The 63,697-nt window shown below is 42.8% G+C and overlaps 2 protein-coding genes and 1 pseudogene across 5 annotated transcripts in view; all 3 read left to right on the top strand.

Annotated features, from left to right (window-relative positions):
- The first annotated feature begins 8,185 nt into the window (after positions 1-8,185).
- Positions 8,186-18,071, top strand: LOC311130136 (2-amino-3-carboxymuconate-6-semialdehyde decarboxylase-like). Of its 2 annotated transcripts, XM_084162820.1 has the most exons (11): positions 8,186-8,354; positions 10,955-10,999; positions 13,496-13,561; positions 14,013-14,109; positions 14,262-14,311; positions 16,322-16,558; positions 16,820-16,913; positions 17,024-17,119; positions 17,238-17,410; positions 17,564-17,662; positions 17,780-18,071. In XM_084162820.1, the coding sequence occupies exons 1-11, from the start codon at positions 8,265-8,267 to the stop codon at positions 17,840-17,842; spliced, it is 1,110 nt and encodes a 369-aa protein (XP_084018946.1). In that variant the 5' UTR covers positions 8,186-8,264; the 3' UTR covers positions 17,843-18,071. The 2 variants fall into 2 exon arrangements, with proteins under 2 accessions (XP_084018946.1, XP_084018947.1); XM_084162821.1 differs by lacking the exon at positions 13,496-13,561 and having other exon boundaries at positions 8,187-8,354.
- A 5,021-nt stretch (positions 18,072-23,092) lies between these two features.
- LOC311129996 (cyclin-T2-like) lies at positions 23,093-38,072 on the top strand. 2 transcript variants are annotated; one of them, XM_084162579.1, is made up of 10 exons: positions 23,093-24,184; positions 30,184-30,265; positions 30,377-30,505; positions 30,841-30,901; positions 31,425-31,487; positions 32,245-32,290; positions 34,353-34,516; positions 34,707-34,777; positions 34,956-36,126; positions 36,263-38,072. In XM_084162579.1, exons 1-10 carry the CDS (start codon positions 24,027-24,029, stop codon positions 36,328-36,330), a joined length of 2,013 nt encoding a protein of 670 aa, XP_084018705.1. In that variant the 5' UTR covers positions 23,093-24,026; the 3' UTR covers positions 36,331-38,072. The 2 variants fall into 2 exon arrangements, with proteins under 2 accessions (XP_084018705.1, XP_084018704.1); XM_084162578.1 differs by having other exon boundaries at positions 30,184-30,505.
- A 14,810-nt stretch (positions 38,073-52,882) lies between these two features.
- Positions 52,883-63,697, top strand: part of LOC311128796 (rab3 GTPase-activating protein catalytic subunit-like) — a 78,543-nt pseudogene continuing 67,728 nt past the window's right edge. The window contains exons 1-8 of the transcript XR_014615303.1: positions 52,883-52,971; positions 53,071-53,126; positions 53,620-53,695; positions 53,815-54,000; positions 54,134-54,243; positions 57,216-57,339; positions 60,661-60,822; positions 61,152-61,251. The product of XR_014615303.1 is annotated as a rab3 GTPase-activating protein catalytic subunit-like (transcript). The remainder of the gene's footprint in view (positions 52,972-53,070; positions 53,127-53,619; positions 53,696-53,814; positions 54,001-54,133; positions 54,244-57,215; positions 57,340-60,660; positions 60,823-61,151; positions 61,252-63,697) is intronic.

Genomic DNA, 63,697 nt, shown 5'->3' with positions numbered 1-63,697 from the left:
AAGTTGCGTACAATCGTAGTGAAATATTTACCAGCTCATATCTCAGTCCTTTCATGCATTGATTTGAGTTCAGTGGGAGGCAGGAATGTTATCAGGACCACACAGATCTGATCACTTGTTGAACTCTGACCTAAAATCAGCTTGTCTAGCTGTGTTACAGCAACATTAGTTCTTCCAAATGGAAATCAAAGGGAATCACATGTTCAAGTGTCCTCAGGGATGAGTCTCGAACCGAGTCAGTCAGGGGTGAAAGTAAAGTGCAAAATCCCCCTTACCCTACATCGCATCGTGGTCTTTAGGTCAGCTTTAAGAAGAGTAGGCTAATTGGTGGTGCAGAGTCACATGCCCCAGCTCCATACAGTTCTTATAGGATAGAGTTAATAGCAGCTCTCTCTCTGTGTGTGTGTGTGTGTGTGTGTGTGTGTGTGTGCTCGCGCGCGTGTGCATGCGCGTGTGTGTGTGTGTGTGTGTGTGTGTGTGTGTGTGTGTGTGTGTGTGTGTGTGCTCGCGCGCGTGTGCATGCGTGTGTGTGTGTGTGTGTGCGTGCATGCGGAGGGAGGTTGTTGGGCACATGCTTCCTCTGCTGATCCTAGATGTGGATCATGTGAGTTGAACGAAGCTGCATTCTTCCCTGCTGCTCTATCACTCACTTCCTCTAAACATACACACACACAGACATACACACATACACACACACAGACCTACACACACACACACAGACATACACACATACACACACAGACATACACACACACACACACAGACATACACACACACACACACACACACACAGACATACACACACACACACACACACAGACATACACACACACACACACACACACATACACACACACACACACAGACATACACATAAACAGACATAAACATACACACACACACACACAGATACACATACACAGACATACACACACAAACATCATAGATACTGACCCTACATTTGATGATAAACTGCATACATTGGATGATTCGTACTTTCCTTTTCCCAGAATTATGGAGGGTAAAGATCACAGTATGTAGGCTGACTACGACTTTAGAAAAAAAGGTGCAAAGTAGAACCATATAGTGTTCTTTGGTTTGTCCACATAGGGCAGGGGTCAGCAAGAGGCGACTCGCGGGCCGAAACTATTTTTGGGCCACCCAACGTTTTTATATAAGAAATCTGTCTCCAAGTATTCCCACAAATAAAAAATGTATTTAACAAATGGACATATGTGATCGTGGCTCAATGCAATCAAGGTGTATGAAATGATTGTTATTTTCAAACACAATCTCTTTTTGGGCTTAGTTGTAGTCAATTTGCAGTGTCCTGTGTATTGTCATTATTTTCCGCCCCCCCGACCATTAGCTACGACAAAAATTGGCCTTTTATCCTCTAAAGGTTCTACCTAGAACCCTCTATGAAGGTCGGAAACTACTGGTTTACAGGCCATATTAGGCCTGCAAGTCACATTATGCTGGTTTACAAAGTGATGTGTAATTCCTATTGGAATCCAGCCAAAGTTACAATATCCAACATGCAACCTGAATTCAGATTAACTGCCAGGGTAGGGAAGATTGATTATTGAGACTACCTAAATGATGTAAACTGGATTGATTGATCTTATGCTACACAAAGATAAATAACTACAATTTTAGCAAAAACACAGATATTTAAATAAACAATTCTGAAAATCAACCTGCTATAAATTATTAAGGGAATACCAGATATGTGCACAAATATTCCCATATAGGTACAGTTTAAAACATTCACACACCTCTTTTTAAATTTACCAGATTACTCAAACCCCTGATGTTAAAGTTTAAACACTGAGGTAAACACTAATGCTCAGGCACTATTTAAAAGAAAGAAAACAAATACAGTAAAAAATCTTATTCAGAAGGGATCTATGTAGAACCCATCTTGCCTTCCAAAGAATTATCAAAGAACACTTTCTTCGAAAAATGGTTCTTAGGAGAAAAAGGTTTTAGGTAGAACTTGCTTTACAAAGAACCCTTGTCTTAAGCGTGTGTTTAATTAATACCATAGAAATACATTGATTTTCAATCCATGTTGGCTTTTGTGGATTAACTAGATTACCTCACTACATGTTCATAATCTTAAACATACTCAAATTGGAAGTAATTCCAATTTTCGCCCTCTAATGAATATGTGATTAGATTCCAATGGCACGCTAGGCTATGACCGTAATCTCCCTAATAGAATGTTAACACATTTTCTGAAAAACCCATGGAACCCTCCCTTTTAAAAGGGCAGGTTAGGATTTTTCGTCATGAATCTTGTTCTGGAGGCAGCTGGTTGCTAGCTAGCACAGCCACAAAGTCATAACATCAGATTTTAAGCCTATCCCTAACCTTAACCACACTGCTAACCCTAATGCCTAAACCTAACCTTAAATTAAGCACAAAAAAATTTCAAGATTTTTTACAGTATAGCCAGTTTTGACTTTGCAGCTGATCTATCTAAGGGGAAATCGTTCAGTGCTGCCTCCAGGACAAGACTCATGACAATAAACGTCAACCTGCTTTAAAAGGTGGTTCCAACAATCTCAATTCACTCTGACATTCCACTCCTCCCCACAGTCCCCTGTATTGCCAGCTGTCAATTAAAAACGCATAAATTATTCAAAGCACTGAATGAATTGGTTGGGGTGATTCCAGGTAACACATGATATAACAGATGGGGGGCAGAGAGGCTCTACTGTTTTAATTGAAACCGTTCAAAAACATTTCCTCCTTGATGTCCCTGTCTCTCATCTCTTTCCAGTCGCTATGCTTCAGACTCATCCCTATGGGCAACGAGCATCATTAAGGCTCTCTAACGCATTGACTGGGCCTCATTAGAGACCTGGCCAGCCAGAGCTTCAGCACCTACACTCTTAGAAAAAAGGGTTCCAAAAGAGTTCTTCGGCTGTCCCCCTTTTGGGTTCCATTTAAAACCCTCTGTGGAAAGGGTTCTACATGGAACCCAAAAGGGTTCTACCTGGAACCAAAATTGTTCTACCTGGAACCAAAAGGGTTCTGCCTGGAACCAAAAAGGGTTATTCAAAATGTTATCCTATGGGGACCACTGAAGAACCATTTTAGGTTCCAGCAAGCGCCTTTTTTTTCTGTGTACAGTACTCCTACATAGACTCTCTTTAGTTACCATCTCATTACATCTGCTCTGGTCACCCTATGACAGAGGCCTCAGTTGGGTATGGCTGGGCCTAACCCTAGCTCAAGACCAAAAATGTAAATGTAGGCTACATATAGGAAGACGAAAATCATTCCAGTCCTGATTAAAATGCAATGGCTGTTTAGAGTATTGGTTGGGTGGATGGCTTTAGGACCATGCAGAGAGCAGCACGGAGAGCTGCTGCCAGCCTGATGCCTTTCTGTCAGGGAGCAGAGACGTGCCAGACAGTCAGGCAGTGCACCAATTGAATTTGATGTCAGCATTTGAACTCGGCCTTGTAAGCCTTGCAGCCAGCAACTGTTATATTCACTGGTTACTTTCACATTGATGTTGGCATAGGCCAGGGGAAGTTAGCTTCCCCTAAAGTAAATTTAATTACATTTGCCTAAAGTAGCTATATAAATTACTTGCGCCTATACATAAATAAATGAAATCATTCAAAATACTACACCAGAGAGCATGATTTGGCCACAGAGGATCATTAGCATCTTTTAAAAATTAACTGTGGATTGTTTTAAGCGCACAATTTGGGCAGCGCACGCAGCAAATAGCTTACCAAATAGGCTAGCTGATTGTTGAGTTGCAGCGGTCAGTGAAAAGCAGTTAAATAGGCCTATCACAATATTTCAAAATACAATCGTAGGAAACATAGTTTAGAAAGCAAATGGCTTTTGCTGAAAAGACAAAACAAGGAAAAGACTCTAATCTGTCTCTAGTTATCAAAATGTTGAACTTCCAATTGAGAGAACAGTAGTCTGTTTTATAGGCACTTATAGGGACAATTTCCTCCTCCAGGCTAGATGGATGCCAGTATGAATATGTATGCACTCACTAACTGTAAGTCGCTCTGGATAAGAGCGTCTCCTAAATGACTAAAATGTAAAAATGTAATGGATGTCAATTTGTGTCTCCCCTTTTTGTAAGCCTGGATTAGATAGTTGCATTCAAGACACGGTCGTTTTTACTGATCTGTTTGTCAGTGTCAGCAGAGTAGGCTACCAATTTGAGTCATATTAAAAAAGATTTTGCTTATGTGTCCAGTCATATAAAGTGTATGTTGGAATGTTATGATTGGGGTCTTGGTTATATCTATGTTGGAATGTTATGATTGGGGTCTTGGTTATATCTATGTTGGAATGTTATGATTGGGGTCTTGGTTATATCTATGTTGGAATGTTATGATTGGGGTCTTGGTTATATCTATGTTGGAATGTTATGATTGGGGTCTTGGTTATATCTATGTTGGAATGTTATGATTGGGGTCTTGGTTATATCCATGTTGGAATGTTATGATTGGGGTCTTGGTTATATCCATGTTGGAATGTTATGATTGGGGTCTTGGTTATATCCATGTTGGAATGTTATGATTGGGGTCTTGGTCATATCTATGTTAGAATATTTGTTTCTATACAATTATCCATGGGGATAACAAAGGGATTATGATAAAACTTGTGAAAGAGATCTCAAGCATACTGTATAGCATAGGTTATGTTTAGACCTTATGTGTGTGTGTGTGTGTGTGTGTGTGTGTGTGTGTGTGTGTGTGTGTGTGTGTGTGTGTGTGTGTGTGTGTGTGTGTGTGTGTGTGTGTGTGTGTGTGAGAGACAAAACTTCTGAACATTGAGGGCATTTTCATAACCACCGCATCTTATTATCTCTCTCTAAAAAAGATTTCACACATTGAGTTCTGGTTCAAAATGTACATTCATTTTTTTTATTGTTTGATAACGTCTACAAATTCACATAAGGGTTTTGGTGATCCATCTGGAAGGAATAGCCTAGGTAATGTCAGACACAACACCTTGACAAGAAGAGGGCTCTATAGAGACAGCGATGCTTGCCTATTATTTATCTCAAATTTATTTGCCAAATTTCCATGTCTCTGATGTTATGCACATAAGTTATTATAGCAACACATTAATAATTTACCAAATTAATAATTTATCAAAACCACTTTCCAGATTCTATAAACTCCAGAAGCGCACATCAATCACCTCAAGGTGAGGATTTACTTTTACAACAATAAAGTTTGTAATCCCTGAATTACTTACTACCTTGACCATCAACGCTGTCGCTGATTCTCATCTCTTGGTCCCGGTCCATGTTAAAAGGGTCGTCCTGACTCGGTTTTTTGGATAGATTCGCATGAGGAGGGCACCCGCCGTTCCGTACAGCCGAAGGATCCACGATTGTGGGATCCGGGACGGGAAATGAATCTTGTGTCATTGGGTCAGCCATGGTTGATTACTTATAAGCCAAAAGTCCTCGGGGAAAAAATGCCAAATGCAGCCATCCAGGGCGCGAATGCCGCTGGTGTTGACAGGACGAAGTGGAGACCGCGATGACTAGATCAGAGATTAACGCAATCTCCACAGCATCAGCAACAACAGACCCCCACGGCCACACCCTCCCTCTCCACTCTCTCTGACGACGAGAATTCGCACGAAAGAGGGAACTGCAGTGATCAGATTTATAAATCAAGGTTAATTTGCTCAGATTCATAAATGGGTTTATTTGCTTGACTTTTGTAATATAGAGCTGATTATTATCAACACGCACTTGCTATGAAGACATAAGGCTGCCATTTGATGCTCTTTTGTCGACATTTGACGCGGCAACTTTTCTACCCCTCCCTCGAAATCCTTGCACCGCACGCAACATTGCGTAGAATGCAAGAACCTCGCTCGAAAACACACAACTGTCAATACATTCCTGGATTTCGATTCCATAAACTATTTATTTCATTTCTTTCTGTAAAACAATAGTATGATATGTTATGTTTGATATGGTTACATAAGACAGAAGGTTACTTATGCCAAGGTCAGGGAGTATGGGTCTGCATATAACACCAATGTCTAGCAACCCAAAGGTTGCATGTTTGAATCACGTCATGGACAACTTTAGAATTTTAACTAATTATCAATTTTGCAACTATTTACTACTTTTTAGCTACTTTGCAACTAAATTACTTAGCATGTTAGCTAAAACTCTTCCCCTAACCTTAAATCCTAACCCTAAATCCTAACCTTAACCCCAAACCTTAACCCCAAATCATAGCCTATCTAACTGACGTTAGCCACCTAGCTAACGTTAGCCACAACAAATTGGAATTCGTAAAGTATCATAGGTATTGCAAATTCGTAACATATTGTATCAATTGCAATTTGCAACATATCATATAAATTGTCATTCCTAACATATCATATGAAATGGATGATGGACATCCACAAATGAATACATACCATACAAAACATAACATGTCACACTAAATGGAAATGGAGGGAGACAGATTTACCTTTACTAAGTTACATCTACTCCTGAGTCTACTCAGATCCTCAAAAAGTTATTCAGCTGCACCATCGAGAGCATCCTGACTGGTTGCATCACCGCCTGTATGGCAACTGCTCGGCCTCCGACCGCATAGGGTAGTGCGTACAGCCCAGTACATCACTGGGGCCAAGCTTCCTGCCATCCAGGACCTCTATACCAGGCAGTGTCAGAGGAAGGCCCTCAAAATTGTCAAAGACTCCAGCCACCCTAGTCATAGACTGTTCTCTCTGCTACCGCACAGCAAGCGGTACCGGAGCACCAAGTCTAGGTCCAAAAGGCTTCTCAACAGCTTCTACCCCCAAGCCATACGACTCCTGAACAGCTAATCATGGCTACCCAGACTATTTGCACTGCCCCACCTACACCCCATATTTTTACGCTGCTGCTACTCTGTTAATTATTTATGCATAGTCACTTTAACTCTACCCACATGTACATATTACTTCAACTACCTCAACTAGCCAGTGCCCCCGGACATTGACTCTGCACCGGTACCCCCCTGTATATAGCCTCCCTACTGTTATTTTATTTTACTTCTGCTCTTTTTTTCTCAACACTTTTTTGTTGTTGTTGTTTTATTTTACTTTTTTATTAAAAAAGAAATGCATTGTTGGTTAAGGGCTGTAAGTAAGCATTTCACGGTAATGTCTACACCTGTTGTATTCGGCGCATGTGGCAAATAACATTTGATTTAATTTGATTTTAGTCCAGGTTGCAGACGTTTATCTGGTCCTAAGATTAATACCGCAGGTCTAACTTCAATAAGGGATGGAATGGAATGGGATTTGTTCAGCAATTTTATTCAATGAGTCCACAAGTTGTCGCAAAATGCACAGGGCAGAACACATAATGCCTCTGATGCATCCATGTTGTTTAATTACACTGTTATAAACATGTCTGTATAATAAACTAGCATACTCTCTCTGGTTCAACCCACCAACCCAAAAAATAGGTTTCGTTTTTCCAACATATAGGCTATTCAATAGCCTAACTTATCTTACCATTTTTGATACTACTGCATGTGCCTGGAATACATTGGATCCAAAACTGGGCTCATAGTATAACCTGCTGATGATTCAGCATGTTCTTGTAATGCAGGACCTCATGTAGATAGCCTATAGCACAACAGATGCTGCATTTGGGAGAATGGGTGGTTCATCAAAACCCTTTGTGTCCCGAGTGCACAGTTGAACTATTAGTCAATAAGTATTTATGACCCACTGATAATAAAACCTGATTGAAGGATAACCTACATGAAAAGGAAAGTGAACAGACATTCCCCTCTTCTCGATGTATTGGACCTTTTTGTCCAGCCCCAGTAATTTTTTTGGGCTGTGTGTAAAACCCTGTCCATCCATAGCTTAGATGTGCCCTGTCTGTGGGTCTAGGGGCAGACTGGCCCTAGACCCATTTGCCCGAAATGCCAGATATCCTGGTCCATTTTTAGCCCAGTGGGCCTCTCTGACTTGTTGTTATTTTTGTGCAAAATTATAATTATCTGGCTAATAATGGGGGCCTCAAGGAAAAAATGGGCCGGTGTGTTAGAAATGCAGATTCCGGGTCCCAGTCCGCCCATGTCTCTGGCACAGTGGCTGTGAGAAGAGTCTATGCCCTGTCAGTCATTCACCTGCTTTTCATTGGGCTGTTAGGGGGCAGGGCAGTAGGGCGGAGAGTAACCTTGCTCAATGCTCACGTTAGACACCATTTACTACCTGCCTCATATTAGGCGAATTGTATGAAAAACACTTGTCATAGAAGATTAATCAGGATGAAGATTGATATTCATAATCACATTTTACCCAAGGAATGGCCCAATCTGAAAGAGGTAGGTTATGTGATACCATACTACTTTACAAAATGCATTGACAACTTAAAAAAATAAATAATAATTTCAATAGAAAGGATGTAATCTATCAGGCTACTTCTCATACCCGGTACATGGTGCATCATTAATAGTCTACCTGACGTTGAATAATGTCATTACGCACATTCGCGCACATTGCGGAATACGCTCACCGCTTGGCACTGCACAGGCTGTGTTGGATCTAGGAGTTGTATCTTGTCTCAATCAATACATCTGGTTATCTAATTGTGTTTTTTTTTACTGAGTCCTCACATCTGACAAAAAATGTGTTATTAGTTTTAGAGCAAAATCATAAAGGCCAATGACACCCACCACACATTGCTAAAAAATAAACAGAAACAACTTATTTTAGCATAATAAACTCAAATGAATGAAGTAACATGTTATTTCTGTGTTTGTCAGAATACGAAAGTCCTTGATGAAGACTGTTCATTTGAAACTAACAAGAATATCATCGAGAACTGAAGAAATTGTTGTATATTTTGTATGCAGCCAGTGAGGAAATCCTGTGAAAAGTTTTACAACCCCTATTAAATCTCTGCACTGACTTGTTAAACATTACTAAATGCTTGGCAGTGACCCAGTCCTTTAAAGATTGTCTTTCTGTCAATAGGCCTGACCTTAGCTAACGATTGTTCATTGGTGCGTCCCAAATGGCACTATGTTCTCTACATTCACTACTTTTGGCGGCTTGTGGGAATCATGGTCAAAATCAAAAGTAGTGCCCTATATAGGGAGTCATTTGGAGTGAAACCCTTTTTTTTTTTACCTGGGAAAAAATTGTCATTTGTGGGGGTGAGAAGGCCACAGTGGGCAACAGGAGTGAGTCAGGACAGAGGCCCGGTCACCCTGATAGTCAGCATGACTCCAATTGCATCATATTGATTTAGAGTTCAAGACCCATGCCACTCCTACATTAACAAACAACAGCATTTTAGTCATTTATATTTTAGTCCAAATATCCGAAACTTTGAACATCCCACGGAGCACCATTAAATCCATTATAAAAAAATTGAAAGAATATGGCACCACAACAAACCTGCCAAGAGAGGGCCGCCCACCAAAACTCATGGACCAGGCAAGGAGGGCATTTATCAGAGAGGCAACAAAGAGACCAAAGATAACCCTGAAGGAGCTACAAAGCTCCACAGCGGAGATTGGAGTATCTGTCCATAGGACCACTTTAAGCTGTACACTCCACAGAGCTGAGCTTTACGGAAGAGTGGCCAGAAAAAAGCCATTGTTTAAAGACAAAAATAAGCAAACATGTTTGGTGTTCGCCAAAAGGCATGTGGGAGACTCCCCAAACATATGAAAGAAGGTACTCTGGTCAGATGAGATTAAAATAGAGCTTTTTGGCCATCAAGGAAAACGCTATGTCTGGCCCAACACCTCTCATCACCCCGAGAACACCATCCATGGTGGTGGCAGCATCATGCTGTGGGGATGTTTTTCGTCGGCAGGGACTGGGAAACTGGTCAGAATTGAAGGAATGATGGATGGCGCTAAATACAGGGAAATTCTTGAGGGAAACCTGTTTCAGTCTTCCAACGATCTGAGACTGGGACAGAGGTTCACCTTCCAGCAGGACAATTACCCTAAGCATACTGCTAAAGCAACACTTGAGTGGTTTAAGGGGAAACATTTAAATGTCTTGGAATTGCCTAGTCAAAGCCCAGACCTCAATCCAATTGAGAATCTGTGGTATGACTTAAAGATTGCTGTACACCAGCGGAACCCATCCAACTTGAAGTAGCTGGAGCAGTTTTGCCTTGAAGAATGGGCAAAAATCCCAGTGGCTAGATGTGCCAAGCTTATAGAGACATACCCCAAGAGACTTGCAGCTGTAATTGCTGCAAAAGATGGCTCTACAAAGTATTGACTTTGGGGGGGTGAATAGTTATGCACGCTCAAGTTTTCTGTTTTTTTTTCTTATTTCTTGTTTGTTTCACAAGAAAACACATTTTGCATCTTCAAAGTGGTAGGCATGTTGTGTAAATGAAATTATACAACCCCCCCCAAAAAAATAAATTTCAATTCCAGGTTGTAAGGCAACAAAATAGGAAAAATGCCAAGGGGGGTGAATACTTTCGCAAGCCACTGTACATACAGTGAAGGTATCTTCAGTCTAAATTGAGGAGGATGTTGATCCTATGGGATGGATATTATTACTCATTTTGGGCTGTTTCAGGGTTAATCCGTATGCATATCACTGGAGCGAAATAGGATGGTTTTGATTGCGTTCCGATCCTGCTCTTTCTCTCTCTGTTCCCAGTTGTGGTGAAAGTGGTTCGTAGGCAATTTACCCCAAATAAAATGACTTATGACATTGGCTGGTCCGTTTTTATCTCTGCAGGCCTACTTTGCATACGAGCAGAATCCCAAGGTGCATAATGACAAGTAATGAAAGTTGTAGCTTTCGATACCTGGGTGCCATGAGATATGACTTTGTGAATGTATTAAAATAATTTCAGGAAATTCAAAATGTCCTATGCTTAGCAAAACACTTAATGATGCATTATCATGAGGGCACTCTAATGAAAGTTTTGTTTGTTTTTTAGAGATATGGATATGATGGATTTATCCAGCTTCACCATCACTGCAAGGTGAGTCTCAAGTTAGGTTATTCAACAGTACAGTACAATATTTGAATGTTAAAGCATATTTTTTCTGTCACCTTTCCATATACTTTTAAAATATGCATATTCTACAGTATAATGGAAATGAAATGTTTTACTTGATGCATAATTTATTACAGACTTCCGCAACAGAGTTCACGTTATACAGCATACAGCTTATTTAGTCCACGTATCAAGCATACAGCTTATTTAGTCCATGTATCAAGCATACAGCAAGCATACAGCCTATTTAGTCCATGTATCAAGCATACAGCAAGCATACAGCCTATTTAGTCCATGTATCAAGCATACAGCTTATTTAGTCCATGTATCAAGCATACAGCTTATTTAGTCCATGTATCAAGCATACAGCTTATTTAGTCCATGTATCAAGCATACAGTTTATTTAGTCCATGTATCAGCAAGCTTTCCAAGTTTAATCGACCTGTAGTGTACTTGCTATTTGTATATGTGGTGTACATTGTTTTCACTGCATTGAGACATGATCTAACTCCTTGTTATAAGAGCTTGCCTGCCCATGCTCCATGAGATGTGAAAATGCCACATACAGCAGTTACCTTGACCTGCAATGCTACTACACAGGCAGTGCTGGTCCTGGCCATTCTGCTGCCCTAGGCCAGACAAAGAAATTGGCGCCCCTACTAGAATAGTCCCAGTAAGCAAAATGACATTGAAAAGACGTCTAAAATATGAATTTTTCCAGACGTTGAAGTTAGGTTCAATATAGGTTCTGAATGAAAGGTGAAAAGACGTATTTTCCAGATGTTGAAATCAGGTTAATTTTCGGTGCTGAATTAAAGTTGAAAATACGTCATTTATAGACGTCTATGTTTGGGACAAATCAAGGCTGGTCCAGACCGGACAAAATCTGAACCAAACATAGACGGCTATGATTGATTCAGATTTGGTCCGGATCAGACCGAAAACCAACGTCCGTGGACGTGGAAATCAAGGCCGTCCGGACTGCAAACAAAAAAGAAGTCCGGACAGAACCAAAAAAAGATGTCCAGAATGCGTCAGCCCGTGCTTACTGAGGTATAGCCTACAGCGTCGCCTGAAATTGAATTTTAGGAATGCCCATCTGTGGTAGGCCTACCATCTATAAAACACAAATAAAAGACTGTCGGTCCAAAGACGTCCAAAAGACGTTGGCCCGTGCTTGCTGGGGTGTAGCCTACCATGTTGGCCGGCAATGGAATTTTATGAATGCCCATCCATGTGGTAGGCCCACCGTTTGTAAAACAGACCGTTGCATTGGCTTTACTAGTCCTGATAACTGTGACTAATCGATTTGGCTATTTAAGCTCTGAATATCAGCTACCCAACTTCATCAGGAGCAGTTATCCTGAGCCTATTTGCAATTTGCTTATACAGCAGGAAATGCAGAAGTATTTTCTTTTTCGCTATGGTCAGCTCGTAAAAAATTGAAGGATACAAACTTGAAACTCCAGGACAGCAGTTGAGTAGCCTGATTGTCCATTCCACATTGTCCATTTTACTTTGACCTGTCCTGTTTTTAGGATATGTTGTTTGTCAGCACATTTTTTATTTGATTGGGCACCATTTAGGTTAGGCTATTTGATCGGAGAAACCTGCATGATGTAAAAAGTTAAAGTTTCACCAGCCTGTAGGCTACAGAGAAGGCCACATACTCTTTCTACCAGATGCTATATCTGCTACATGATTTATGTTAGAAGATTTTTTTGACTGAATGTTATTAGAGCGCTGCAGCGATACCTCTCTCTAAAAGCACCCTGGAGAGGCGCGCTGAGAATGGACAAGATAAATATTTTGCATCCCTGCCTTTGACAAAGTGGGCAGTGCTTATCACAGGGCGGCATCAACGCTCACCTAAAACCCCCATATGCCACTGGCTGAGAGAAATTGTCATTGTTTGGGGCAGAATTGTTTGAGGTTTTATGTGTCTTGCCACCCTCATCAATCTGAGGCCGTAGGTGGCCGCTTAATCCTGCCTAATGAGCGGGCCGGCCCTGTACTCAGGCTCTCCTGGGCTCTCTCCAAGATCTCATTCACACAAAGCTAGTCTAGTGTTGCCATACCTCCAAAATCACATCGTTGTCAAGCCTCGAAGCCTGGCTCTCGACAAGCAAACACAAAGCCAACCCTCCCTCTTGGCGCCACCTATGGGTAGTGAGCGGGCAGCACAGGAAGAGTTCCTACAGACACTGGCACCCATTGGGTCCAGCAACACACCTGTGTGTGACTATGGCTGTGTTTACTCATGCATCCCAATTCAGATATTTTTTACACTAATTGGTCCAAATGACCAATCACATCAGATCTTTTCACATCAGATCTTTTTCAGAGCTGATCTGATTGATCAAATGATCAATTAGGGGAAAAAATATCAGAACTGGGCTGCCTGTAAACGCAGCTTATATGTATGTGTGCTTACATGTACTTTCTTACGTGTGTGTGTGTGTGTGTGTGTGTGTGTGTCAGGGTCGGGGCACAGCAGGGTCTGCCTGGGCTTGCTGTGGGAGCATCTATAGAACACAGCATGTTGTAGTAGGTACTGTCTCAGCAGAACAGGCCACATCGGGCCGGGACAGAATACAGTGGACCTAGACAGCTGCTTAGGAAACCAAAAAAGTATTGGCATCAGCCACTGTACGCAATGCAGGCACATATGCTTGCTCACACGCAATGCACATGCACACATACACCTCTGACACCTGAATGTAAAGTAACAGCCAATGAGACATTTTCAACTCCCTCTCTAGTTCCCAGATGTTTCTCTTTGCTGCCACCAGGTGGCTGATTACACATAGGTCATACGCATTTCAATTCCACATCCGTTTGAGTGATTTGCTTCTTATTATGACATAGAAGTGTTCTTGCTCATCAAACAGAAACTGTAGGCATGAAGCAATGAAGACAATGGAAGGCATAGAAACCAAAATAAGGAAATATCAGGTGTCCTTCACTCTCTGGAGTTTTGTGCCAATCCATATTTTAGGGGGAAGCAAAAATGATGAAAGACGGGAAGTTGTTCCGTGTGATCCAGGAGAACTGTTGGGATGCAGACGCAAGGATTCGGGACATGGATGCACACGGTATAGACACACATATCCAATATCATCCTCTCGTCAAAATCCTCTTGACATCATATTTTGAAGCCGACCGAGTGATTCATGTTGCCTGTAAAGTAAGTCTGTATTGGAATGTTGTGGGTTTTGATGATGATGATGATGACGTTCTACTTTAGGCGTGACGGTCCAAGCCTTGTCCACAGTGCCTGTCATGTTCAACTACTGGGTAAGTCTGTCTGCAAGGGGCGAAAATAAACTGCAGATTTTAGTTAAAGGTGCTTCACATAGGATATTCTTTAATTTTTGCATTGTAATTTCAGAAAATGTCCATAATATATCTGGCGCTAATTGTGGAATGATAGTGTTTCACAGTATTATGCCATGTTCACAACAACTGTGATCTCGGAACTGGGAACTCGGAAATCCCCGACTTCTGACCTCAGTGCATTCAAAACAACTGGGAAAAATCTTTTTGAACGGTCATCCAACTCGGAATTCCAACTCGGGAACTCGGGCCTCTTTCTAGAGCTCCGACTTTCTGACCTGAAGATCACTGACATCATGATTTGACCTCCTATTTTTTTGAGTTCCCAGTTGTTTTGAACGGCATTACTTACCCGCCAGTGTTGTGATTGGCTGTGATATTAACCTATTGATTTCTCCCGCAAGAGCGGCATCTGTTGTCAAACTGGGAAAGCTGTTCTGGCTTTGTGGCTGTGATATCTAGTGGACATCACTCATTCCCTGGTTGCTACAATTCTACACTGTTCGCTCAATTTCAGTTTATGTGAGAAAACAAGCACTGAATATTGTAGGGAATCATTGTACCAAAAAATATAGTTTTCTCAGCTGTTTGAAGCTGGTGGACCAAAAAGGCTTTTTGAAGCTTTCGGTTTTGGTCCACCAGCTTCAAACAGCTGTAAAAACTATATTTTTTGTTATTTAAAGATATTTCACCACGATTTAGATGGTACAATGATTCTCTACACTATTCAGTGCTTGTTTTCTCACCAACCTGGTCTCAGAGCATTTAGTATTATTCTGTACGTAAATCCGGGACACTCCATTAGTATGATATGTTACGTTTGGTATGGTTACATAGGTTGGGGTGGACGGGTGGGCGTATAATGCGAACGTTAGCAACCCAAAGGTTATGAGGTCAAATATCATCATGGACAACTTTAGCATTTGAGCTAATTAGAAACTTTTGAACTACTTACTACTTTTTAGCTACATTGCAACTACGTAGCATGTTAGCTAACCCTTCCCCTAACCCTAACTTTAACCCTTTAACTAACCCTTCACCTAGCCCTAACCTTAACCCTTTTAGCTAACTCTTCCCCTAATGCTAAACTTAACCATTTAACCTAACTCCTAAACTTAACCCTAACCTTAACCCTAACCCCTAGCCTAGCTAACGTTAGCGAGCTATCTAACGTTAGCCACCTAGCTAGAATTTGTAACATATCATACGTTTTGCAAATTCGTAACATATTGTATGTTTTGCAAATTCGTAACATATTGTACATTTTGCAACTTCGTAACATATAACAGGTTTTGCAAATTCGTAACATATTGTACATTTTGAAAGATTTTAACATATAATACGAATTGTAATTCGTAACTTATCATACGAAATGGGTGATGGACATCCACAAATTAATACATACCATACGAAACCTAACATATTATACTAATTGGATCATCTCGGATTTACATACAGAATAATACGAAATGCTCTGAGACCAGGTTGCAACCACACACTAAAATTGAATGAACAGTGTAGAATTTTAGTAACCAGGAAACAACAGTGCGATTTCCACTAGACAACACAGCCACAAAGTCAGAACCGCTTTCACATATTGACAACAGATGCTGCGCTGGCGAGAGAAATCAACAGGCGAATATCACAGCCAATCATAAACACTGACAGGTAAGTAATACTGTGAAACACTATCATTCCACTATTAGCGGCAGATATATTATGATTTTTACATTTCTTATTACAATGCAAAAGTTCAAAAAAATTCCTCTGTGTTGCACCTTTAAAATGTTGCCTCAGTGTGTGTCAACTCCTATCCCAGCTGACTTTTACTCGCTGACAATTCCCTCATGTTTGTTTTTACATCACTTCTCCTTTTTCTAAGACTTTGATGTGCTTACTTCACTGTAAATATAGCTGCCAATACATTACTAAGGCTTTGGTTGTGTTGGGTTCACTTCCCTGTTGTGACAGGCCAAACCCCATGACACCCTGGACCTGTGTGAGATCCTGAATGACGACCTGGCTAAGACAGTGGCGCTCCACCCCCGGCGCTTCGTGGGGCTGGGTACCCTGCCCATGCAGGCTCCTGACCTGGCTGTGCTGGAGATGAAGCGCTGTGTGAGGGAGCTGGGCTTCCCTGGGGTCCAGATCGGCTCCCACATTAACACCTGGGAACTCAACGCCCCTGAACTCTACCCAATCTATGCTGTAAGAGCCATATAAGTGAATTGATTTATTTATATGGACAGCCATCTTCCTAGTGATAGCAGCTATAGTGTTACAAAACTAGTTAGAAACCCTACTGAAAATCATACTCTGGCTCTGTCTAGACTAAACCTAAGCTAGGCCACTACTATCTGATCCACAACCTATGGACTACAGAGACATTTGATGTTCGAGTATCAATTCATCATGACTGTGTAATGATGTAGATTATGAAAAGTGAGTGATGTTCCCTCTTTTCTATAGGCTGCTGAGGAACTGAACTGTTCCTTGTTTGTACACCCATGGGACATGCAGATCGATGGGAGGATGGCCAAGTACTGGCTACCCTGGTTAGTGGGTGAGTGAGATGGTAAAGACTCAGCTCTGTTCTGATCAATCAAATGCTGTGTCTCAGCTTGCCTGGATGACGTTATCACAAATGAGTAAACATTCTTTTTTTTTGTACAGGTATGCCATCAGAGACTACCATGGCCATTTGCTCGATGATCTTCGGAGGTGTCTTTGAGAGATTTCCCAAGTTGAAGGTCTGCTTTGCTCATGGAGGTAATTCACAATAAAGAGGAACAAATAATGAGATTCAGTAAACAGTAGAAGTGTGAGCTAGGAGAATCCAAAAATCACCATTCCAAGATTGACTTGTGAAGCAACGTTTTTTCCCTAGGGGGTTCTTTCCCATTCACTATTGGCCGAATTGAACATGGGTTCCAGGTCCGACCTGACCTCTGTGCTGTGGATAACAAGGCCAACCCACGGAAATACCTGGGCTCCTTCTACACTGACTCCTTAGTGCATGACCCCATCGCCCTCAAGCTACTTATTGATGTGATCGGAAAGGTATGCAGTAGTGTCTAATTTCTAAATGGCAACTGATGTAGAAAAATTATAGTTCTCATTAGTAAGTAGTTTAAAAGGCTTGAAGGTTTGATGTTTGTAGAGTTTACACAAGTGTTTATTACTGTCTCAGTTCATAATATTTTTCTCCCATAGGATAAGGTGATGTTAGGAACAGACTATCCATTCCCACTGGGTGAGCTGCAGCCAGGAGCATTAATAGAGTCCATGAAGGAGTTTGATGGTGGTTTAAAGGTAAGGTAACCCACCGAATGTGCTTTCTTTCCCTTGCAAAAAGTGTCTGTAATAAAAAAATAAGAGCAGGACGTGATGGTTTATGAATTTTTATTTGTGTTTGCTTTTCCTTTTCAGGACAAACTGCTTGCAGGCAATGCACTGAACTTTTTGGGGATTAAAAGAGAACAATTTCAATGATTTATAGCATGAAGATATTGTCAAAATAAAAAGGGGAAACAATGTTTGACTTTCAAATTATTGGCAGGACCGTAATACAGATACAACCTAATGTGTGACCAAAATGTAAATATTTAATTTATCTATTTAGCTCATTTATAATGATTTTTGTTTACACTGTTGGAAGTCATCTGTGGTCAACACTCTTTTTGCTGTTTATGACTAAATAAAATGGAATGTTCATTTCAAATGAGAGCAATATTTACTCAAAGGAAATAGAAACTATAAAAGGTTCAGAAAAAGTGTATGCTTGCTTCAGTTTATAGCCTACACTCTAAAAATGAGGGGTTCAACAAGGGTTCTTCTAAGATCCTCAAAGTTATTTTAAGAACCTTAGGGTTCTTGGCACTGAAATTTGTCCCCAAAGGGTTCTTCCAAGAACCCCATAGGAGGTGGGGTTCATCGAGGAACCTCATTAGTTGGTGGGGGTTCTTGCAGGAACCTAACTGCCCAACTGAAACATTTGGATTTGAATTTGAAATGACAGCAGGTGCAGGCACTTAACTGAATAATGTAAAGATCTCCACAATTGAAGGTAAGGTTTGTCCCTTGTATGATCTAAATTGATATTGTTTTATGATGATACCATCTATCTTTTCATATTTGTGCACATTTTTCTAAAACAGAAAATGGACACAATTCAATGACAATCAACAAAGAGGTAAGAATATGTATTCTATAAGAATATGTTGAAGGCTAGCTGTATTGGGTGCAGGTGACTGAACTGCTCACTTTTGTGTATGTGTCTGCAGGTTTACAAACGAGGAGGCATAAAAAGGTATGTCAATTGGTATGTTATGCAGATCACATGTACAATCCTCCTCCCTTAACTCTTCAAGGAAAATCCCATAGGCCTCTACATTATGGACAAGGTATGTGAATGAAAACCATTCTCAAACCAGTTTTATTCATCCACATTTACCACAAAAGCCAAGGTATGAATACTGTCATGTGCATGTTTTGTTAATCACCCTCCCTACACCTCTGATGAATATAACAGGAAACCTGTTCGATCACCATGCACTGCAAAACCATTCTGGCTATGGATACGGAGAACATCAACATGCCAGAGGATATACCCATTGGACTTTGGGCTCTGCTGGGAGTTTACCTTATATTTTGATTATTTTATTCTGCTTTGCCGCTAAAATCCTAATAAACACTGACAACTAAAATATTGTGTTATTGCTGTTATTGTTAAGGTTATTACTACTACTACTAATAATAGGGGAGGGGGGAGTAGTTCAAAAATTAACCCCAAAAGGTTATTCAAAAGGTTATTTGAGGATCTGTTGAAAGGGGTTCTTTGAAGAACCCTTTTAAAGAGTTATTCAAAGAACTTATAGGGGTTCCCCCACAATTTCAATTTGAAGAACCCCTAAAGGATCCTCCAGGAACCTTTACTTTTTAGAGTGTACTATAAATTATTGTCTAGTTGTCTTAGCTAGCCTAAATCTATCTACTTCATATAATTTGTCTAGATTATGGGTCTCCAATCTACTAAAAGTAGGGAACAGTTTACATTTCCCTGTTGAAATGTTCTTCAGTGCGTGATCGCATTGATCAGCAGTCACGTTCTTCAAGCTTGATATGGCCTATTTGCCATGCTCCTTTTCTAGTAAACACCACTCCTGTAAAAAATTAAATATATACATTTAGTAATTTTGCAATGTAGCCCAATGAAAGCTAACAATTTCTAAAAACATCAGCCACACATTTTCAGTCAATTAAGTTCATTCAAATTCAAACAAACAGCTGTACCAGCCAGCAGGTAAGAGAGGGTTTTGACTAGATGGGATACAGCTTTTGTCAGATCAGACTTTTCATAGCAGGTTAGGAGAATTGACACAGCAGGTAAGGATAATTAACATAGCAGGTTAGGAGAATTGGGCTAAGGTTAGGAAAAGGATTAGGGTTAGCTAAAAACGTTTTACGTAAATTTTCTGTACAGATTCCACAGCCACAAAGTCAAAATTGACTATTTGATCTTAATTTCAAGGAAAATTCCACCCAAAAACTATATTTTGGTATTTGTTTCATTAGTCCATTGTTGACATAGTCCAAAATATGTTGCTTGTCAGCAATCAAGTTTTCATGATATGTATGCATCATGTGGAGATGAGTTCTGTATTTTGAAAGTTACAAAAGGTTAGCATCACGGGCGGCTGCTGAGGGGAGGACGGCTCATAATAATGCCTTGAATGGAGTGAATGGAATGGCATCAAACACATGGAAACCATGTGTTTGATGTATTTGATACCATTCCACTAATTCCACTCCAGCCATTACCACGAGCCTGTTCTCCCCAATTAAGGTGCCACCAAACTCCTGTGATACACTCTAAAAATTAGTGGTCCAACAAGGGTTCTTCTAAGATCCTAAAAGTTCCTTGAAGAACCTTAGGGTTCTTGGCTCTGAAAAATGCCCCCAAAAGGTTCTACCAAAAACCCCAAAGGAGGTGGGGTTCATCGAGGAACCTCCTTAGTTGGTGGGGGTTCTTGCAGGAACCTAACTGCCCAACTGAAACGTTTGAATTTGAGATGACAGCAGGTGCAGGCACTTAACTGAAAAATGTAAAGATCTCCTCAATCTAAGGTAAGGTTTCTCCCTTGTATGATCTAAATTGATATTGTTTTATGATGATACCATCTATCTTTTCATATTTGTACAAATGGCAGTGATGTTTGACACTTTCTCCCTTTAAATTTTTTTTATAAAACTGAAAATGGACACAATTCAATGGATATCAATCAACAAAGAGGTAAGAATATGTTAAAAGCTATAGCTACATTGGGTGCAGATGACTGAACTGATCACGTTTGTGTGTGTCTGAGTCTGCAGATATACTGACCAGGAGGCACACAAAGGTATGTACAATTGGTATTGGTATGTTGTGCAGATCACATGTATTATCTACAGTTAATTTTGGTTTCTCTAAAACCTTATAGGACTCAGCTGCCTCTTCAATGAAAATCCCAGAGGCCTCTACATTATGGACAAGGTATTTGTATAAAAAACCATTATCAAAAGTGAACTGATGTTTTTCATTCATATTTACCACAAAAACCAAGGTATGAAAGAAATGTGCCGAAAAAGGTTATTCAAAAGGTTATTTGAGGATCCATTAAAAGGGGTTCTTTGAAGAACCATTAATAAAGGGTTCTTTGAAGAACTTATAGAGGTTCCCCCACAGTTTCAATTTGAAGAACCCCTAAAGGATACTCCAGGAACCTTTTATTTTTTAGAGTGTACCAGTACCGAGTCGATGTGCAGGGGTACGAGGTAATTGAGGTAGATATAAACACTACCGGTCAAAAGTTTTAGAAGACCTACTCATTCAAGGGTTTTTCTTTATTTTTACTATTTTCTACATTGTAGAATAATAGTGAAGACATCAAAACTATGAAATAACACATAAGGAATCATGTAGTAAACAAAAAAGTTTTAAACAAATCAAAATATATTTTATATTTGAGATTCTTCAAATAGCCACCCTTTGCCTTGATGACAGCTTTGCACACTCTTGGCATTCTCTCAACCAGCTTCACCTGGAATGCTTTTCCAACAGTCTTCAGGGAGTTCCCACATATGTTGAGCATTTGTTGGCTGCTTTTCCTTCACTCTGCGGTCTGATTAATCCCAAACATCTCAATTTGGTTGAGGCTGGGGGATTATGGAGGCTGGGTCATCTGATGCAGCACTCCATCACTCTCCTTCTTGGTTAAATAGCCCTTACACAGCCTGGAGGTGTGTTGGGTCACTGTCCTGTTGAAAAACAAATGATAGTCCCATTAAGCCCAAACCAGATCGGATGGCGTATCGCTGCAGAATGCTGTGGTAGCCATGCTGATTAAGTGTGCCTTGATTTCTAAATAAATCACTGACAGTGTCACCAGCAAAGCACCCCCACAGCATAACGCCACCTCCTCCATGCTTTACAATGGGAAATAAAAATGTGGAGATCATCCGTTCACCCACACCGCGTCTCACAAAGACACAGCGGTTGGAACCAAAAATCAAAGGACAAATTTCCACTGGTCTAATGTCCATTGCTCGTGTTTCTTGGCCCAAGCAAGTCTCTTCTTCTTCTTATTGATATCCATTAGTAGTGGTTTCTTTGCAGCAAATCGACCATGAAGGCCTGATTAACACAGTCTCCTCTGAACAGTTGATGTTGAGATGTGTCTGTTACTTGAACTCTGTGAAGCATTTATTTGGGCTGCAATTTCTGAGGCTGGTAACTCTAATGAACATCCTCTGCAGCAGAGGTAACTCTGGGTCTTCCATTCCTGTGGCGGTCCTCATGAGAGCCAGTTTCATCATAGCGCTTGATGTTTTTTGCGACTGCACTTGAAGAAACGCTCAAAGTTCTTGAAATGTTCCGTATTGACTGACCTTCATTTACATTTACATTTTAGTCATTTAGCAGACGCTCTTATCCAGAGCGACTTACAGTTAGTGAGTGCATACATTTTCATACTGGCCCCCCGTGGGAAACGAACCCACAACCTTGGCGTTGCATGCGCCATGCTCTACCAACTGAGCTACAGGGGACTACTTCATGTCTTAAAGTAATGATGGACTGTCATTTCTCTGTGCTTATTTGAGCTGTTCTTGCCATAATATGGACTTGGTCTTTTACCAAATAGGGCTATCTTCTGTATACCACCCCTACCTTGTCACAACACAACTGATTGGCTCAAACACATTAAGAAGGAAAGAAAATCCACAAATTAACTTTTAAGAAGGCACACCTGTTAATTGAAATGCATTCCAGGTGACTACCTCACAAAGCTGGTTGAGATAATGTCAAGAGTGTGCAAAGCTGTCATCAAGGCAAAGGGTGGCTATTTGAAGAATCTCAAATATAAAATATATTTTGATTTGTTTAAAACTTTTTTGGTTACTACATGATTCCATATCTGTCATTTCATAGTTTTGATGTCTTCACTATTATTCTACAATGTATGAGTAGGAGTCCTAAAACTTTTGACCGGTAGTGTACATATAACTAGGAATAATGTGACAGATAGTAAAAAGTAGCAGCAGTGTATGTGATGAGTCAAAAAAAGTTAGCGCAAAAAGGGGTAAATGCAGATGGTCCAGGTAGCTATTTGGTTACCTATTTAGCAGTCTTATGGCTTGGGGGTAGAAGCTGTTCAGGGTCCTGTTGGTTCCAGACTTGGGTACTGCTTGCCGTGCGGTAGCAGAGAGAACTGTCTGTGACTCGGGTGGCTGGAGTCTTTGACAATTTTTTGGGAAAAGGGGTGTTCTTAAAGAGGCAATCAGTAGTAGAAACAATAACCAAGGGAATCCCCGCCCCTTTTTCGGTAAAAAGCTGAGGGATGGGGCTGGAGAAATGTAACCACTCTTCATAGACATAGCTATGGATGCAAGGACTGACCATCCATAATATCAAAATTATATTTTTAACCATGTTTTGAGGCTATTTACATTTGCTTTGTTTACAAACATTTGAGTAAAACAAGCTTTTATTTTGGGTTATCATGGGGTAAGACAGTTGAACTAAGCTCATAAGGCATTTATGAGTTATATTCTTCAATAACCAATGGGTATATATCATTAATTTATAAGTACAAAAAGGGATGTGGCATCTACGGATTCTAGCTTTAATGCTGTAATATGTAACTTTTTTTGGGCGATCCACCAAATTCACATAGGACAATGAGTTATAGATCTATCATTCTCATTGAAAGCAAGTCTAAAAAGCGGTAGATCGGTTCTCTGCGCTATTTTTTTGCTTCAAGTTCTTACATTTCTTTTACTTTCGGTTTGTACACCAGCTTCAAACAGCTGAAAATACAATATTCATGGTTATGGAAAATATATTTCACAGCGGTTTATATGGTACAATGATTCTCTACACTTGCTTGTTTAAACAAAAAAAAGGCAAACTATTTGAATTTTTGCAACCAGGAAATGGCGTAGCGATTTCTGTGCATTCTGTGAAGTTCACAATCCAGGCAAATGGTGGCGATAATGCACGACTAGTTGGTTTGGCCGTGACTAAAAACATATATCAAATAATATTTATTTTTTTGTGGTTTCCGGGACTTGCCGCTCATGGTTTCTGCGTACTTGCGTCCATCCGGTCCTCAGTGTCCTGTGCGAATGCTGTAGAGCAATGGCGGCGTGCCGGGTATCCTCGTCGAAATGGTTTTTCACCCGGGAGCAGCTCGAAGCCACGCCGTCCCGCCGTACGGGAGTGGAGCCGGATAGAGAGCTCTCTTACCGACAGCAGGCGGCAAACCTCATTCAAGATATGGGCCAGAGACTCAACGTGTATCCTTTATAAACAATCTAGCAATAATCATCATCAGACATGTCGAAGGAAGGAGTATAGACATGGTGCTTTGTAGGCCCGTTTTCCCAGTGTGCGGTGTCTTGTGTGAGGGCTGGGGGCACGCGCCAGACGCAGTTTATGTTACTATATATTGTCTTATCAAAACATTACAAATGTGCCAGTGGTCGCTTTAATGTATTCGGTGTTGTGTAGTAATGATACAGCCAAGTTTACTAGTTAGCAAACATAATCCATCATCAACATTCAACAACATAAAGGCCAGCTAGCAAGCTGTTAGCCTGTCAGTAGCTAGTTAGCTAACATTAGTTTACTAATCTTCCCTGCTAGTTCTAATTGAAATGTTAACTAGCTAACGTTGGTGTGTTTTTCGTTTTATGATCAATCTTCACATAGCCAAGTGACGGCTGCCCAGCATGCCTTTGCCAACGTTAGCTAGCAGTTTTAAGAAGAAGAAAAAAATAGATAAATAATTAAAGAGCAGCAGTAAAATAACAGTAGCGAGGCTATATACAGGGGGTACCGGTACAGAGTCAATGTGCGGGGGCACAGGTTAGTCGAGGTAATTGAGGTAATATGTATGTGTAGGTATAGTTAAAGTGACTATGCAAAGATAATAAACAGAGTAGCAGTAGCGTAAAAGAGGTGGTGGTGGGGGGGGGGGACAATTCAAATACTCCAGGTAACCATTTCATTAGCTGCTCAGGAGTCTTATGGCTTTGGGGTAGAAGCTGTTAAGAAGCCTTTTGGACCTAGACTTGGCGCTCCGGTACCGCTTGCGGTGCGGTAGTAGAGAGAACAGTCTATGACTAGGGTGACTGGAGTCTTTGAACATTTTTAGGGCCTTCCTCTGACACTGCCTAGTGTATAGGTCCTGGATGGCAGGAAGCTTGGCCCCAGTGATGTACTGGGCCGTACGCACTACCCTCTGTAGTGCCTTGGGTCAGAGGCCGAGCAGTTGCCATACCAGACGGTGATGTAACCGGTCAGGATGCTCTTGATGGTGCAGCTGTAGAACATTTTGAGGATCTGAGGACCCATGCCAAATCTTTTCAGTCTCCTGAGGGGGAATAGGCTTTGTCGTGCCCTCTTCATGACTGTCTTGGTGTGTTTGGACTATGATAGTTTGTTGCTGATGTGCTCACCAAGGAACTTGAAGCTCTCAACCTGCTCCACTACAGCCCCGTCGATGAAAATGGGGGCGTGCTCGGTCCTCTTTTTCCAGTATTCCACAATCATCTCCTTTGTCTTGATCACATTGAGGGAGAGGTTGTTATCCTGGCACCACACGGCCAGGTCTCTGACCACCTCCCTATAGGCTGTCTCATCGTTGTCGGTGATCAGGCCTACCACTGTTGTGTCGTCGGCAAACTTAATGATGGTGTTGGAGTCTTACCTGGCCATGCAGTCGTGGGTGAACAGGGAGTACAGGAGGGGACTGAGCACGCACCCCTGAGGGACCCCCGTGTTGAGGATCAGCGTGGCAGATGTGTTGTTATCTACCCTTACCACCTGGGGGCGGCCCGTCAGGAAGTCCAGGATCCTTTCAGAGGGAGGTGTTTAGTCCCAGGGTCCTTAGCTTAGTGATGAGCTTTGAGGGCACAATGGTGTTGAACGCTGAGCTGTAGTCAATGAATAGCATTCTCATGTAGGTGTTCCTTTTGTCCAGGTGGGAAAGGGTAGTGTGGAGTGCAATAGAGATTGCATTATCTGTGGATCTTTTGGGGCGGTATGCAAATTGGAGTGAGTCTAGGGCTTCTGGGATAATGGTGTTGATGTGAGCCATGACCAGCCTTTCAAAGCTCTTCATGGCTACAGATGTGAGTGCCATGGGTCTGTAGTCATTTAGGCAGGTTACCTTAGTGTTCTTGGGCACAGGGACTATTGTGGTCTGCTTGAAACATGTTGGTATTACAGACTCAGTCAGGGACATGTTGAAAATGTCAGTGAAGACACTTGCCAGTTGGTCAGCGCATGCTCGGAGTACACGTCCTGGTAATCCGTCTGGCCCTGCGGCCTTGTGAATGTTGACCTGTTTAAAGGTCTTACTCACATCAACTACAGAGAGCGTGATCACACAGTCGTCCGGAACAGCTGATGCTCTCATGAATGCTTCAGTGTTGCTTGCCTCGAAGCGAGCATAGAAGTGATTTTAGCTCGTCTGGTAGGTTCATGTCACTGGGCAGCTCGCGGCTATGCTTCCCATTGTAGTCTGTAATAGTTTGCAAGCCCTGCCACATCCGACGAGCGTCAGAGCCGGTGTAGTACGATTCAATCCTAGTCCTGTATTGACTCTTTGCCTGTTTGATGGTTCGTCGGAGGGCATAGCGGGATTTCTTATAAGCGTCCGGGTTAGAGTCCCGCTCCTTGAAAGCGGCAGCTCTACCCTTTAGCTCAGTGCAGATGTTGCCTGTAATCCATGGCTTCTGGTTGGGGTATGTATGTACGGTCACTGTGGGGACGACGTCATCGATGCACTTATTGATGAAGACAGTGACTGATGTGGTGTACTCCTCAAAGCCATCGGAAGAATCCCGGAACATATTCCAGTCTTTGCTAGCAAAACAGTCCTGTAGCTTAGCATCTGCGTCATCTGACCACTTATTTATTGACAGAGTCACTGGTGCAGTCCTGCTTTAGTTTTTGCTTGTAAGCAGGAATCAGGAGGATATAATTATGGTCAGATTTGCCAAATGGAGGGTGTGGGAGAGCTTTGTACGCGTCTCTGTGTGTGGAGTAAAGGTGGTCTAGAGTTTTTTTCCCCCTCTGGTTGCACTTTTAATATGCTGGTAGAAATGAGGAAAAACATATTTAAGTTTCCCTGCATTAAAGTCCCCGGCCACTAGGAGCACCGCCTCTGGATGAGCGTTTTCCATTATTGCTTATGGCCTTATACCGGAAGGAGTTGAAAGCGTTTACATTTTAGTTCGTGGTTGTATATCGTTTCAAAGTAAGATTATGAATGTGCTTCATGTTGCCATGTGAATCACTATTTAGACGGTGCATGTCCTTGTATAGAACAACATTTTTCAATATTACATGGTCCACATGCGTAACTTATGTACTGTATTCCTTTGAATTGCAAACATATAATAATATAATAATATTCCTGAAAAATGTAACTGATATTGTCCATCAAGGCCTGGAGCTGAATGGCCCTTCACTGGCAGGCTGAATTACATAGACCTGACTGATTGAAGGGTGTTGACTAGGTATAACAGATTTAAGTTTCCCTGCATTATAGTCCCCGGCCACTAGGAGCGCCGCCTCTGGATGAGTGTTTTCCTGTTTGCTTATGGCCTTATACAGCTCATTGAGTGCGGTCTTATTGCCAGCATCGGTTTGTGGTGGTAAATAGACAGCTACGAAAAATATAGATGAAAACTCTCTTGGTAAATAGTGTGGTCTACAGCTTATCATGGGATACCCTACCTCAGGTGAGCAAATCCTTGAGAATTCATTAATATTAGATTTCGTGCACCAGCTGTTGTTTACAAATAATATAATAATAATATGCCATTTAGCAGACGCTTTTATCCAAAGCGACTTACAGTCATGCGTGCATCATTTTTTTTGCGTATGGGTGGTCCCGGGGATCGAACCCACTACCCTGGCGTTACAAGCGCCGTGCTCTACCAGCTGAGCTACAGAGGACCACAAATATACACAGACCGCCACCCCTTATCTTGCCGATGCAGCATATATCCCGCTGTTATCCATGTCGTCGTTCAGCCACGACTCGGTGAAACATAAGATATTACAGTTTTTAATGTCCCGTTGGTAGGATATCCGTGATTGTAGTTAATCTATTTTGTTATGCAATGATTGTACGTTGGCTAATAGGACTGATGGTCGAGGCAGATTACCCATTCGCTGTCGGATCCTTTCAAGGCACCCCGACCTACGTCTCCGATATCTCCGTCTCTTTCTCATGCGAATGACGGGGATTTGGGCCTTGTCGGGTGTCTGAAGAAAATCCTTTGCTTCCGACTCATTAAAGAAAAAATCCTTGTCCAGTATGAGGTGAGTAATCGCTGTCCTGATATCCAGAAGCTCTTTTCGGTCATAAGAGACGGTGGCAGAAACATTATGTACAAAATAAGTTACAAATAACGCGAAAAAACACACAATAGCACAATTGGTTAGGAGCCCGTAAAACAGCAGCCATGTCCTCCGGCGCCATTCCACACCTACTTTATCAAGGATTTTTCTTTCTTTTTACCTTTTTCTACATTGTAGAATAATAGTGAATACCTCAAAACTATGAAATAACACATATGGAATCATGTAGTAACCAAAAAAATGTTAAACACATATATATTTTATATTAGAGATTCTTCAAATAGCCACCCTTTGCCTTGATGACAGTTTTGCACACTCTTGGCATTCTCTCAACCAGCTTCATGAGGTAGTCACCTGGAATGCATTTCAATTAACAGGTGTGCCTTCTTAAAAGTTAATTTGTGGAATTTCTTTCCTACTTAATGCGTTTGAGCCAATCAATTGTGTTGTGACAAGGTAGGGGTGTTATACAGAAGATAGCCCTATTTGGTAAAAGACCAAGTCCATATTATGGCAAGAACAGCTGAAATAAGCAAAGAGAAACGACAGTCCATCATTACTTTAAGAAATGAAGGTCAGTCAATCTGAAAAATTTGAAGAACTTTGAAAGTTTCTTCAAGTGCAGTCGCAAAAACCATCAAGCGCTATGATGAAACTGGCTCTCATGAGGACCGCCACAGGAAAGGAAGACCCAGAGTTACCTCTGCTGCTGCGGATATGTTCATTAGAGTTAACTGCACCTCAGATTGCAGCCCAAATAAATGCTTCACAGAGATCAAGTAACAGATACATCTTAACATCAACTGTTCAGAGGAGACTATGTGAATCAGGCCTTAATGGTCAAATTGCTGCAAAGAAACCACTACTAAAGGACACCAATAATAATAATAAGAGACTTGCTTGGGCCAAGAAACACGAGCAATGGACATTAGACCAGTGGAAATTTGTCCTTTGGTCTGGAGTCCAAATTTGAGATTTTTGGTTCCAACCGCCGTGTCTTTGTGAGACGCAGAGTAGGTGAACGGATGATCTCTGCATGTGTGGTTCCCACCGTGAAGCATGGAGGAGGAGGTGTGATGGTGTGGGGGTGCTTTGCTGGTGACACTGTCAGTGATTTATTTAGAATTCAAGGCACACTTAACCAGCATGGCTACCACAGCATTCTGCAGCGATACGCCATCCCATCTGGTTTGCGCTTAGTGGGACTGTCATTTGTTTTTCAACAGGACAATGACCCAAAACACACCTCCAGGCTGTGCAAGGGCCATTTGACCAAGGAGAGTGCTGCATCAGATGACCTAGCCTCCACAATCACCCGACCTCAACACAACTGTGATGGTTTTGGATGAGTTGGACCTCATAGTGAAGGAAAAGCAGCCAACAAGTTCTCATCATATGTGGGAACTCCTTCAAGACTGTTGGAAAAGTATTCCGCATGAAGCTGGTTGAGAGAATTCCAAATAGGGCTATCTTCTGTATACCCCCCACCTTGTCACAACACAACTGATTGGCTCAAACGCATTAAGAAGGAAAGACATTCCACAAATTAACTTTTAACAAGGCACACCTGTTAATTGAAATGCATTCCAGGTGACTACCTAATGAAGCTGGTTGAGAGAATGCCACGAGTGTGCAAAGCTGTCAAGGCAAAGGGTGGCAAATATAAAATATATTTGAATCTCAAATATAAAATATATTTGTTAAAAACTTTGTTGGTTACTACATGATTCCATATGTGCTATTTCATAGTTTTGATGTCTTCACTATTATTCTACAATGTAGAAAATAGTAAAATAAAGAAAAACCCTTGAATGAGTAGGTGTCCAAACTTTTGACTGATGCTGTACCTAACAGCTAATCATTTATTTACTGAAGTTACATTTGAACATACTTGAATTCCTTAACCCCTTTTCTCCAGCTCACAACTTACAATAAATACAGCAATTGTTTACATGCATAGATTTTATATGTACCACTCTTTCACCAAATTCCACAGAAATGTAAGTATTTACTATTCTTCATTATGTAGAGTCAGCCTGACCTGTATTTTCCTTAGAAAATGGGCAACCTCTTTACATGTGAATTTATTAAAATTCATTATCTTCTTACAGATTATTTCTCCAACCACATTATTCCTAGCTGCAAAAGTTGAAGAGCAACCTCGGAAACTGGAGCATGTCATTAAGGTTTCGCATGCTTGTCTAAACCCTCAAGAGGCCCCGCTTGATACGAAGAGTAATGTAAGTCTGGGTACTATGGGTATTGTAGGTTTTGTTATTCTCTCTGTTTCTCCCATTTTGTCAATGGCATCAACACTTGCTTTTGTGTAGTTTGAGGTGTGTGTCACCAGAGGGTGAGCTGAGACTGAACATAGTCTGACAGAAGCAATTTTCAGGCTTTGTCAGACGGATGTCTCAGTCCTGTCTCGGCATGTTCTTAGTGCTTATATTATTCCTAGTAGCAAGACTATATTTAAAACATCTGGCACTAAGAAATAACCCATACTGTTACTTTGGAATAGGGGTATCGATAGACACATTACAATGTCATGTAATGATTGTCTATTGAACTTCAGGCATACCTCCAGCAAGCTCAAGAGCTGGTGATACTTGAAACCATAGTGCTGCAGACTTTAGGTAAGTAATGACTGAGTGAGTGTATAGCGAGAACTTGGTCTAGTCTACAAAGTGTGTTATGTTTTGAATATTCTGTTGGACCATTGCTGCCAGGCATAGATGAATTGCCCTGTGTTCCCATTTGTCAGATTATTTAAATGAGGTATGTCACAGGAACATGTCAAACAATCCTCAATGCCAAGATTCTATTGCTGCTGCACAGGTCAACATGTTATTATCGTTTGATGAATCTCAGATCTTGGCAAACAGCAGTCCCATCCATGTTCCGATTTGTGGTCTCCACGACTACGGAATACTCCAATTATGTTGCCACCATCTGCGGCCCTTTTGGTTATACAACGTCAATATACTCACCCTTAATTAGATGTAAAGAAAAGAGAACTGCCTTTCATAATCCACATGTAATCCTGACTGTGCTTTTGTGATTAACAATAGAGGGGAAGAACCATAGATGGAACATTACTTTGATGCATTTTGACAAACTGTTACTGTTGAAACTCACCTGTCATGTATTTTGTTCCAGGATTTGAAATAACTATTGAACATCCACACACTGATGTGGTGAAATGTTCCCAGCTAGTGAGAGGTAGAGGCTTCCTTCTTTGCTCTTTCATGTCCTCTAGTCGGGTCATGTCTACAAGGGATCCAGCTTTTGTCAAATTAATATCAAATTGGACTTTTCGTAGCAGCTTATGAACACGTATGCAGCAGATTAGGAAAACTAACGTAGCGTGTTAGGAAAAGAGTTAGGGTTAGGTTAAAGGCAAAAACGTTAATTTGACGTTAATTTGTCACATGCTGGATCGCTTCTAGCCTTCACCCTCTAGTCGTGTAGGTGGGAGGATGAATGCTGACATGATTGTGTAACAAATCGTTGTTGACCTTTTAGAGTTATCACTAAACATGTACAGTACATTAAAGGTAGACTCAGCAAAATGACGTTGCCACGAACAGCACTGCAGATATTGAGATGAGTGAGATGCAAGACTTTGCTCTCACAGTCACACCCAGTATCTGTGCATGCGCACGGGTTGCCTTCACGCTGTTAGAACGTGATTGACACAGGACCAGAACAGCGGAGAAGTTGAGCCTCATGCTTCAACGCTCTTAGTAGTTGCGAAAATTAGTTATTGCGGAAAAAGGTTAGGGATTTTTCTTAACATTAAGGATCCTAATTTCGTTTAAACATTTTTAACGTTTAAACGGTCACACCCTTAGCATCTGCGTCATATCGCTGAGTCTATCTTTAAAGGTAACATTTTGTCAACTTCTAATGATAACCCTTATTAACAGAGCACACTGGTCAGCAAAAACCTTAACTCTCTTTTCTCTCTCACTTACAGCAAGCAAGGATCTGGCACAGACTTCCTATTTCATGGCTACCAACAGGTTGTTATCCTGACCCTCCTTTGTTGCACTGTGACTATTGCACACTATAGCTTCCTGTAAGCAGGGTACCCTTTCTGTGTCCAACGGCCCTCTATGCGCCGATGGCTACTGGGATGCTAGCCCCCTCTCTTGCCCCCACAGTGGGGTTGAATGCACAATGTGAAGTGTAGTGGTGGGCTTGAATCTCACGTTTGCTCGGTTACAAAAGTGCACATGTCTAAAAAGACACTTTGGTAGCCTGAATAGCAGCTAAAGATTACACAGATGTAAACATAACGTAGAAGTCATCCTGGTAAGTACTGCGAACCCTCCTTTTTATTTATTTGTGTTTTTAAAATGTTGCCAAATATTTAAAACGTTTATGAAAATCTTTAAGTCAGTTAACCAAATAATTGTTAATGTAATGAGTTGTATGTATGTATGTATGTATGTATGTATGTATGTATGTATGTATGTATGTATGTGTGTATATATATATATGTGTATTTGTATATAGAACAGAAATGGAAGTGCTAATTACAATTTATGATGTTAACCCATTAAGGACCTACTCAAATGGCATGTTTTTTTAATTTGAGGAGAAGAATACACCATGTTTTAATACACCATTTCATTGTATTACAAAATATCTGTCCATCCATAAGTATTAGTCTTGGTTTTTGGCTTTTCACTTACAAACAACCATACACAGTTTATATTCTGCAAATTATGGCAGAACTAGGTCCTGAAGGGTTAGTTTTGCCAAGACATCATGTTGGGTTGGGATTTAATATAGCCTTTTTGTTTCCCATAGCCAAAAAACGCCCTCAAAACTAACTACAATGTCTGGACGCAGATCCTGATAAATGCTTTTCTGTTAGGCCTGGTCATAATTAAGCTGTTGCTTGCGCAATCCGGCAATCGTACGAAAATTATAATTTTTTGATCGAAAAAAAATAATATGAAAGAGCCAAAGACAACATTGTGTTCCAGAAACGGCCTGTTCTAAAGAAGGCAGGCTGCATTTGACCCATTAGAACTGGAGAGGCTTATGTCTAACAGTAAACAGGGAGAAGTGAAGAACTTGACGTTGTGCCGTAGACGTCGCGCTAATTAGAGGATGAATGGCTTCTTAATGCCTGAACTCAGTGACCAGCCACAGAAAGGCCTTGTTTGTTTGGGTCTTAGACATATAATTCACCACGGTTACTGACCTGTACCCTGTAGACTAAACAGTGAGGAAAAAGTGGAAACTGTACCCAAGCCTTAGAAATAGAATTGACTTGAATGGGAATGTATGTAAAATGTAAATGTACTTCTGTTTCTATGGTTTGGATTCTATTTGGGTTAGAGTCACCATGGTGAATACGGGAACTTCTTATATTTGATGTTGTTTTCCAGGATTGTGCGCACTAGTCTCAGGCAGCGCAGGGTTACCATCCAGCTTTTACCATGGTCTTTAAAATGGGTGACTATCTAGCTCTCTGGCCCTTTAAATCTTTCAAGGTTCAATATTGAAGCTTCATCTAGTTCTCCATGACTCAGGTTCTTTAGAACTCAAGCTAACTTGGACTACAGTTGACTAGAAGAAGGCATTTCTGTGTGTTTTTCTCACCATAACCAGTTAGTCTGAATGAGTGGCTCTTTTGAATTTACTGTAAGCTAATTTCGACATTACCATAAAATGTTGACCAAGTGTGTTATTTATTGGTGGTGGATTTTTTAAATGAAGGGTGAAATTGGGTCACTTTCCCACCCAAAAAAACCTACTAGTAATCTTTTTTAATTTTAATTTGATGCATATTTGAAGTTATTGCTATATTTGCAGCTCCTTTTGGTAAACACTAGGATGGTAGCCACTGTGAAACTGACTCATGATCTATTCTGCATGTCAGTCATTGTTTGTTCTCAACTGTGTCAAAATGGGTATAACATTTATTTTGCAATGCTTCTTCTTCTTCTGTTGTCCTCAACACTGTGTACTGTGTTTTACCTCAGCCTAAAGCACCTGTGACTTACAGTCTGTTTCTCTTGTCTCTTCTCCATGTGACCTGTTGTTGTGCTCCGGTCTCTGCTCGCGCAGCCTCCACCTCACCACGTTCTGCCTGCAGCACAAGCCCACAGTCATCGCCTGCGTCTGCATCCACCTGGCCTGTAAATGGTCTAACTGGGAGATCCCTGTCTCTACTGATGGGAAACACTGGTGGGAGTACGTGGACAACTCTGTCACACTGGAGCTGCTCGATGGTGACTCTTTGATTTGATTATAGTTTGTTAGTTCACGCTCGTAGTCGGAAAGACATGCAGAATGCACAGTGACAATGTGTTTTAGTTTGGGAGAAGCGTTTGTTTTAGTCAATGAGAAGTGTGTGGGGTATGTTATTATTGGCATTTATATTAGGTGTTAAAACCAAGTGTGACCTGTCCTGTCCTTCAGAACTGACACATGAGTTCCTTCAGATTCTGGAGAAAACGCCGAGCAGGTTGAAGAGGATACGGAACTGGAGGGTAAGCTTCCGTTTCTCTCCAGTGAATCATCGTTAAGACCTCTCACTCGTTCTAAACACTGTTGTAGTTTGTCCTTGGTGTCTGCTGATTTTATTTCAGTGTAGTTTTATTGTACAGTTTCATGCTCTTCACAAAACCGCCTCGTCACACCATCATCCTCTCTTCTCCCCCATGCCAGGCCACACAAGCTGCCAAGAAGCCCAAGGGAGATGGCTCTCAGGCAAATGACCCCTACCCAGGACCCTCCCTGGTCCACGAACATTCCCTGGGAGACGGCATCCCTGGGGTCTCCAACTCAGCCTTCTCCAAAGCCGCCGCCTCGTTCCCTGTCCCTCTGCCGGGGCACGCCAGTGGACCCCTCTCCCTGGACTCCATAGCCTCTATGCAGGGCAGCTCCTACACCTTCACCACCCCCAGCGACTGGCCCCAGGACACGGGGGGTCGCTCGGAGGGAGGAGGCTATTCCCTCAAAACAGATGCACTAGGCCTCCAGGGGGCTTCACTGTCTCTGCATCACGGCTCTCTAAACCCACACAGACCAGATAAGACCGTGGAGTTCAACCCTACTAAACACGAACACAAGGCTGTAGGGGGAGGGGGGAAGCACCAGCAACAGCAGCCCGTTTTCCCTCCACCGCCCCCGCCGGCCCAGAAAATGTCCCTGGACAAGTACAGAGAGAAGCACGCTGCCGAGCTTGCGGTGCAGCAGCAACGCAGACAGACAGAGCAGCAGGATATGGAGCCTGAGAGCAGGGATGCCTATATACCCTCTGTCCAGTCAGACCACAGGAAACACATGCAGCCCCACCCTAACCCAGGGGGCAGCAGCGGCACCACTGCCCCTCCTCTTAAAATTAAGCTGGCCATGCCAGGCCAGGACAGGCTCCCCTCTGACAAACGGGACAAGGGGGGCTCACTCAAACTCCGCCTCCCAGTTCCTTCTCAGGGGGGCGTGGCCAGCAAAGAGGAGCTGAAGATGAAAATCAAGGTGTCCTCTGAGCGCCACAGCTCTTCTGACGAGGGCGGGGCCAAGAGCAAACATTCCAGCCCGCTGGTAAGCAAGGAGAAGCATCGGGACCACTCTGCCCACCGCCACCACAAGCAGCACGGACACTCTCACCTCCATTCAGCACAGCACAGCGGCAATGGCAGGGGGGGCCTTGAGGGGCCAGCGGGGGTTGGGCCGGCCCTCCTCCGGAGCCCCCTGGGGTTAGGGGGCGTTGAGGGGGTGGCGGGCCCAGCCCTTGCTTCTGGTTCCAGCTCCTCCCGCAAGAGGGCGCACCCCAACGTCGCCGGCCACAACCACCACTCCTCCTCCAAAACGAGCAAAAGCTCCAAGGGCAGCGCAGGTAGTTCCTCCTCTCACTGTTCCTCTGTTCAGCTGCAGTCACAGTGTGTGTCGTCTCAGTCACAGTGTGTGTCGTCTCACAGTCACAGCTCTGGTTTTAACCTTCCCTTCCCCCTCCTCCCCCTGTCACATACCAGGTGGGCTACGGACATCTCAGCACCCTAGTGAAACTGGACAAGAAGCCAGTGGAGAGCCGCGGCCCTGAGGTCGCCGGCTGGGGTACGGCCAGCACCAAACAGACACACGTTTCCTGTTAAGTGCCCAATGAATGAACTCATGAACCCTTTTATAGCAAGGCAATGGAAGGTAAAGCAAAAAATATAAAGAAAAGTGTAGGACAAAAATATAATGATTATGCTTCCCGATCATCTGATCTCTTGGCAGTGCTGGTATAGTTCTGTCTGTTTCTGTGTGTAGTTGCTGCTTTGTCCTCTCCGGATTCTCTGGATGGGTCTTGGAATGTGGACGTGTCAGGGGGTCAACTTAGTTTAAATGCTGAAAAAAGGTATTATAAATACTGAAAAGGTATGAAAGATGCAATTTCTTTTCTTTTAAATAATAATTAAAACAGCATTTCCACAACTGTAATCCATTCTGGTGGGAAAACAAGGCAAGCAGTCCTCTCCGTTATGGCTGGAGGTGGGCTTCCCTCAGTCGGTAATAGAGAAGGAAGGCCAGGCACGCCAAACATGGCCGCCAATGGAAGCTGGATTTTTAGTTTCTTTCTTGAATGAGTGTCTCTCTTTTTTTATACTCAATACTGTATCGATGATTCACATGTTTCTAGATGATTCACATGTTTCTAGATGATTCACATGTTTCTAGATGATTCACATGTTTCTATCGTCAAAGGGATAAAGCAGAACGCTGACTGCTGTTTACAGAAAGTGGAGATAAATGTACATACGTTTTTGTATGTTTAAAAAGCTATACCATAAATACTCAGGGTTGGAACTGCTTGTATGTAAGTATAACAAGATCTCTATATATATATATATATATATATATATATATATATATGATGGGAAGAAAATACTATTGTGATTTGATGTAGGAGTCCTATCTTTGGTGATTCTAACTGCAGCGTTCCAGTGTTGTACTTAGAGCCTGTACTATGCATGGCTGCCGGTAGAGGGCACTCGACCTTCAACCTTTCCATCCCTTTGTAGAGTCTGGATTTCCTCCAATGCAGACCCTACAAACAGTACCAACCACCTGGCATGTTGTCAGAGGCCATGCAATTTGTACTCATTATAATTATTTTGACCTCCAAGACCACCTTAAGCTGGATGCCAAAGGCTGTCCCTCGCAAAAAAAACGAAAGACATACATGAGGACAGTAATACTAGTGCTATAGAGTTTACATGCCTAACCTTTTCTGTGAAGTGCATTTACATAAAATCGTTACTTGGCTTGACCCTGTAGCCCATAGATGCAAAGCTGTAAATCAGTAATGGTAAATAATGTAGGATTGTTGATGTCCAGCGACGCGGCAGAAAAGTAGCCTGGTTGCCAGTGTTTCTGATCTCTTGTCAAGTCCTTTTATTAATAGCTTGACAATGACAATGGAGTAGGCAAGAGCACAAACAGATCTGGCACCAGGATAGGAGAAAAGGCTATTGGGCTTAACGTTCCATCAGTGTTGTTGATACAGTACGGTGGCTCGTGTGCTGTCACAGGTCAGTTTCCTACTGTATATGGCAGATATCATTCTCAATTGTGGACACAAACTAAGAACTGTTCTTTGACTGGTTAGTCCTTTTATTTCAGTGTGCAGACAGTTCGTATTGAGGCCAAGATGGTATATTCCACCAGTATTTATACTTTTAGGCACAGACGTTAGTGGTTTGATGATAAGAAGGCAAGCGCAAATCTTGACAACCAGTTTTATTATTTTATTTAAGTTCTACAAATAAATCTTAAGGTTAACACTACCTTAAAACTTGACCTATGTTGTATGATTGATTGGTATTTACTGTATGCTATATGAAGAGAATGAAAGCAAAATGTTAGACAAATACCCTATTTCTGTATCCTCTGCAAAATCTTGTTCCAAAGGTGCACCAAAAATTCAAGGGATTTTTTTTGTGTGATAGAAAGGGTACAAAGGTTGCAAGCAATATATTTGAAAAATAATTTAAATACTGTATATTATGCTAATTCAACATATTTACATACATTCTTGATAGGCGTTACGGCTTGTCACTTCTTCTTGATGAACTCTTACGCTATTTCCTAACAGCTTTGAGTGTAGGTCCTGAACTAACATGATGTCCTTGGGAATGAAAGGGTGGCCCAATAGTAGTTCTGCTGTTCCTGGTCACTGCAAAGAGGACAGAATAATATGTTATTATCATGTTTTACTGACTGTGGGTGAGTTGTCACATGTATCTTTGTTTGACTTAGTGATGGTTCACGTAATTAACAATTAATGAAATTTGTATCCACACTTGGTTTGTTTTACTTTAGTCTTCGTAGCTTTCTATACAGTGTAGTATTCAGTGTAGATCCCAATCTCTGCTTATCTAGAGACTACATTCAAGGTAAGGAAACATTAGTACTTTGGTTGAACTATTCCTTTTAAAGTATTATTTGTAACATTTTGCTTGTAAGTACAGAATCATAGATCAACTCACTTGGTCAGACAAAGTCACTGGTGTCCTCTGAGAATCCGTCAGGCAGCAAAGGCATTGGGCCTCTCCTCGCACAGATTTAGAACCGGGCCGCCACCATGTCCATGGACAGTGGCGGCTTCCTAGTGGCCATCTCAAACACGGTGCACCCCACGCTCCAGATGTCCGACTTCCTGCTGTGACCAATCTTGTTGATGACCTCCGGCACCATCCAGTAGGGTGTGCCGTGCAACGATTTCAGGAGGCCACTACGACCGTGTGAGCGAGGCAACTCAAATGCCAGGCACAGCCGAAGTCTATCAGCTTGTCTTCTCCTGTAGGCATGAACATGACGTTCCCCTTCAGGTCCCTGTGGATGACCCTGTTGAGGAGCAGGTAGGACACCCCCTCCATGGGTGTACAGAGCCAGGATGCTCTCCGGAAGAGGGCCGACGCGGTAGAGCACGCTGGCGATGCAGCCTCCAGGGACATACTCCATGAAGACGACGACACATGATTTTGGAAATCCACGACTTAATGCGGCGTGCCTGGATACAGCCCTTAGCCATGGTACAGTATATTGGCCATATACCACAAACCCCCAAGGTGCCTTGTTGCTATTACAAACTGGTTACCATCATAATTAGAACAGTAAAAAAAAAAAATGTTTTGTCTTACCGATAGTATACGGTCTGATATACCACGACTTTCAGCCAATCAGCATTCAGGGCTCGAACCACTCAGTTTACAGTAGAATGTGAACAACACACAGCTCATGTATAATTAAGCAATAAGGCACAGGGTTTGTGGTATATGGCCAATATACATTACATTTTAGTCATTTAGCAGACGCTCTTATCCAGAGTGACTTACAGGAGCAATTAGGGTTAAGTGCCTTGCTCAAGGGCACATCGACAGATTTTTCACCTAGTTGGCTCTGGGATTAGAACCAGCGGCCTTTCGGTTACTGGCACAACGATCTTAACCACTAAGCTACCTGCCGCCTGTGAACAGCCCTTGGCCGTGGTATATTGGCGATACCACACCCCCTTGGGCCTTATGGCTTAATTATACATGAGCTGTGTGTTGTAGGTAACTGTGTAGTGATAATAGAATTAGGCCTGTAGTGACAATGGAAAGTAATTTTGAAATGGAAGTTTAATCAATGAAATATATAATCTCACATTCTATTGTAAACTTGGACCAAGTGTTATTTGCTTACACCCTGTAATGATTTATCATGCCTCGGCACAGAATTATTTCTGAGTTCCCTCTCGTTGTCGGAGTCAGTTGTGTTCTGCCCTCTCTCGTCCAGTGATATCAGCTCTTCAGACAGACATCGCAGCAGAGGCCCCTTACTCCACCCAGAAACTTCTGGAACACAGGTGACATGGTCCTGCTGTCACAGCTACCTGAGGTCCAGGTGTCGATCTAATGCCGCGTTTTCAACGGTCATCCAACTCGAACATGTTGTCAGAGGCCATGCAATTTGTACTCATTATAATTATTTTGACCTCCAAGACCACCTTAAGCTGGATGCCAAAGGCTGTCCCTCGCAAAAAAAACGAAAGACATACATGAGGACAGTAATACTAGTGCTATAGAGTTTACATGCCTAACCTTTTCTGTGAAGTGCATTTACATAAAATCGTTACTTGGCTTGACCCTGTAGCCCATAGATGCAAAGCTGTAAATCAGTAATGGTAAATAATGTAGGATTGTTGATGTCCAGCGACGCGGCAGAAAAGTAGCCTGGTTGCCAGTGTTTCTGATCTCTTGTCAAGTCCTTTTATTAATAGCTTGACAATGACAATGGAGTAGGCAAGAGCACAAACAGATCTGGCACCAGGATAGGAGAAAAGGCTATTGGGCTTAACGTTCCATCAGTGTTGTTGATACAGTACGGTGGCTCGTGTGCTGTCACAGGTCAGTTTCCTACTGTATATGGCAGATATCATTCTCAATTGTGGACACAAACTATTTAGCAGACGCTCTTATCCAGAGTGACTTACAGGAGCAATTAGGGTTAAGTGCCTTGCTCAAGGGCACATCGACAGATTTTTCACCTAGTTGGCTCTGGGATTAGAACCAGCGGCCTTTCGGTTACTGGCACAACGATCTTAACCACTAAGCTACCTGCCGCCTGTGAACAGCCCTTGGCCGTGGTATATTGGCGATACCACACCCCCTTGGGCCTTATGGCTTAATTATACATGAGCTGTGTGTTGTAGGTAACTGTGTAGTGATAATAGAATTAGGCCTGTAGTGACAATGGAAAGTAATTTTGAAATGGAAGTTTAATCAATGAAATATATAATCTCACATTCTATTGTAAACTTGGACCAAGTGTTATTTGCTTACACCCTGTAATGATTTATCATGCCTCGGCACAGAATTATTTCTGAGTTCCCTCTCGTTGTCGGAGTCAGTTGTGTTCTGCCCTCTCTCGTCCAGTGATATCAGCTCTTCAGACAGACATCGCAGCAGAGGCCCCTTACTCCACCCAGAAACTTCTGGAACACAGGTGACATGGTCCTGCTGTCACAGCTACCTGAGGTCCAGGTGTCGATCTAATGCCGCGTTTTCAACGGTCATCCAACTCGAAAATTCCAACTCGGGAACTCTGGCCTCTTTCTAGAGCTCAGACTTTCCGACCTGAAGATCACTGACATCATGATTTGACCTTGTATTTTTCAGAGTTCCCGGTTGTTTTGAATGCGGCATCAGGCTGCACTGGGCTGTAGGATTGAGGGGATGAATGGTCCAGGCGATTTGCCTGGCTATTGTCAGTGTCAGACATGTTGCTCCCTCATTGTCCTGCACACAGAGACCATCATCGTCTTGGTCAGAATGAGATGTGAGTTTAGTCTTTGACCAGGAGAGGTTTTGTCTCCTGGCCGGTGGTGAGAGATTAAAGGGTCTGACTCATGGCTGGACATTGACAGCACTTCCTCTATCACTGACCGCGACAACGTATGGTGTCCCTCTGACACCTGTGGTGTGTTCGGAGAGACAGCCTCTTCTCCTTCATCTTCACTCAGGACCAGCTCAGTCTTAGAATGAGTGTGGCTGTGCAAGAAATGACCACCACATCGTCTTTTTGTCATCAGTGATGGCGTTAGATCTGACTTTCCCCTGTATATAGACGGATTACCAGGACATGTACTCAGAGCATGCGCCGACCAACAAGCAAGTGTCTTCACTGACATTTTAAACCTCTCCCTGACCGAGTCTGTAAGACCTACATGTTTCAAGCAGTCCACCATAGTCCCTTTGCCCAAGAAGGCGAAGTTAACCTGCCTAAATGACTACCGCCCCGTAGCACTCACGTCGGTAGCCATGAAGTGCTTTGAAAGGCTGGTCATGGCTCACATCAACACCATCATCCCGGAAACCCTACACCCACTCCAATTCGCATACCGCCCCAACAGATCCACAGATGACGCAATCTCAATCGCACTCCACTCTGCCCTTTCCCACCTGGATAAAAGGAACACCTATGTGAGAATGCTGGTCATTGACTACAGCTCAGCGTTCAACACCATAGTGCCCACAAAGCTCATCACTAAGCTAAGGATCCTGGGACTAAACACCTCCCTCTGCAACTGGATCCTGGACTTCCTGAGGGGCCGCCCCCAGGTGGTAAGGGTAGGTAACAACACATCTGCCACGCTGATCCTCAACATGGAGGCCCCACAGGGGTGCGTGCTTAGTCCCCTCCTGTTACTCCCTGTTCACCCACGACTGGGTGGCCAAGCATGACTCCAACACCATCATTAATTTTGCTGACGACACAACGGTGGTAGGCCTGATCACCGACAACGATGAGACAGCCTATAGGGAAGAGGTCAGAGACCTGGCAGTGTGGTGCCAGGACAACAACCTCTCTCTCACCGTTGAGCAAGACAAAGGAGCTGATCGTGAACTACAGGAAAAGGAGGGCCGAACACGCCCCTGTTCACATCGACAGGGCTGTAGTGGAGCGGGTCGAGACTTTCAAGTTTCTTGGTGTCCACATCACCAACAAACTATCATGGTCCAAACACACCAAGACAGTTGTGAAGACAATGCCTTTTCCCCCTCAGGAGACTGAAAAGATTTGGCATGACCGGTTACATCACTGCCTGGTATGGCAACTGCTCAGCCTCTGACTGCAAGGCACTACAGAGGGTTGTGCGTACGGCCCAGTACATCACTGGGGCCAAGCTTCCTGCCATCCAGGACCTCTATAGTAGGCGGTCTCAGAGGAAGGCCCAAAAAATTGTCAGACTCCAGTCACCCAAGTCATAGACCAGGGTTCTTCAATTCCGGTCCTGGAGGGCCGAAACACTTCTGTTTTTTATTTCTACCTGGTAGTTAATTGCACTCACCTGGTGTCCCAGGTCTGAATTAGCCCCTGATTAGAAGGAGAGGATGAAAAACAGAGATGTTTTGGCCCTCCAGGACCGGAATTGAAGAACCCTGTCATAGACTGTACTCTCTGCTACCGTACGGCAAGCGGTACTGGAGCGCCAAGTCTAGGTCCAAAAGGCTCCTTAACAGCTTCTACTCCCAAGCCATAAGACTGCTGAACAATCAAATGGCCACCCGGACTATTTACATTGACCCCCCCCCCCCCCCCCCTCCTTGTCTTTACACTGCTGCTACTCGCTGTTTATTATCTATGCATAGTCACCTTACCCCTACCTACAAGTACAAATTACCTCAACTAACCTGTACCCCCGCACATTGACTCTGCACCGGTACCCCCTGTACATAGCCTTGTTATTATTTTATTGTTTTGGATTTTTTACTTTAGTTTATTTTGTAAACTTAACTGCATTGTTGGTTAAGGGCTTGTAATTAAGCATTTCACAGTAAAGTAAAGAACACCTGTTGTATTATTGTGCGGTCTGGCACTTTACAGCTCCCTCTGCTGAATAAGTGTCCTTTTTGTAATTTTCAGCCATTTGCAGCTTGGACGTAAGGGCTCTAACCCTTGTTCGGACACAGGGTGAGTCTGTGCTTTTCTGACCAGTCTTTGACAAAGTTTGATTTCACTGTGGCCTCACCAATGGTGATGGGATCCGAAGGTTTTCTGACCTTTGCTTTAACTTGTAAAGGAATGGACAAAGTACTCCGGTTGCTTTTGGACTTGCTGTTCCCCCGAATGGTATGTTTGTGTGCCAAGACGTTGAAAGACCGATTTTTGGTTTGGACACTAGAGATTCCTCTTCTCTTTGTTCTTGATAGGTTTGGTGTTTTCCTCCTGCAGGAGGGCTGCATTCAGAAAGTGATATTCACAGTAGAAGGAAAACATTGATACTTGGTGTTCTCCACAACATGCATCTTTGCATTATTGTCATCGACTTGAATGGCTTTGTTTCTATGTCTTTCAGATGCTGAAGAACATGTGGTCGTTGGCTCAGTTCCTGTTGTCTCTCTTGAGTCCCCCTAAGCACATCACCTTTGTCCGTTCCACTGCCACCCACCTCTTCCTCACAGTCCCTCTCAAAGCATGAGGTGCTGTTAATGTCTTTGAACTTCGTCAAATCAAGGGTAAGCTGGTGCCTCTTCTCAATTATTGCTTTGTGCCCTCTCCCTTGATAGGCGCTCCGTCATTAATATTGTACGTAATGTGTTGACTCCCTATTATTCCTCACTGTAATCTCCAACATCAAACTTCCCAGATGATTTCTAGATCCAAGTGCAACCTTCCCTTAAAAGTCTCTCTCTGTTTGGTGGTGGCCTCTCTCATCCTCCTCTTCCTCCAGGTTGATGGAGGACTGGCTGGTGGTGGAGCTAGAGCTGCTATCCTCGCTGCTCTCCCCCGGTGGCTGGGGACCCCCCTGGGGCTCACTCTGCTCCTGGCCATCCTGGGGACCCCCCTGGGGCTCACTCTGCTCCTGGCCATCCTGGGGACCCCCCTGGGGCTCACTCTGCTCCTGGCCATCCTGGGGACCCCCCTGGGGCTCACTCTGCTCCTGGCCATCCTGGGGACCCCCCTGGGGCTCACTCTGCTCCTGGCCATCCTGGGGACCCCCCTGGGGCTCACTCTGCTCCTGGCCATCCTGCCATCCTGGGGACCCCCCTGGGGCTCACTCTGCTCCTGGCCATCCTGGGGACCCCCCTGGGGCTCACTCTGCTCCTGGCCATCCTGGGGACCCCCCTGGAGCTCACTCTGCTCCTGGCCATCCTGGGGACCCCCCTGGGGCTCACTCTGCTCCTGGCCATCCTGCCATCCTGGGGACCCCCCTGGGGCTCACTCTGCTCCTGGCCATCCTGGGGACCCACCTGGGGCTCACTCTGCTCCTGGCCATCCTCAGCCTGTAGGTCATGGACACCAGCCTGATGGGCTTCAGGGGAGAATGGTGCTTCAGGCCAGGTAGCACTCCTCCGCCTCTATGTCCCCTGCAGCAATGTTCCAACATCTAGTGGAAAGCCTTTCCAGAAGAGTAGAGGCTGCTATAGCAGCAAAGGGGGAACCAACTCCATATTAATGCCCATGTTCAACGAGCAGGTGTCCACGTACTTTTGGTCATGTAGTGTACAATATGTGTTTGTGTACAGTGGGGAAAAAATGTATTTAGTCAGCCACCAATTGTGCAAGTTCTCCCACTTAAAAAGATGAGAGAGGCCTGTAATTTTCATCATAGGTACAAGTCAACTATGACAGACAAAATCAGAAAAAAAATCCAGAAAATCACATTGTAGGATTTTTAATGAATTTATTTGCAAATTATGGTGGAAAATAAGTATTTGGTCAATAACAAAAGTTTCTCAATACTTTGTTATATACCCTTTATTGGCAATGACACAGATCAAACGTTTTCTGTAAGTCTTCACAAGGTTTTCACACACTGTTGCTGGTATTTTGGCCCATTCCTCCATGCAGATCTCATCTAGAGCAGTGATGTTTTGAGGCTGTCGCTGACTTTCAACTCCCTCCAAAGATTTTCTATGGGGTTGAGATCTGGAGACTGGCTAGGCCACTCCAGGACCTTGAAATGCTTCTTACGAAGCCACTCCTTCGTTGCCCGGGCGTTGTGTTTGGGATCATTGTCATGCTGAAAGACCCAGCCACGTTTCATCTTCAATGCCCTTGCAGATGGAAGGAGGTTTTCACTCTAAATCTCATGATATATGGCCCCATTCATTCTTTCCTTTACACGGATCAGTCGTCCTGGTCCCTTTGCAGAAAAACAGCCCCAAAGCATGATGTTTCCACCCCCATGCTTCACAGTAGGTATGGTGTTCTTTGGATGCAACTCAGCATTCTTTGTCCTCCAAACACGACGAGTTGAGTTTTTACCAAAAAGTTCTATTTTGGTTTCATCTGACCATATGACATTCTCCCAATCCTCTTCTGGATCATCCAAATGCACTCTAGCAAACTTCAGACGGGCCTGGACATGTACTGGCTTAAGCAGGGGGACACGTCTGCCACTGCAGGATTTGAGTCCCTGGCGGCGTAGTGTGTTACTGATGGTAGGCTTTGTTACTTTGGTCCCAGCTCTCTGCAGGTCATTCACTAGGTCCCCCCGTGTGGTTCTGGGATTTTTGCTCACCGTTCTTGTGATCATTTTGACCCCACGGGGTGAGATCTTGCGTGGAGCCCCAGATCGAGGGAGATTATCAGTGGTCTTGTATGTCTTCCATTTCCTAATAATTGCTCCCACAGTTGATTTCTTCAAACCAAGCTGCTTACCTATTGAAGATTCAGTCTTCCCAGCCTGGTGCAGGTCTACAATTTTGTTTCTGGTGTCCTTTGACAGCTCTTTGGTCTTGGCCATAGTGGAGTTTGGAGTGTGACTGTTTGAAGTTGTGGACAGGTGTCTTTTATACTGATAACAAGATCAAACAGGTGCCATTAATACAGGTAACGAGTGGAGGACAGAGGAGCCTCTTAAAGAAGAAGTTACAGGTCTGTGAGAGCCAGAAATCTTGCTTGTTTGTAGGTGACCAAATACTTATTTTCCACCATAATTTGCAAATAAATTCATAAAAAATCCTACAATGTGATTTTCTGGAAAAAATATTCTCAATTTGTCTGTCATAGTTGACGTGTACATATGATGAAAATTGCAGGCCTCTCTCATCTTTTTAAGTGGGAGAACTTGCACAATTGGTGGCTGACTAAATACTTTTTTTCCCCACTGTATATACAGTGCCTTGCAAAAGTATTCATCCCCCTTGGCTTTTTTCCTATTTTGTTGCATTACAACCTGTAATTCAAATGGATTTAATGTAATGGACATACACAAAATAGTCCAAATTGGTTAAGTGAAATGGAAAAACAATAACTTGTTTAAAAATAAAATAAAAAATAAATAACAGAAAAGTGGTATGTGCATATGTATTCACTCCCTTTGCTATGAATCCCTTAAATAAGATCTGGTGCTACCAATTACCTTCAGAAGTCACATAATTAGTTAAATAAAGTCCACCTGTGTGCAATCTAAGTGTCACATGATCTGTCGCATGATCCCAGAGTCTGCAACACCACTAAGCAAGGGGCACCACCAAGCAAGCGGCATCATGAAGACCAAGGAGCTCTCCAAACAGGTCAGGGACAAAGTTGTGGAGAAGTACAGATCAGGGTTGGGTTATAAAAAAATATCCTAAACTTTGAACATCCCACGGAGTGCCATTAAATAAATAAAAAAATATTATGGAAAGAATATGGCACCACAGCAAACCTGCCAAGAGAGGGCCGCCCACCAAAACTCATGGACCAGGCAAGGAGGGCATTAATCAGAGGCACAGCGGAGATTGGAGTATCTGTACATAGGACCGCTTTAAGCCGTGCACTCCACAGAGCTGGGCTTTACGGAGGAGTGGCCAGAAAAAAAGCCATTGCTTAAAAAAAATATATAAGCAAACACGTTTGGTGTTCGCCAAAAGGCATGTGGGAGGCTCCGCAAACATATGGAAGAGGGTACTCTGGTCAGATGAGACTAAAATTGAGCTTTTTGGCCATCAAGGAAAACGCTATGTCTGGCGCAAACCCAATACCTCTCATCACCCCAAGAACACCATGTTTTTCATTGGCAGGGACTGGGAAACTGGTCAGAATAGAAGGAATGATGGATGGCGCTAAATACAGGGAAATTCTTGAGGGAAACCTATTTTAGTCTTCCAGAGATTTGAGACTGGGACGGAGGTTCACCTTCCAGCAGGACAATGACCCTAAGCATACTGCTAAAGCAACACTCGATTGGTTTAAGGGGAAACATTTAAATGTCTTGGAATGGACTAGTCAAAGCCCAGACCTCAATCCAATTGAGAATCTGTGGTATGACTTAAAGATTGCTGTACACCAGCGGAACCCATCCAACTTGAAGGAGCTGGAGCAGTTTTGCCTTGAAGAATGGGCAAAAATCCCAGTGGCTATATGTGCCGAACTTATAGAGACATACCCCAAGAGACTTGCAGCTGTAATTGCTGCAAAAGATGGCTCTACAAAGTATTGACTTTGGGGGGGTGAATATTTATGCACGCTCAAGTTTTCTGTTTTTTTGTCTTATTTCTTGTTTGTTTCACAATAAAAAATATTTTGCATCTTCAAAGTGGTAGGCATGTTGTGTATATCAAATGATACAAACCCCCCAAAAATCCATTTTAATTCCAGGTTGTAAGGCAACAAAATAGGAAAAATGCCAAGGGGGGTGAATACTTTCGTAATCCACTTTATATACTGCTATGCCTTATGACATACACAATTGAATACGTGATTGTGGTGAATTTCCTACAAAAATATGGTATATTTGAGACAGAATATAAGAATTATACACTGCTCAAAAAATAAAGGGAACACTAAAATAACACATCCTAGATCTGAATGAATGAAATAATCTTATGAAATACTTTTTTCTTTACATAGTTGAATGTGCTGACAACAAAATCACACAAAAATGATCAATGGAAATCAAATCTATCAACCCATGGAGGTCTGGATTTGGAGTCACCCTCAAAATTAAAGTGGAAAACCACACTACAGGCTGATCCAACTTTGATGTAATGTCCTTATAACAAGTCAAAATGAGGCTCAGTAGTGTGTGTGGCCTCCACGTGCCTGTATGACCTCCCTACAACGCCTGGGCATGCTCCTGATGAGGTGGCGGATGGTCTCCTGAGGGATCTCCTCCCAGACCTGGACTAAAGCATCCGCCAACTCCTGGACAGTCTGTGGTGCAACGTGGCGTTGGTGGATAGAGCGAGACATGATGTCCCAGATGTACTCAATTGGATTCAGGTCTGGGGAACGGGCGGGCCAGTCCATAGCATCAATGCCTTCCTCTTGCAGGAACTGCTGACACACTCCAGCCACATGAGGTCTAGCATTGTCTTGCATTAGGAGGAACCCAGGGCCAACCGCACCAGCATATGGTCTCACAAGGGGTCTGAAGATCTCATCTCGGTACCTAATGGCAGTCAGGCTACCTCTGGCGAGCACATGGAGGGCTGTGCGGCCCCCCAAAGAAATGCCACCCCACACCATGACTGACCTACCGCCAAACCGGTCATGCTGGAGGATGTTGCAGGCAGCAGAACGTTCTCCACGGCGTCTCCAGACTCTGTCACGTGCTCAGTGTGAACCTGCTTTTATCTGTGAAGAGCACAGGGCGCCAGTGGCGAATTTGCCAATCTTGGTGTTCTCTGGCAAATGCCAAACGTCCTGCACGGTGTTGGGCTGTAAGCACAACCCCCACCTGTGGACGTCGGGCCCTCATACCACCCTCATGGAGTCTGTTTCTGACCGTTTGAACAGACACATGCACATTTGTGGCCTGCTGGAGGTCATTTTGCAGGGCTCTGGCAGTGCTCCTCCTGCTCCTCCTTGCACATAAGGCGGAGGTAGCAGTCCTGCTGCTGGGTTGTTGCCCTCCTACGGCCTCCTCCACGTCTCCTGATGTACCTCCATGCTCTGGACACTACGCTGACAGACACAGCAAACCTTCTTGCCACAGCTCGCATTGATGTGCCATCCTGGATGAGCTGCACTACCTGAGCCACTTGTGTGGGTTGTAGACTCCGTCTCATGCTACCACTAGTGTGAAAGCACCGCCAGCATTCAAAAGTGACCAAAACATCAGCCAGGAAGCATGGGAACTGAGAAGTGGTCTGTGGTCACCACCTGCAAAACCAGTCCTTTATTGGGGGTGTCTTGCTAATTGCCTATAATTTCCACCTGTTGTCTATTCCATTTGCACAACAGCATGTGAAATGTATTGTCAATCAGTGTTGCTTCCTAAGTGGACAGTTTGATTTCACAGAAGTGTGATTGACTTGGAGTTACATTGTGTTGTTTAAGTGTTCCCTTTATTTTTTTGAGCAGTGTATATGTTTTTAAATAACATTCTTAGAAATGTTTTACTTTTTTAATTTTTAATTTCACCTTTATTTAACCAGGTAAGCCAGTTGAGAACAAGTTCTCATTTACAACTGCGACCTGGCCAAGATAAAGCAAAGCAGTGCGATAAAAACAACAACACAGAGTTACATATGGGGTAAACAAAACATAAAGTCAAAAATACAACAGAAAAGATATATACAGTGTGTGCGAATGTAGTAAGTTATGGAGGTAAGGCAATAAATAGGCCATAGTGCAAAATAGTTACAATTTCGTATTAACACTGGAATGATAGATGTGCAAAAGATGATGTGCAAATAGAGATACGGGGGTGCAAAATTAGCAAAATAAATAACAATATGGGGATGAGGTAGTTGAATAGAGTCGGCCCGAGAATTGAACCCTGTGGCACCCCCATAGAGACGGCCAGAGGTCCAGACAACAGGCCCTCCGATTTGACACATTGAACTCTATCTGAGAAGTAGTTGGTGAACCAGGCGAGGCAGTCATTAGAGAAACCAAGGCTATTTAGTCTGCCGATAAGAATACGGTGGTTGACAGAGTCGAAAGCCTTGGCCAGGTCGATGAAGACGGCTGCACAGTACTGTCTTTTATCGATCGCGGTTATAATATCGTTTAGGACCTTGAGCGTGGCTGAGGTGCATCCATGACCAGCTCGGAAACCGGATTGCATAGCGAAGAAGGTACGGTGGGATTCTAAATGGTCGGTGATCTGTTTGTTAACTTGGCTTTCAAATACTTTCGAAAGGCAGGGCAGGATGGATATAGGTCTGTAACAGTTTGGATCTAGAGTGTCATCCCCTTTGAAGAGGGGGATGACCGCAGCAGCTTTCCAATCTCTGGGGATCTCAGACGTTACGAAAGAGAGGTTGAACAGGCTAGTAATAGGGGTTGCGACAATTTCAGCGGCTAATTTTAGAAAGAAAGGGTCCAGATTGTCTAGCCCAGCTGATTTGTAGGGGTCCAGATTTTTCAGCTCTTTCAGAACATCAGCTGTCTGAATTTGTATGAAGGAGAAGTGTGTGTGTATGTGGGGGGGGGATGGGCAAGTTGCAGCGGAGGGTGCAGAGTTGGTGGCCAGGGTAGTGGTAGCCAGGTGGAAAGCATGGCCAGCCGTAGCAAAATGCTTGTTGAAATTCTCTATTATTGTAGATTTATCGGTGGTGACAGTGTTTCCTAGCCTCAGTGCAGTGGGCAGTTGGGAGGAGGTGCTCTTATTTTCCATGGACTTTACAGTGTCCCAAAACTTTTTAGAGTTAGTGCTACAGGATGCAAATTTCTGTTTGAAAAAGCTAGCCTTTGCTTTCCTAACTGATTGTGTATATTGGTTCCTGACTTCCCTAAAGTTGCATATTGCGGGGGCTGTTCGATGCTAATGCAGTACGTTTAGTACTGAACATTACTAAAGCTTTCTTGTGTTTTTTTTATGGAAAGTTTTCTTAACATTCTCTGATTAATTTGAGAACATGACTTTAAAAAGAACCATGAGGAAACCTGTAGGAAATGTTTTGCTGAAGAATAACATTGTTTCTTAACATTCCCAATGTCAAACCAGTTGGAGAATGTGCCCTAGAACATTACCAAAATTGAAATGAAATCTAACCATGTTTGAACTTTTCAAAAACGTTCTGATAAAGTAATGAAATACCAAGAAAATAACACTTTTTTTGTTAAGTTCCTTAAATATGCTGAGAATGTTGCAAAGCCAAACCACTGGGAACAGATGTCATTTTGACTTCTAGTTTTGATTAAGATTTGGTTAACTAACATCAATTCAACATGAAATCAACAAAAAAAGTCACCATGCCATTGGATTTATGTTAAAAGTTGGGTGAAAAAATAAAGATTCTCTTATGTTGATGACTTTTTGCAAATCCAATCAGTTTTCTGTTGAATTGACGTGGAAACAAAGTTGATACAACAAGTTTTTGCACAGTGGGAAGTAACTATCCTGAACCATTCCCAGAAAGTTGTGGGAAGGTTATATGCAAAATAACCATAGGACAACCACGCTCTCACCAAGTTCTAAAAAACGTATGGTTCTCTGAACGTTATGTGCTAGTGTAACAGAAGAAAGAACGTGCTGTATGCTCACTCCACAGCTAGATTGAAATGTTGCGTGCAATTTATGTCAGTCACTGACAGTCACTCATTTAGCCATGTCAGCTAACAATGTTTAGATTGGTAGTTAGTCTAGCCAGCTATCTGAACTTGTAGTAATCACGGCCGAATACCGACTGGGCATGCAGGGCACGTGCCCAGGGCCCCGACCTCAGGGGCCCCCCCCATTGATTCTCATTCAGATATCATATTAACATGACATAGTTTAAGCTGCAAGGTGGGCTATCTAGTTCCCGCCAATCATTTCTTTGGATTGGTTGATACATCTCATTATTGTAATCTTATTTGAAAATTCAATGAGAGTTGACGTCAACCGCCTGTATTCAATGGAGAGAGACGCTATGCTACTACTCATGAATATGCATAGTCATCTTGAGACAACTACGATATAAAGTGTTTTTTCTCAAAGTTGCCGTGATGTCACGTGTCGTACATATATCAGTACACGCGTAACAACTTAAGCATCACAAACTGCTATTCAATCAAATAAACCTCACATAGCTAATTGGACACTCTCATTGACCTCCACACAAAAACGTATTACTTGGTGGGCGAAACAACGAAAAAACGCCACCTGCTGGAGGGAGACAGATTCTCCGCCGAGTTGGGCCTCTCTCTTCCTCTCTCGCTCGAACCAGGCTCGAACCAACGATGTGGGTTTATATACGTCAATAGCTCGAACGCGCCCACAGGAATCCCATAATGCAACGTGCAGAAAATAATAATAAACAATAATTCATTGATGGCAGCTGACAATGACGTGAGTACAGTACTTGTGTACAGTCAATAAAGTAAACATTGCATTAACAATGTTTGGAAAATATAGGATGTTAACGTTAGATGTTCCTTTCGGTTGCAGCCCGAGTCAGAGGTATTCGAGATCACGGACTTCACCACCGCGTCGGAGTGGGAGAAGTAGCTAGGTGAAGTTCTCTGGCTAGCTACTGTAACTAACTAACTAGCTAGCTAAGTTAGCTAACAACAGTTGTGAATCATCATCAGGCTCAGACTAGATATAAGAATTGGATTAGAAGCTATTCGTGAGTGGCCAAATATAGTTCGGATGCTGAGTATATGGCAGACAACTTGCTTGTCTCCTCTTGTTCTGTCAATCACATTGTTTAATCGGCTAGCTATGCTGGTTTGGATTGTATTTTGTTTGTAGCTTACCCATAGTGTAGTTAGCTGTCCTGTCACATCAGGATTGCGAAAGATAGTATCCGTCCTTACCAATGTTGACAGCTGACAGCCCTATATATCTCTTCCTTATCAACAGTATTACCTGTAAGGACCACGTAATAGATTGTATCGTGTGCACGCATGTTTGTGTGAACACTATTCTCTGACTTCTGCAGGAACTGTATTACAGGAACATGATGTTATGATCCCCCTGTCTGTCGTTTGCTAGGTTTATGTCCAGAGTAGAAGAGGTGCTGAATGACTGGAAGCTAATTGGGAACAATGCAAGCAAACCACCAGAGAAGGTAACAACAAACCCTCACTCAATAAGACCTTACTGTTATGCCACAAGCACCACACATTAATAAGCAGCCATCCGGTAAGCTTGTTGAATTAATTAATGGATTTCCTGATTGCCCACTAGATCCAGAGTGAATATACCAGTGGTACCTGGGAGGAGAAGACCCAGGAAATCAACTTAGCTGTTTTTAAATTCTCCGTAACCCACCACTACCTGAAGCAAGTGTCTGAGGAGAGCGAGGGGAAGGAGGGACCGGATGAGGGTACAGTGCTGCTGCAGAGTTTATTTACAGTCCCTGTTATCTTATCTGTCTCATAGGAACAGTCACTACGTGATGAGACTATATTGATGACCTCTACAGTTTTATCTGGAACACTGCTCTGCTCTTTAGCAACAGAGAGAATCTTAGTGGATATTAGATATTAGAGAATATAGGTGAAGTCTCCACCCTGCTCTCTCCCCATATGCCTTCCCCATGGCCATGCAGGACTTGCTCTGTATGAACAATGACTTCCCTCCCAGAGCCCACTGCCTCGTCAGATGGGGAGTACAGTACTCCAGGTCTCCTCTCCCTAACCTCTAACCTTTACCTCATCTTTATGTTAAGATGGTGAATTAAAATGTCTCAAGACAGACATTCACAACTGCTATTGATATTTGTTAACACCAAATCTGTCTGATGTCTGATATTTTTTAGAATATACACTACCAGTCAAAAGTTTGGACACACCTACTCATTCAAGGGTTTTTCTTTATTTTTATAATTTTTTACATTGTAGAATAATAGTGAAGACATCAAAACTATGAAATAACACATATGGAATCAAGTAGTAACCAAAGAAGTGTTAAACAAATCCAAATATATTTTATATTTGAGATTCTTCAAATAGCCACCCCCTTTGCGTTGATGACAACTTTGCACACGCTTGGCATTCTCTCAACCAGCTTCATGAGGTATTCACCTGGAATGCATTTCAATTAACAGGTGTGCCTTCTAAAAAGTTAATTTGTGGAATTTCTTTCCTCCTTAATGTGTTTGAGCCAATCAGTTGTGTTGCGACAAAGAAACCACTACTAAAGGACACCAATAAGAAGAAGAGACCTGCTTGGGTCAAGAAACACGAGCAATGGACATTAGACCGGTGGAAATTTGTCCTTTGGTCTGGAGTCCAAATTTGAGATTTTTGGTTCCAACCGCCGTGTCTTTATGAGACGTGGTGTGGGTGAACGGATGGTCTCTGATAGTGGGACTATCATTTGTTTTTCAACAGGACAATGACCCAACACACCTCCAGGCTGTGTAAGGGCTATTTTACCAAGAAGGAGAGTGATGGAGTGCTGCATCAGATGACCTGGTCTCCACAATCCCCCGACCTCAACCCAATTGTGATGGTTTGGGATGATTCGGACGGCAGAGTGAAGGAAAAGCAGCCAACAAGTGCTCAGCATATGTGGGAACTCCTTCAAGACTGTTGGAAAAGCATTCCAGGTGAAGCTGGTTGAGAGAATGCCAAGCGTGTGCAAAGTTGTCATCAATGCAAAGGGTGACTTTTTGAAGAATCTCAAATATAAAATATATTTTGATTTGTTTAACACTTTTTTGGTTACTACATGATTCCTTATGTGTTATTTAATAGTTTTGATGTCTTCACTATTATCCTACAATGTAGAAAATAGTAAAAATAAAGAAAAACCCTTGAATGAGTAGGTGTGTCCAAACTTTTGACTGGTACTGTATATTATGGAGGTTCTAGTTTGACCTGACTTGATGGATGGTATAGTAGCTGTCTGCTCTCATTTAAAGCAGCAATATGTCATTTTTGGGGCGACCTGACCAAATTCACATAGAAATGTGAGTTATATACGTGTCATTCTCATTGAAAGCAAGTCTAGGAAGCGTTAGATCTGTTCTACAGTGAGCTCCAAAAGTATTGGGACAGTGATATTATATGTTGTTGTTTTGGGTCTGTACTCCAACACTTTGGGTTTGAAATGATACAATGACTATGAGGTTAAAGTGCAGACTGTCAGCTTTAATTTGAGGTATTTCCATCCATTTCGGGTGAACCGTTTATAAATGACAGAACCTTTTGTACAGGGGACCAAAAGTATTCTGACAAATTCACTTATGTGTATTTGGTCCTATATTCATAGCACGAAATGACTCCATCAGGCTTGTGACTCTACACATTTGTTGGATGCATTTGCTGTTTGTTCTAGATGTGTTTCAGATTATTTTGTGTCTAATAAAAATGAATGGTAAATAATGTATTGTGTCATTTTGGAGTCACTTTTATTGTAAATAAGAATATAATATTTTTCGAAACATTTCTACAGTACATACATTTTTACATTTTACATTTTAGTCATTTAGCAGACGCTCTTATCCAGAGCGACTTACAGTTAGTGATTACATATTTTTTTTATACTGGCCCCCCGTGGGAATCGAACCCACAACCCTGGCGTTGCAAACGCCATGCTCTATCAACTGAGCTACATCCCTGCCGGCCATTCCCTCCCCTACCCTAGACGACGCTGGGCCAAATATGCGCCGCCCATGAGTCTCCCGGTCGCGGCCGGCTGCGACAGAGCCTGGATTCGAACCAGGATCTCTAGTGGCACAGTTAGCACTGCGATGCAGTGCCTTAGACCACTGCGCCACTCAGGAGTTCTATTAATGTGGATGCTAACATGATTACGGATAATCCTGAATGAATCGTGAATTACGATGAGTGAGAAAGTTACAAACGCACAAATATCAGAGATGCTAACCTCTCACAATTACAATAACGGGAGGTTAGCATTTTTTGGGGGGTATGATATTTGTGAGTCTGTAACTTTCTCACTCATCATTATTTACGATTCATTCAGGATTATCCGTAATCATGGTAGCATCCACGTTAATGTTGAAGTGTTTAGAAACATATTCTATTCTTATTTGCAGGAAAAGTGACTCCAAAATTACACAATATATTATTTACCATTCATTTCTATTGGTCACAAAATAATCTAAAACAGAACCAAAACAAACAGCAAATGCATCCAACAAAAACAGGGGGACTATGTATAATATGCTGTAATTTCTAAACGGTTCACCCGAAATGGATGAAAATACCCTCAAATTAAAGCTGACAGTCTGCACTTTAACATCATAGTCATTGTATCGTTTCAAATCCAATGTTCTGGAGTACAGAGCCAAAACAAACAAAACATGTGTCACTGTCCCAATACTTTTGGAGGTCACTGTATGTGTGCTATTTCTATGCTTCCCAATCTTAAGTTTCGTTTTTGCATCTTTTACATTCATTTTGGACACCAGCTTCAAACAGCTGAAAATACAATATTTTTGGTAATGGAAAATATATTTCACAACGGTTTAGATGGTACAATGATTCTCTACACAATGACTGCTTGTTTTGTCACATAAACTGAAATTAGGCAAACTATTCAAATTTTAGCAACTAAGAAATGGCAGAGAGATTTCTGCATATTCCACCTTTTAAGTATCCCGTCTGTGTTTGCAGGTATGGCATGTGTGAGTTTGTGGTCATCTCCCCTGGGACCAGCTGTGAGGCGGTCATCAGTGAGTCCAAGTGCAACCTGCTCCTCAGCTCCGTTTCCATCTCTCTGGCCAACACAGGCTGGCAGGTGACAGTAGCTCCATCTCTCTGGCCAACACAGGCTGGCAGGTGACAGTAGCTCCATCTCTCTGGCCAACACAGACTGGCAGGTGACAGTAGCTCCATCTCTCTGGCCAACACAGACTGGCAGGTGACAGTAGCTCCATCTCTCTGGCCAACACAGGCTGGTAGGTGACAGTAGCTCAGAGTAGAGGTATTCACAGATCCACCTGTACCCGATCCGGGACCAGAGCGGGTCTGGATCTAGAATTCTAAATAATGTCACGGGTCTGGGTCGGATCTGATCTGACATGATTGTCACGGGTCTCGGGTATGTGTAATTTTAACTGTACAGATCCGAACAGGACTGCTGCAGTAGAGAGAGGGGGAGAGAGATTGGATCATTTATGCTGCTGCGCTTTCTTTTCATGAGAGTGTAGCTTGTTGTTGTTGTTGTTGTTGGCCAATCATAGGTCATCAAAGCGGCAATAGGCTACATTCATAGAGCCTCGCTCCTTGTGTGGCAAAAGTTAGGAGATATCTAATCAATGGAAGATGGAATTAAAATGATGGAGTTAAAGGAGAAGGATAGGCTACAATGACCACGAGCCAACGGGTAGGCTGCTACTTAATATTCTGAATGGAGTTGTTGTTGTTTGTACCTGTGTAGGCTGCTACTTAATATTCTGAATGGAGTTGTTGTTGTTTGTACCTGTGTAGGCTGCTACTTAATATTCTGAATGGAGTTGTTGTTGTTTGTACCTGTGTAGGCTGCTACTTAATATTCTGAATGGAGTTGTTGTTGTTTGTACCTGTGTAGGCTGCTACTTAATATTCTGAATGGAGTTGTTGTTGTTTGTACCTGTGTAGGCTGCTACTTAATATTCTGAATGGAGTTGTTGTTGTTTGTACCTGTGTAGGCTGCTACTTAATATTCTGAATGGAGTTGTTGTTGTTTGTACCTGTGTAGGCTGCTACTTAATATTCTGAATGGAGTTGTTGTTGTTTGTACCTGTGTAGGCTGCTACTTAATATTCTGAATGGAGTTGTTGTTGTTTGTACCTGTGTAGGCTGCTACTTAATATTCTGAATGGAGTTGTTGTTGTTTGTACCTGTGTAGGCTGCTACTTAATATTCTGAATGGAGTTGTTGTTGTTTGTACCTGTGTAGGACGAGAAAGCGCATGCAGCCTCAATTAGCCTAGCTATCTAGCTAGCTTAACTAGCTTCTCCCGTTTGATGCAGTCAAGACAGGTACTACGTAGTCATATTGGATGATAAATAACCTAGCTGTGGCCGTTGTTAGTCTACTATAGCGCGAGTCTGCGTGGTTGGTTGATGTCCTTCCTCCCTGTTCCCAGCGTCACTCACTCACAGTAGCCTACACACACAGTACGCACGGCCCCTGCTAGAGCGGCACCTCTCTCTACCTCCTCTCCCTCGTGTTTTATGAGCTCCGGTTAGTAAAGTAGCTTAAAAATAGCCTTTTCTGCTGCTTCCATGACTCGGATCGGACCGGGTCTGGATCCAACCAGGTCTATAGGGAACGAGTCTAGTTGTCCTCGGGTCCGTTCAGAACGGGTCTCTATATTTAAAAAATAAATGTATGCATATTGGGTCCGGGTGGAAAAGCCCCAGGTCCATTTCGTGAAGGCCGCTTGCCCAGAGCAACATCTTTCTGGCCAACACAGGCTGGTAGGTGACCGTAGCTCAGAGCAACAGTGAATACTATATTCAGCAAATATTATATTCCTGTCTCTTTGGGAACAGTAACTGTTATGGTTATAAGTCACAGTTATACAACAACTGTTTATGTTCTTTTGTAAAATCAAGTTAATGTTGGTTACAGAATTTGCTTTGACAACTAAAAGGAGCTGATACTGCCAATGTGTCCTATTCCTAATCATGAATCTACGCTAAGGGAAAACAACGTCAGTTCTTACACATTCACACAGCTAGTGGCAACATGCCCATTGTGTGTATTTCTGTATAATATCACAAGCCATGTTTTAAAATAGCAACACTGTGGGAAGTGAGTACAGCCCTCTGTGACATCCTATAGGTCAGCTGGTATCCATGGCAACGCTGGACTGAATGGAAGATGGTAGCAGTGTGACTCTGTAGTAGCAGCAAGGCCATCTGGTCTCCCACTGTCTCTGGGTGTTTACTGTGTGGCAGAGAGACATTAATAACACATTTATTAGATTAGGAGGAACAGGAGGAAGCATGTAGCAGAACATCAGAACATAGCTTCAAGTTCATTTATTGCATGAGCACGTGTTCTGTCACTAATGCATGTATCATTTATTGCAAATAATGTTATGTTGTGACTTCAAATTAGAAAAATTATGACATTGTTGAATAGAATAATATTCAAGGTCAGTATGGGGGGGGAAAAGTATGAAAATGTATGCACTCAGTACTGAAAGTTGCTCTGGATAAGAGTGTCTGCTAAATGACTAACATGTAAATGTAAAAAATTAAACAAGGCTTGTATTAAATTATCTAATTGATCAATCCACTAGGTGGCGTATGTTTTGTCTGTAGTTCCTCTACTGTGCACCAGGAGCTGCTGTGTAGCCGTGGTAGAACAGGGATGTGGAGGGAGTTACAGGGTCTGTGTAGCCGTGATAGAACAGGGTTGTGGAGGGAGTTACAGGGTCTGTGTAGCCGTGGTAGAACAGGGTTGTGGAGGGAGTTACAGGGTCTGTGTAGCCGTGGTAGAACAGGGATGTGGAGGGAGTTACAGGGTCTGTGTAGCCGTGGTAGAACAGGGATGTGGAGGGAGTTACAGGGTCTGTGTAGCCGTGGTAGAACAGGGTTGTGGAGGGAGTTACAGGGTCTGTGTAGCCGTGGTAGAACAGGGTTGTGGAGGGAGTTACAGGGTCTGTGTAGCCGTGGTAGAACAGGGATGTGGAGGGAGTTACAGGGTCTGTGTAGCCGTGGTAGAACAGGGATGTGGAGGGAGTTACAGGGTCTCAGTGTGGCTGCCCTTCCACACTGAGACCAGAGATGCCTGGCATGTCTCTAAAGTTAAAGGGATCACTTCAAAATCAAACATCATCTGTTGTGCAGCTCCAAATGTATACCTCAATCCCAAACCAATGGAAAGATTAGTCAAATCTGAAATGATTAAACTAGACTTTGCTTATCTTTCTATAGCTGGATCTTCACAGCTGATGGCATGTGACATTAACTCATCTTGACACAAGAACAGAGAGTAGTTACAGTAGCCCAGGATTTAAACGTGTGGCTGCTCTCCCACAAAACATAAAAACAAGATTTTGGAGTGACCTACCCTTTTTTAAAGTCCTCTACCTCCCCTGTCCCTGTGGATGCTGTACAGCCAGGTGCCAATGTTTGTCCAGATCCAGCAGAAGTGGTGGAGGATGTACCATGGGGAGTGCCAGGGACCAGGGGTGCTTACCGACTTTGAGATGGTCCACCTCCGCAAGGTGCCCAGCCAGTACAACCACCTCTCAGGCCTGCTGGACATCTTCAAGTCCAAGATGGTGAGTATGGAAGGACCTGGTCTTGTGACTATATGCCTTACCTTAACCTATTAGCTCTTTCACATGGGTCACCCCAAAATAATTGGTTTCCCTGAATGAGAGTAAGTCTAGTGTTAGACTAAGATTCACTTTTCAATGGTGAATCTTCATTATGCATGGTTCTTTGTCCAGGACTAGGCTGAACTTTTGTCTGGGCTCCCAGCCCCTACAATTCAATTCTGTGCTAGATATGATGGATAGTATCAGCTATTACATAACCGTGTCTCTTTATGTTTCTGTCTCTTTCCTCTCCTCCCTCTTTCTTGTCTCTTTCCTCTGTTGTTCTCCAGGGCTGTCCCCTGTCTCCTCTGCCTCCCATCGACATTGCTATCCGCTCTACGTATGTCCTGCAGGACTGGCAGCAGTACTCCTGGCCTCAGCAGCCCCCTGGTACACACAACAACAACAACAACAACACAACCACACAGCCCACTAAACAGGAAGGAATGGGTTTAGTTATTAGTGCCGCTGACTCTGGCACACTTATACAGTGGGGAGAACAAGTATTTGATACACTGCCGATTTTGCAGGTTTTCCTACTTACAAAGCATGTAGAGGTCTGTAATTTTTATCATAGGTACACTTCAACCGTGAGAGACGGAATCTAAAACAAAAATCCAGGAAATTACATTGTATGATTTTTAAGTAATGCATTTGCATTTTATTGCATGACATAAGTATTTGATACATCAGAAAAGCAGAACTTAATATTTGGTACAGAAACCTGTGTTTGCAATTACAGAGATCATACGTTTCCTGTAGGTCTTGACCAGGTTTGCACACACTGCAGCAGGGATTTTGGCCCACTCCTCCATACAGACCTTCTCCAGATCCTTCAGGTTTCGGGGCTGTCGCTGGGCAAAACTGACTTTCAGCTCCCTCCAAAGATTTTCTATTGGGTTCAGGTCTGGAGACTGGCTAGGCCACTCCAGGACCTTGAGATGCTTCTTACGGAGCCACTCCTTAGTTGCCCTGGCTGTGTGTTTCGGGTCGTTGTCATGCTGGAAGACCCAGCCACGACCCATCTTCAATGCTCTTACTGAGGGAAGGAGGTTGTTGGCCAAGATCTCGCGATACATGGCCCCATCCATCCTCCCCTCAATACGGTGCAGTCGTCCTGTCCACCTTTGCAGAAAAGCATCCCCAAAGAATGATGTTTCCACCTCCATGCTTCACGGTTGGGATGGTGTTCTTGGGGTTGTACTCATCCTTCTTCTTCCTCCAAACACGGCAGGTGGAGTTTAGACCAAAAAGCTCTATTTTTGTCTCATCAGACCACATGACCTTCTCCCATTCCTCCTCTGGATCATCCAGATGGTCATTGGCAAACTTCAGATGGGCCTGGACATGCGCTGGCTTGAGCAGGGGGACCTTGCGTGCGCTGCAGGATTTTAATCCATGACGGCGTAGTGTGTTACTAATGGTTTTCTTTGAGACTGTGGTCCCAGCTCTCTTCAGGTCATTGACCAGGTCCTGCCGTGTAGTTCTGGGCTGATCCCTCACCTTCCTCATGATCATTGATGCCCCACGAGGTGAGATCTTGCATGGAGCCCCAGACCGAGGGTGATTGACCGTCATCTTGAACTTCTTCAATTTTCTAATAATTGCGCCAACAGTTTTTGCCTTCTCACCAAGCTGCTTGCCTATTGTCCTGTAGCCCATCCCAGCCTTGTGCAGGTCTACAATTTTATCCCTGATGTCCTTACACAGCTCTCTGGTCTTGGCCATTGTGGAGAGGTTGGAGTCTGTTTTATTGAGTGTGTGGACAGGTGTCATTTATACAGGTAACGAGTTCAGACAGGTGCAGTTAATACAGGTAATGAGTGGAGAACAGGAGGGCTTCTTAAAGAAAAACTAACAGGTCTGTGAGAGCCGGAATTCTTACTGGTTGGTAGGTGATCAAATACTTAAGTCATGCAATAAAATGCAAATTAATTACTTAAAAATCATACAATGTGATTTTCTGGATTTTCTGGATTTTTTAGATTCCGTCTCTCACAGTTGAAGTGTACCTATGATAAAAATTACAGACCTCTACATGCTTTGTAAGTAGGAAAACCTGCAAAATCGGCAGTGTATCAAATACTTGTTCTCCCCACTGTATACCAGAGTCGATGTGGGTTTGAATCCAGCCCACTGCCCTTCTAACTCGCCCAGTCGCACTCCTCCTACCTTACCTGTCTGCTCTTATAAAACCTCATCCTGTCTGTTCAGTAAAACCACATCCTATTTGTACAGTAAAACCACATCCTGTCTGTTCAGTAAAACCACATCCTGTCTGTTCAGTAAAATCACATCCTAACTGTTCAGAAAAAACAACATCCTGTCTGTTCAGTAAAACCACAAAATATGAAACAGGAAGGAGCTAGGAAGGCAACAGATGTCAATTCAGAAATCTAAACAGTGCTAGGCATACAGTGGGGTCTGAAGTTATTGACACTCTTGATAAAGATGAGAAAAAATGACTGTATACAATAAATCATTCAAATACAGAGCTATATTGTATGCAAAACAAAATGTGGAAAATATATAATTTTATATTAATACAATTGCACAGAGAAATATATTTTGTTTAACAAGTAATACTTTTTTTCTCTCAAAAAGGTAGGGGTCAAAATGATTGACACCCCTGTTTTCAATACCTTTCAATACTTCACCTTGCAAGGATAACGGCATTGAGCCTTTTTCTAAAATGTTTTATGAGTTGTTGAACACATTGAGAGGGATCTTAGACCATTCCTCCTTACATAATCCTTCCAGATCCTTGATATCCTTTGTCTGCGCTTATGGACTGCCCTCTTCAATTCAAGCCACAGGTTTTCAATGGATTTCAAGT

Source organism: Coregonus lavaretus, assembly GCF_964263955.1.
Source record: "Coregonus lavaretus genome assembly, chromosome: 5".
Taxonomy (NCBI): Eukaryota; Metazoa; Chordata; class Actinopteri; order Salmoniformes; family Salmonidae; genus Coregonus; species Coregonus lavaretus.
The sequence above is the reverse complement of the archived record's forward strand: the minus strand, read 5'-3'. Positions and strand labels throughout refer to the sequence as shown.

Coding starts and splice junctions, on each gene's coding strand:
- LOC311130136 (XM_084162820.1), top strand. CDS start 8,265: ATGAAAAACACTTGTCATAGAAGATTAATCAGGATGAAGATTGATATT. Junction 8,355..10,954: donor AATGGCCCAATCTGAAAGAG/GTAGGTTATGTG, acceptor TTTGTTTTTTAG/AGATATGGATATGATGGATT. Junction 17,411..17,563: donor TTATTGATGTGATCGGAAAG/GTATGCAGTAGT, acceptor TTTCTCCCATAG/GATAAGGTGATGTTAGGAAC.
- LOC311129996 (XM_084162578.1), top strand. CDS start 24,027: ATGGCGGCGTGCCGGGTATCCTCGTCGAAATGGTTTTTCACCCGGGAG. Junction 32,291..34,352: donor TATTTCATGGCTACCAACAG/GTTGTTATCCTG, acceptor CTGCTCGCGCAG/CCTCCACCTCACCACGTTCT. Junction 34,778..34,955: donor AGAGGATACGGAACTGGAGG/GTAAGCTTCCGT, acceptor CCCCCATGCCAG/GCCACACAAGCTGCCAAGAA.